The sequence below is a fragment of the Nematolebias whitei genome, chromosome 8, assembly GCF_014905685.2.
Source record: "Nematolebias whitei isolate Nwh7 chromosome 8, NemWhi1, whole genome shotgun sequence".
Taxonomy (NCBI): Eukaryota; Metazoa; Chordata; class Actinopteri; order Cyprinodontiformes; family Rivulidae; genus Nematolebias; species Nematolebias whitei.
In genome coordinates this window covers 6,019,434-6,082,971 of record NC_056505.1, presented here as the reverse complement: position 1 = coordinate 6,082,971, position 63,538 = coordinate 6,019,434, and the positions used below count along the sequence as shown (strand labels likewise).

General features: G+C 39.8%; 4 protein-coding genes across 4 annotated transcripts in view; 1 reads left to right on the top strand and 3 right to left on the bottom strand.

Annotated features, from left to right (window-relative positions):
* Window positions 1–744, top strand: part of LOC119413801 (spermatid perinuclear RNA-binding protein) — a 93,280-nt gene extending 92,536 nt beyond the window's left edge. Inside the window, exon 18 of the mRNA XM_037680864.1 lies at window positions 224–744. Coding sequence (XP_037536792.1) covers window positions 224–312 — 89 coding nt within the window. The 3' untranslated portion in view covers window positions 313–744. The remainder of the gene's footprint in view (window positions 1–223) is intronic.
* Window positions 745–17,023: 16,279 nt separating this feature from the next.
* Window positions 17,024–18,088, bottom strand: LOC119413155 (probable G-protein coupled receptor 21). Its single transcript, XM_037680174.1, has one exon. The coding sequence runs from the start codon at window positions 18,086–18,088 to the stop codon at window positions 17,024–17,026; it is 1,065 nt and encodes a 354-aa protein (XP_037536102.1).
* A 9,681-nt stretch (window positions 18,089–27,769) lies between these two features.
* p2rx7 (purinergic receptor P2X, ligand-gated ion channel, 7) lies at window positions 27,770–38,433 on the bottom strand. The gene is made up of 13 exons (XM_037680173.1): window positions 38,312–38,433; window positions 35,834–35,981; window positions 35,689–35,760; window positions 34,752–34,824; window positions 33,433–33,529; window positions 32,580–32,660; window positions 32,216–32,351; window positions 31,598–31,734; window positions 31,345–31,435; window positions 30,483–30,548; window positions 29,712–29,816; window positions 29,530–29,637; window positions 27,770–28,264 (listed from the first exon to the last, which is right to left on the bottom strand). The coding sequence occupies exons 1-13, from the start codon at window positions 38,431–38,433 to the stop codon at window positions 27,770–27,772; spliced, it is 1,731 nt and encodes a 576-aa protein (XP_037536101.1).
* Window positions 38,434–39,772: 1,339 nt separating this feature from the next.
* On the bottom strand, window positions 39,773–47,364 carry LOC119413153 (glutathione S-transferase theta-1). The gene is made up of 5 exons (XM_037680172.1): window positions 47,156–47,364; window positions 45,337–45,424; window positions 42,943–43,099; window positions 40,504–40,680; window positions 39,773–40,066 (listed from the first exon to the last, which is right to left on the bottom strand). Exons 1-5 carry the CDS (start codon window positions 47,259–47,261, stop codon window positions 39,863–39,865), a joined length of 732 nt encoding a protein of 243 aa, XP_037536100.1. The 5' UTR covers window positions 47,262–47,364; the 3' UTR covers window positions 39,773–39,862.
* Between the last annotated feature and the right edge of the window lie 16,174 nt (window positions 47,365–63,538).

Below are 63,538 nucleotides of genomic sequence, written 5' to 3'. Positions count from 1 at the left end.
ACAGTCATAACTATGGTAACTAACAACCTTAACAGGTAACAACAGAGCCATAACTATGGTAACAACCATAACACAACAGAGCCATAATTATGGTAACAACTTTAACAGGTAACAACCGAGTCATAACCATGGTAACTAACAATCTTAATTTTAAACCTGCAGATTTGGTTTGAGGCTCTGCTCCTGTTGATCCTTGGCATTAACCCATGTCTCCTGTCTGCAGGTGGTCTGTACATTGACAGTGCCTACTACCAGCCGCAGACCATAGCCACGCCTATAATCATCCACCTGGGCCCTCAGGACCTGTTCTGACCCCCCTGACGTTCTGGGACCAGATCTCCCATTTAATCTCTCGTCTTTTATTAAAGTCTGTCAGCGCCTTCCTGTTCCCTCGATGCCACAGGCTGCAGCAATAAAGCAATATGCAAGAAGAGGACACCTCGGGCGACGCCGGTCCAGGTCTGGTTTCTGTTAGAAAGGGGGGGACGCGATCCAGACTGAGGAAATGTCAATGAAACGCAAGCAATACTCAGACGGCACTCGGGGCTCGCTAGGGCCTCTGAAGGCAGTGACCGAAATCTGAAAGGGGACTTCAACATGACAGACTGTAAATACAATATTTATTATCTGTAATCATAAATGTGTTTTAATGAAACATAAACTGACATTTTAATAGATTTGAATATAAACGATCCAGCAGCGGCTGAAGAAATGTTTCTGACTGTAAATACTGTATTGACTGAATCAGCTTTGTATTTAAACCACGTCACTAAATAATATTTACTTATATACTGTATGTGTTAGAATACATTTTACAGGTACCATTGTATTGATATGAAGATATAACCCTGAATTAAACAGTCTTGTATATAGAAGATAAACTGTCTGAATATGACTTTTTTATTCCAAGAAAACATAAAAGTCCTTTTTCGTTCAGTATATAACTGCAATCTGAGATTATGTGATGTTAAAATCTGTCCACTGCTTCATGAGATATTTTGATAACGCTACAGACAAATGAACAAGACACAGGTAAAACCATTACTATTTCACCTTTGGCAGCAGGCGAAGATTAAACATGAGGCAAATTGTTGCCAAATCAGTTTCCTCATTGATTAACTGATGTAAGAGTGGTTGGTTTTATGTTTGTCAGTTCTGTAACACCTGCCTGAAGGTAAGTGGTCATGGTGGTTATTTATGTGCAATCAAATTAGCACAAAACTTCCATAAATAATCAGAAAAAAATCATCTTTTTTTTTAACTAAATGTGTTTGAGTTCACCGTTTTGTTTCTAATGTTAGAAAAGCCTCATCGGATATCAGCTCTGAGCTTGTTTGCAGAGATGATGGACCGGCAGGAGTCCACATGGACTGTGATGTTTGCAGACAGGATCTGTAGTGAGGGTAGGGAGTGGGTGGAAGAGAGCATTTGTGTTTGTGAATAAAAATGTTAAAAGTGAGTAGAGATGTTTGAGGAGCTGGTGTGAACCAGCCGAAGGTGGAGTGGATGGAGACGAGTGTCGGGGAGGATTTATGACGGGAGGAGACCTGCAGTGATGTTTGATTTTAGAGCTGTTGTCTCCAAATTAAAGATCCGAGGACGAGCTGGAGGTGACTGAGATGAAGGTGTTCAGATTTTCACTGGAGGGGCCAACTTGGGCTCATTTTGTGATGGAATGTAAGGCCGGGGTGGTTTAGACATCCAGATGAGGGACAGTGGACATGTTGGACATGGGCTGTTCAATATGGAGCTTCCAGGGAGGAGGAAGAGACGAAACTGCAGAGAAGGTTCATGGATGAAGTGAAGGAGGACGCTGGGACACGATGAGATGGAGGCGAAGCAGACGATGGAAGAAAATATTTTACAACAGAATCTTGTTGATGCACTAGAAAAACAAAATATTTTCTTTGTCTCTCCTGGAAGAAACAACTCACTTTTCACAATACATGCACAAATATAGAACTAGAATAAAAAGACTGTGAAAATGGTCCACTTCGTTTGATCAGCCTTCCAGGTCTTATAACCATGAAAGGCAGAATGACCAAATGAAGGTTTCTGCAGTTTTCTAACTTCATCCTCTGATTGTTTTATTCTGTTTACTTCCAGCTGCAGCACAGAGAAACATCTGCAAACACCTGGGGTCGCGCAGCTGACCTCAGGTAGCCGCTTCTCATTCCCTCAGACAAACTTCACAGACCTTCTCTTATTTGGAGGCAAATCTGACAGCAGGACTCCTCTGTGTGTGTGAGACTGAATGAGGGATGTTTTGTTTTTGTTGTGAGGCTGAAGCAACAGCAGGCAGGCAGGGCGGTATCAGATGGAGGTCCAGATCCTGACGGTATTTTTAGCAGAGAAAGAGAAGCCAGAAGGTGTTGAATTACGCAACGTGGGCGCAGGCCGCCCTCACCGACAGCAGATTGTCATCTTATATCAGCTCCCAGGAGGAGAGGGAATAAAGTTTTATTACCTTGTTAACCCAAAGCAAACACTCCTGACGTCAGAACAGAAACACCTCCATTTGTCCTTTTTATCCATGATGAGATGTGTTCAAAGAGTTTAGGGTGGTTTTCATGATCTTATAGTCAAACATTCAACTGCTTCAACATTCTTACTAAGATCAGATCTCCTAAAATACTCACATGATTAAATATGGTCAACAAAGGTGTCTCTTGTTGCAAATTTAAAAGCAAACATTTAAAAAATGATCTGGTTGTCGTCGTGACTTTAAATGAACCAAACATGAGTATCTGCTCATGTTTGGTTCTTCTAAAGTTAATGTTTCATCATTAATCGAACAAAAACGACAACTGAATCAAAAATATTGAGTAAAGAACATAATCTACTTCAGGGCTTGAATGCAACTGTCTTATCTCGTTTACATCAATAACATTTAAAATATTCCTTGTTAATTTCTGAAGTGCAGGCGAGTATTAAAGAAGCGACCACAGCATCCTCTGCTGGTCGACTTTACACAGAAAATAACTGAGATTTTATCAGTAAAACAGGTTTTTGAATTCAAACATTTACAGTAAGAGCCGTAACTGTAAAAAGTAAGAGAAATATGAAAGACAAGGCATAAAAATAAATAGTTTAAAAACAAAAATGGCATATAGAGGTGATAAATCATTTCTTTCATGATTGTAAACACTCATCAAAGAGATAAAAATACAATAAATAATCAGGTGAATAAAGAAAAAAAAGCAAAGAAATGTGAAAAAGATATAAATCATGCAGTTCTAATTTTAACCACTAGGTGGCAGAAAACCTTCACCAACACTTCATATTTCTTTGAAACTCTGAGGAAGAAAAAAAACACGTTTCTATCTGAAGTAAAACAAGTAATTATTACTGGGTGATTTTTATTTATTCACAGTCAGACTTCAAACCATCCTGTGAATCTAAACCGCTTGTTCTTCCTGGAGAGAGTCATGTCGGTTCAGCAAAGATCTGGTCGAGGCCCCTGCAAAGACTTCTGATAAAAAATGTGCTCACATGAGAACAGGATCTTTACCAAAATAAGGTCAACCACTGGAGAAAACAATCAAGGTTTATAAACTTTACAAATTTATCTTTCTTTCATTTTACTGCTGCATTCAAGTGTTTCAGTTCACATTCACTGGGAATTCTCTTTTCTGTCTTTCAGCTGGGAGAACAGAACATTACAATGTTCCTGTTCCACTTCAAGCAAGAAGGTTGGTGAGGTTTGTTGCCCCAGACTGTTTGTCAGAAACAAAGTTCACGAAACGCACGGGAACGACCTGAAACGTAACAAACCAAACAAGAAACGACGTCAAACTTACAGGAACGAATTGAAACGGCACAGACGAAACATGGTGAGAAACTTTGAGGCGCTGAGCGTTTTTAAATCGTTGCACCTGAGTATGGTCACCGCCACCAGTCAGGTACTGAGTTCCCCTGGAAATAAGCACAAGACTAAATTAAAACTCACAGTTGACTCATCCGTATGGCAGTTTTATCTACTTATGGGGATGTTTCACTCACAACCCTCAATTTAGCAAAACTGAAAGCAATCCAATAGTTCTCTTAGGGTCCAGGGTGAGGTTCTGCCCCAAGCGAAGGAGTTCAAGTATCTTGGGGTTTTATTCACGAGTGGGGGAAGAATGGAGCGTGAGATTGACAGACGAATTGGTGCAGCGTCTGCAGTATTTCGGACTCTGTGCCGGTCCGTTGTGGTGAAGAGGGAGCTGAGCTGTAAGACAAAGCTCTCTGTTTACCGGTCAGTCTATGTTCCTCCCCTCACCAATGGTCATGAACTCTGGGTAGTGACTGAAAGAACGAGATCGTGGATACAGGAGGTTGAAATGAGTTTCCTCTGCAGGGTAGCTGGACTCTCTCTTAGAGATAGGGTGATAAGTTCAGTTATCAGGAGAGACTCGCTCCTCCACATGGAGAGGAGCCAGTTGAGGTGGTTCAAAAATCTGGTAAGGATGCTCCCTCAGCGCATCCCTAGGGAGGTGGTTCGGGCATGTCCAACTGAGAGGGAAGACCCAGGACACGCTGGAGAGACTACATCTCTCGGATGGTCTGGGAACACCTTGGAGTCCTGCCAGAAGAGCTGGAAGAGGTGGTTGTGGAGAGAGATGTCTGGACTCCCTGCTCAAGATGCTGACCTCGCAACCTGACATCGGAATAAGTGGAAGACAATGGATGGATGAAAACTATAGGGATGCGTGATATTGGAATTTTGGTCGATATCCGATATGTTAAAACTTATTTGGCCGATAACCGATACTGATATTTTTTATATACGTTCCTTTGTCAGAACATAGCCCTCTTATTTAGGCTTATTTGCTACAGATATTGTTTAACAGCTGTAACAGCTGGTGACATATATTCAGTAACAGCCATATGATATACATAGCACTTTGACTTATATTAAATGAAAAGTGTTAAATGTTATTTATTAGCATTAGTCACCTGCGACGCTGTCTCACTTGTGTAGGCTTGTTCCAGGTTCCTATAGCTGCAGTGATGGCTCCTCTGCACTCCTGTGCATGAAGGACACACTTTTTAAGTTCAAAGTTTTTGTGTATCCATTGTGCCGTAAGACTAATCATGCTAACGGGGCTAACACGACGTCCAAATGTCTGTGGTAAAACTCACCCAAGTGCTATCGGCTGTTAGCTTCTCATTGACGTCGGAAATGACGGTTTGTAACTCGAGTAAGGCTACGTCGGAAAACTATCTCAGACTGGGGACGATGTAGCTCAACATAGTCCACAAATCTTCGGAATCCAACATCCTCGACGGAAAAAAAAAACTTCCACACCATCGACATTTTGACTTCTTCCTCTCCGCCAGGATCAGATCAGGTAAGCGCGTGTGACGTCATCACGTGCTGGCGCTGCAGGCGTCCTCGTCACTGGGTTGTCGAACAAAAACAGCGTCTTTTATATCGGTGAGTTATTTTGATGGAATGTCCGATATTTAACTTTAACGCTAATATCGTCCGATACCATGCCGATAATATCGTGCATCCCTAATGAAAACAATCCTCCTGAAGTTTAACAACCTGAATTCAACAACCTGCCATGATTTTTGGCTATAATCGTGCATTTGAACTTGCACGTTTGTTTCTGTCTTATACCTAATTTCTCCAAACTCGTTTAAACTTTGAACGTCTTTGTGCACGCACCTGAACCGCTTCACTGCAGAGACTTCTGACCCTGAATCAGCACAAACAAACCAACTTCGTAAGCTGTGGTTTGTGACTGAACTGATTTATCTTCCCACAATGTGAAAACAAGTGTCCACACGCACACGCCAGAGATCCATAGATCACACTCCTGCTGCTTTTAATAATTAATCAGCGGCTGGTTCCATTATTGATGCTGTTTGTGTTCACCAGAGAAAACCTCCCTGAATAATGGATTGAACCCCGACTGTTCTGCTGCGGCTGGAAGGAGGAAAAACCTCCAAGACTTGATCTTTTTTTGTTTTAAATGTCACTAATTATCTCTTCCTCAATATTGATGACTATCAGCGTAACTGTGGAGAATTATCTGAGCAAATCTGAGAGTTTAGACTGTCTGTTTCACAGCCCTGAAAATCAGTTTATGTGAGAACAAACCTGTTTTTTTTTTTATTTTCTTTTAAAAGAGAATAACAAAGTTTACGGTGTGATGTTGGTGTTTTTAAAAATCATTTCATGCTAAATCCACACATGACGTCTGTGGTTAACGGGGTGGCTCTGCAGAGGAGAGATAGAAAGGACCTGCCTGGTTCTAAGTGTTTTTACTCGGATTAATGTGAAGTGAAAACCGTTCTGTCAAACGGCCCATTTCTGCAAAAGCTGAACAACAATTTAATTTGGAGAGAATGAGAGTTTTAAAAAAGACAAGTGTAAAAAAGAAACAAAAACTTAAAGGCTGGTTATTTAAAGGTCAAGGTTCGTTGTTGTCATTCGCATGACGTGGTACATGAGGTGGAATGAAATTGTGTACACAGGGTCCCATTTACATCCAATAGCAAAAATATAAAGTGTAAAAAGAAACGGTAAATCCAAGATATAAACTAAGATATACGCTAAACAAACGCCAAGCTGTATGCTAAAAGAGCTAAGATATACAATAGTCGCTGATAGTGCAAAACAATACACCGAGCAACAGCAGCACAAACTTGAGTTTTTGTGGGTGGATGAGTACGAATGAATGAATACAGCAGCATGAAATAATCAGCAGCATGAGATCAGCAGCACATGTCAACAATCAAAGCTGTATTGTCTGAAAACTTTACAATATGACAGCCTGGATGGGTAGGTGCACAGTCATACATGAGCTGAGTGAACAGGAGGGGGCTCAACACACAGCCCTGAGGGGAGCCAGTGCTGAGGGTTGTGGTGGAGAAGAAGTTGTGGATCCTCTGTTTAAGAAGTCAAGGACCCAGTTGCAAATGGAGGGGCTTAAATTACAGTATTATTGAAAAAGCTATTTGTTATAATTGCATACACCAGATCTATAATATATGTTGTGTTTTTTTTTTTTTTATTATTAAATCCTTTAAGTGTCCACATTTAGCAGCAGATCTTAACTTACTGCATCTCCAGAGTGGAGCGTTTTCAGTGACTTCCAAAACTCGTTTGTTTAGGGAGGCGCTGAAATAAAACGTTCTTCTGATGAAACGAGACGGAGCTGCAGCCTCTTCGGTCACATCTCGTAAACGACATTAAGCGTTTTATCTCACACGGTCTGTTATCTCATGTATGTCTGTGAATGACTCTCAGCTACTACCACACCACGTTTTAGCTCAGTATCTGTAGAAGCTGTAGAAGCCATCTTTCATTGGACTGACTCCAGAAGTGACGTAGCTGTAAATGTACGCCCAGTGGTTACATTCTGAGAGTTTTGTTAAAAACCACTGGTTTATGAGATATTTTACTAACACTAAAGAAACGGGCCTTGGCGGCAGGTGGAAAAGAACCTTGTCAGCGCTGCATTAAAAAATAATTGGATTTTTGCCAAAACAAATGGCTATAATAGATTAAATTACTTCAAAATTTTCTCCAGTAATTTTTTTTTTTTTTATAAAAGTGGGATTGTGTCATAAGATTTGACACTTTGAAGAATAAATTTATACATTAATTAAACCTATTTCTGCACAACAGAGATATTTGTTTTTAATAGTACCACTACTTTTATTATGATTAAAAATACGTTCTTTTTATTCCCCGCTTTCATTGCACAGGGCAGTCGTGTGACTGTGTCTGTTAGCAAAATATCTCATAAACCACAACACAGATTTTAATGAAACTCTCAGAAAGTGAAAACTGAATATTTGTTTGCAACTGACGAACTTTTGGAGTCAGCTTGATTCAATATGGCCACCACAGCCAACTGACCTTAGGAAGCACAAAGATGTTTTTAACTAAGTAAGTTTGATAGATAATGAGATAAATGTTGGTGTGGTAGTAGATGAGGCTCATCCCCAACACAGATTCTGAGAGCTGACAGATTGTGCAAATAGCATTTTTTAAGATTTGACCAAAAAACGGCTAAAAGTCCACCAAGAACTCAGAGGGCGACATGTATTCATTCACAGAAGCTGGGCCTTTACTTTCAGTTTTTGTTTTAATGATGTTGTTAAAATGCTCCACCAAAGATTACGGTATATTTTTATTTAACTTGTGCTTGGTAGTTTAAAGAAGTACTGAAGTGTATTATTCTGTTCTTGTCTAAGTGAGATCATTTCAGGCTTTTTGTTTCGATCGCTTGCAGACGAACGCCTTGCAGTTGATCAATAACCAATAAAAACATAGTTCCTGGAAAGCAGACGTGTCGGGAGAGGAGTCTGAAGCAGAAAAGGTTTGTCGCCTTCGTCTCTTTCGAGCAGAGACGCTTCCGTGTGGCTGACGGCCTCGACACAAACGCACAAACCAGAATCCCTCACGTGTTTGAAATACTTCTATGAAAGAGAAACGTTCAACGTTCTGGGCTGCAGTTTTCCTAAAATGGTTTGTTGAGGCTGTTGGCGCGCCTCGTTCACGCTGCAGCTGCAGCCCCGAGGGCAGAGAGTCAGAAACACCGTCCAGGAAAACTGAGGAAGTGCTTTAAATCAACGTTTTGTTTTATTTGTCCACACTTCTTCTGGTCATCTCTGGTTCCAGCAGATAATCATTTATTCACTTGTTCAGAATAGAATGGGGGGTGACGAAGTATCAACTGGATCACCTGGAAAAGGGAATCAAGTTCACCTGCCTGGGGGAGCAGCTTCTCTCCTGGGGCTCGGCTGGACCAAACCCAAAAGAGAGACTGGATGTCACGTCCAAGGTGGGCTGAGGGGTCTTCTCTGAAATCCTACACGTTCCACTATGTTCACTGACCTACAGACTACAGGCAGGACTGACTGTAGCTCAGTCATGTGACCTGGGCTTCTGCCCGCTTTCCCGATTTCAAGTGATTTGTTTACATTGAGCGCAGACCCACATTTCAGAATTGTATATCAACACACGTAAAACTACTGGAGTAAACTGTTGAAACTGTACGAGGTATAGTTCAGGATACGTGTTTTATATTTATATAGTAGTAGCAGGCGGCACGGTGGTGCAGTTGGTAGAGCTGTTGCTTCTCAGCGAGACAGATGCCAGTTCAATTCCCCCATCCAGGACCTTTCTGGGTGGAGTTTGCATGTTCTCTCCGTGCTGCGCGGGTTTTCTCCGGGTACTCCGGTTTCCTCCCACAGACCAAAAACATGCATGTTAGGCTGATTGGTGACTCTAAATTGTGAGTGAGAGAGTGAATGGTTGTCTCGGTGGTCTCTATGTGTCTCTGATGGACTGAAGACCTGTCCAGGGTGTCCCCCACCTCTCGCAAAGTGATGGCTGGACATGGGCACCAGTGAGCCCCGTGACCCAAAAAGGAAGAAGCGGGTAAAGATGATGGATGGATGGATGGATGGATGGATGGATGGATTATATAGTTGTAGCTGGTATGTTACGATCAGTTAGCACGTGAAGCATGAGTTAGAGATGACTCTCAGTTACTACCACACCAAGTATTTGCTCAGTGTCTGTAAAACTGACTGAACAGCATTCTTGTGTTAGCGAAGGGCAGCTGGCTGCAGCGGCCATCTTGAATATGGTAAACTGCAAACCTTCGGTTGTTTATGTACATCCAATGATTATTTTCTGAGTTTTACTAAAAGCTGCCGAGTGGTTCGTGAATTTAATGTTGGCTCGGACAAAAACATTACCTCCCTAGCTGCCACCAAAAACCAGATACATTTTATGGTTCCCAATTCAAACTGTTTTAATTTTTCTTAGTGGTCCCGTAACAACTTAAACACATATTGGAAGCAACGTTCAGGTGTTTCTGCAGGACTCCTAACCTCAGGGGCTACAAGCCTCAAAGTTTTAAAGAACCAGACTTCATCAGTTCTGAGTTCAAACCTGATGGGAGGCAGGAAGTCCAACACATGAGACCACAGTTCCCATTTGAATCTAAAACGTGTGATTATTGAATCTATGTCCTCGTTTGAAGCAGCTTTTTAAAATGAAGTTGTGAGATCCGGCACCAAGCTTTGCTTTTTGTCCCATTTATCAGCTTTTACATTGAAACTATTATGATAATGATAAGATTTGAGCAGTTCCAAACTAAATACTAAAAAATATTCTCACCCACCTTCAACCTTAACCCCCTCCGAACCTCCCGCCTCGGCACGGTCTCAGTCTCAGTCCAAATTTGGCACTCCGAGTCTGTGTGAAAGGGCATTTCCTCCGGGGGTTCGAGTCTGACAACATGGTGATTTTTCCCACAGGAAAATCAAAACATCAACTCTGACATAACATGTTTACGAATCAGGGGATCAAAGCTGCGATCGGAGACTTTCGTGGGATTCCCATGTGCCCCCGAACAAACTCTACGTGAACGGAGGGAAATGCCCTCCACGAGGCTTTTACTAAGAGTTCAGAAATAAAGACGCACAATGAGAACTTTGAAGCTTTATTTTCTGTAAACCAGAGAAAACGGACTGAACACCAGCGAGGTGCACAACCTCCGTATCTGGACTCTGATGAAACACCTGAACTGCATAAATTTGTGGGTTTTAATCATTTCAGGACATTTTGATGTTGTCGTCATTTTGATTAAAGATGGCCGTCGCAGCCATTCACACATGGAAAACACAAGGGTGGGTGGTTAGGGTTAGGGTTTCACCAAAACAGCCACATCATGTTTATTTTTTTTTTTTTTAACAAGGAAAGATGTTTAAAGTTTTGGCATAAATGGACATTTAGGCATTATTTCAAATTATGCTGTGTCCTTTATTCTTTATAACCTCCCTGACCAGTCCTCTGCTCCAAGGAACAGAACCTCAATCCAACAGGAATGGTTTCTTTCCATCTTTACTCTAAACAAACACAACCTCACCTAACACGTGTAACACTGCTGCTGCTTTACCTGCGTTTCTTCTTTTAATGTATATTTACTTTCATTTTTACTACTTGTGGTTTTATACGATTTTATTTGCTGTTTTAAAATGTTCTGGCAAGTCGTTTTGGTTTTTACTAAACTGAGCTTTAGGGATCACAGACACTTCATGACGTTACAGGTCTGATTGACTCAACTGAAAAATTAATAAGTTGTTAACTGAACTGTTAAAGTTAGAACAAGCCGAACAAAAGCTAAAGATCAGGGGAGGAAAAAAGTCACTTTCTTGAAGCTAAAATCAGCTAAAATGAGGAACGACGTGGCTAAATTATGACACAAGCACAATTGCTTAAAGCTAAAATAAGCAAAATTGTAGTTAAAATCAACATTAGCAAAGAAAACAATGAAAGAAAGAAAGAAAACAATAGCTAAAGACTAAAATTATATAAACTGTAACTAAAATAGGCAAGACAGTAGCTAAAAGCTGACAGAAGCAAAACCATAGCCAAAAACTAAAACTTGCAGAACTATAGCTCAAATATTACCTTAGTGAAACAATAGCTAAAGTATTTCAGTGATGGAAAAGATTTGCAAATAAATTCAATAATTCAAAAAGTACAAAAGTTACAAACATCTTAGAACACCGGTCCCAAATGAGCCGAACATTTTGATGAACGGCTAAAATGACACAATATGTGGAGGAAGTTTGTCTTTAAAAAACTTATTGTTTTTACCAGGAGGGAAAGACGAACTCAGGTGGAACGGTGGCTCAGTTGATAGAGCTGTTACCTCTCAGCAAGAAGGTCACTAGATCAAATCCCGGCTAGAGGCCTTTCTGGGTGGAGTTTGCATGTTCTCTCCGTGCTGCGTGGGTTTTCTCCGGGTGCTCCAGTTTCCTCCCACAGACCAAAAACATGCATGTTAGACTGATTGGTAACTCTAAACTGTCCCTAGGTGTGAGAGAGAGAGTGATGAAGGAGCTGTTCATCCCCCACATCAAAACTCGTTCCCTCCGCTCCAACAACTCCTGCCACTTCAGATTCCCAGCATGCTCTGCAGCTCCTCGTTTATGGAACCTCAGACCGCAGGATCCTTCAGAAAAGGACTGAGCACGTGTGTGTTCGTCTGGGGTGTCCAGGTGTGCTGCGTCGATGTTGTTCAAGTTGTCCTCATGAGTCAGCGGCCACATTCTGAAAACTGGAACGTGTAAATAATTTAAGTTTTACATAATAAAAAAAGAAAAACGTTTCACAGAAGAGTGGAAATAAATCCAAAACTCAGAAAATAAAACGTTCAAATTTTATTCAATCACACCTTCTTTACAGGAAACATTCCACAAGTTCACGTCGCATGCTGGATGTCAGAGAGGTCCAACAATTAAAGCCCTTCGTTGTGACGTATAGAGAGAGCTGCACTCCTTTAACTGGAAAAATAAAAAGCTGCATCTGAATGTAGATCTTCCATGATGCAGCATAAAATCTTGATTGTGTTGCTGTAACTTTTGCAGATCAGTGAGATTTTTATCTCTGCTGCAGAAACAGAGGAAGGCCGGCTGCAGTTCACGGTCAGAACAGTTGATTTCGTTTAAAAACAATAAAAATCAGGCGCCTGACGCAACAATCAGGAGCAAAGACAAGAAATGTTCTCTCAGCAGCAGCACGAGGCACAAACATGGACCCAGACGGAACCAGAACCATTTACAGTTTGTTGATAATATCCTTTATATAAAAAAACTCTTGTTTAATGGGTTCAGTTTACACGTACCAGTTAATAGAAATATATTTTCAGAGGTTAAGAAAAAGGTTAATTTTTTTAAGTTAACTGGTATTTTTAAATAAACGTCTCCACCCGTGCAGAAACCTGATCTCAGAGCAGCGTTTGCCCTTGTGAGGTGACAAACGCACGCACGGATATAAATATGAATATTTTAAAGTCACAATGAAATAAAACATGTTCAGTTCATTTTATAATGAACCGTTTAACAACAGTTAGCCCAACAGCGACCAGATGTTTACTAAAATCTGTACATGTTTCACTGAAGGTGTCAAACGTGAGCAAGAAGATAAAACAACTGTCTCCAACGAAGAGCAGATATTTGATGCAGCGTCACAAAAAAAATGTGAAAAACTCCCCATAAATCTGATTCTCGACGAAGGTCATGAAAAGTGGGAAATCGTGTGCTGTAATTGCTGTGTGTCTGTTAGTAAAATATCTCATTAACCTCACGATGGGCTTTAATTTAACCCACTGAAAAAAGTCAACTCTCAGAGGCAGCTCAGTTCAAGATGGCTGCCACAGCTGATCGTTAGCCGACACAAACATAGCTCATTTAAATGTATAGATATTGAGCTAAACTTTGGTGCGGTGGTAGCTGAAAGTCATGCCCAACACACGCCCTGAGGGCTACCAGATTACACAAAGTCTGTTTAAACATTTGCATGCAAAAAGGCGAGCGACGTGTGTTTAATCAACTTTTAAAGTATTTAGAAAAATGTGTTTTATTTTTATTATTAAACACTGTGGGAAAATTGTTTCTTTTAAGCATTTGTACCTTCTGCAAGTCAGCTTTAGTTTTATTTAGATTTAATTCAATTTGTTGTATTATGGACTGATTCAACTGGTTATAGCACAGGTATGCAAGATGCAAAATTTTTTTTTAATATTCTAGTTTTACGGCAGCTTCCACTTCGAAAATTACATCAAAATGCAAAATTATTAGAAACATTACAAAACATTTTCTTACAAATTAATTAAGAAAAACTACATTTTACTTAGAAGAAAAAAGCCCTTTCATTTATTTGATTTTTAGCATCTATTCTTCAATTTTAGCTCAATTATGACAGGGTTTATTAAAGAGAAGAATCCAGTAATTATTCTGGTTTTATCCTTTTGCATTCTGCTGTGATCAATAAGAAGCACAAATTGGGGTTTGTTGTGCCGCAGTTTAAAAGATCTCATTGCAAAATCACGAATATGATGAAAAAATAAATCCTGCAAAGACACATCAGTGTGTGCTTAACTTGAAAATCTGCAAGCAAAAAAAAAAAAACAATCACGTTTGTTTATCTACATTCACAGCAGAAGAGACTGAAATGAGGTCAAACACGGCGTCATCCTTGGACGAGCCATTTGGAATGAAGACCTCAGTGTTGGTACGTATTGACGCTCAGATCTGCTGAGTAAAGTACGCTGATAAAAGTGCTTTGTTTACATTGAGTGCACACCCGCGTTTCAGAATGTCACATCAATACATCTAAAATAAATACTGGGAAAAACTCTTTCAAGCTGCAGTGTTGGCTAAAGTTCAGGTTTTATGTTGGATTTCATACTTTGCATCAATGATCAGAGAAAAGATAATAATTTTGTTTCTGACACATTGTTTTTATAAAAAGAATCACAAAAATATGAAAAGATATTTACTGAAACCTCACAGAAATGTTACTAAACATCCAATAGCTGCATTGTTTTAATTCTAAATACGCACATTTCAAATGCTACAGATTTTGAGCAAGTGCTGAATTTTACTTTAAACATTCTGCATACATTAATACATTAAACCCGTAAGAAGTTCATCTTTAAACAGTCTCATGTAAAAATGTTTAAAATGTGCACCCATAAAAGGCTCTTTTTGTTGCTCCGTGTTTAAACTGCAAATGCATCAAATTCAGGAGAAAGAAAACTCTCAGAAGCATAATTTTCTTCTGCCTTTACATCCAGACCACTTCTTAAAGGTTATTTTTCAGTGTATAAAAACATTTTCTGTCACCCAGCTCCATAAAAAAAAACTGGTTCAGTCTCAAGGGCAGAATGTCAGAGCTCCTGTGAAAAAATAAATTACCCTCACCAGCACAAGATGTCTGCAGTCATCATTGTCTCAGTCGATCTGCATTAAATCTGGGGCCAAAAATCCCAGAAAGATCCCAGTTTGCTTCTCTTATAACAGAAACTATCTCAAAGCACCTAAACGAGGACGAAAAGCCTCAAGTTGCCATCATTTTAAGCCCTTTCGAACGCTAAAGTTGGGATTGCAAGGCTTGTTTTTCTGTTTTACACTAATCAGAGAAGAAATAATACAAAACAAAACAAGCAATAAAGTTATAATCAAAAAGTTGTTGGAAGAAACTCTGATCGGCGTCAAAGCAGCTACTGATTTAAAGTCCAACAATATTTATTTCCATTAACCTTAATGGAAATTTATTTTTATGCAGGAGATAAATTCCAGTTTCGAAAAGAAAATTGTGAACTCGGGTACGATGGAAGTCGGTGAGAGTTTAGGTGCAGTCGTCGTCGTGTGTCTGAAAACCTAAAATTAATCACAATCAATTCAAAATGATCAAACTTGAGTTATTCAACCCAGAAAAGAGAATTGTTCAACCTAGATTGTTCCTGAAGAAATGTTGAGGCATCTAACGTTTAAAACTTAACATTTGCAATAAGAACCTGAATAAAAAGTATAACAAGAACCAAGATCACCTTGGTAACCCCTCGTCTGTATCTGTCACTCCCTGACTTAAAGACAGTAAGAAATACAGGCTAAAATATAAGCCTGAAACAGTTACTGTGCAAAAACCACGAGTCGTCGATTAAAACTTCCTGAACCGTGTGCGACAGAAGTCTGACGGTCACTCACGTGAACTCTTGTGTCTGTACAGTGTCACGTAGGAGACAGGGCACGTTAAAAAGACCCACCGTGCAGATTTGAAGTGAATTGTTTTTGTGAGGAATGATTGGTGAGAAAAGTCCTGCAGCAGTGAAAGAAGACAAAACTCCCAACGTCTTGATGCACAAACTGTTTACGTCTAAAATGCACGGATGATACCTGGATGACTGAACTTACATACCTTCTGAAATGCTTGGAAATGAAAAGAGTTAGTAAAAGTTCAGACGGGTTAAAAGCTACAATGTGTGACATCATTACTCTAACTTGAACATTCTGCGGTAAAATCGTCATTTAACTGTGAATGTGTTGAAACTATTAAAAACATCAAAATGTAGTCTAATTTTTGTGATTTTTGTGATTTTTGTCATTTTTGAACGATGTTTTTGATTTTCTGAGCTGTAGAGCTCCAAAGAGCGACGGTTTCTTTACTCGCTTCGCCCAGATCCCGTTGTCTATGGATGAGCACCACACTGTTCTGATCGAGCTGCACGTGTTGATGCATGCGTTTCTCCAAAGCAAATCAAAAATGGTGGCAAAAATTGGAGAATCGTGCACTGAAGTACCTTTATTTAAAACAAATGCTTTTCCGTTAAAGTCAGAATCTATTGTCCCAGCTGACAGAAGCTTCATTATAAGCACTGGAACAGTCATGGGTTAACTATTTTTAAAAAAACACCCGCTGACTGCAGTGAGACACAATTTTTGTTCTGATCAGCCGAACAAAGCGCCTCTGATAAACCCAAGAATGAATCTCTTCTTCTAAATACCATTATCTGTCTCCTCGCTGACGGTATAAACAAAAAAACCTGCTGACAGAGCATTGCCCCAGGTTTTCTGCTGTCTCAGAAAGTAAAGCTAATTCATAAACCAACTTTTCACACAACCCCACACCCTGAAATTCCTTCTACCACCAAAAACTTTTTAAAAAAGAAGACAGCTCCAACAGACTGCTCTGTTTCCTCTGAAAAAACACCTTAAACTCCCCAACGGGTCGATTAAATGATCATTTTCAGACAGAGCAGGCAACATGTTCAAGTGGTTCCCATTTTTTTTGCAACATTTAATTCTACCCTAAAAACACTCGGCAGATTTTTGAATCAGACTAAAGATCCTTACTTTGTCTCTTTTGTTTTATTTTTTTGCATCAGACAACACAGATTGTGTTTTTTTCTTCCATCTCGGAGATCTTAAAAGTGCAAAAGTGTTCATAAATACTCAATGATAACAATGTTTCTAATGTTCGACTTTCTTCTCCAGCATAAGACTCCATTTCGCCACATCCTCTAGCTCCACAATGAGTAGCTGAACTTTGCTGCCTTTTCCCACGTAATTTACTTTTAACAGAACCAGCAGGCACTTGCACAGGCACCTCACTGCTCCATGCAGGGGGTCCACAAGGTATTTCACTCTGGGGACCGAAACAACCTGCATCTCACTCCGAAGCTCAAATGGACTGAACCAAATCTGTTGAATTCAGACCTCACACCGGGCAGCGAGTGTCCGTTCGCAGGCTGACGGGCGGCAGGGTCTTTTTGGTGCCTGCGCAGCTAAAACAGGCCGGAAACAATGAGCCGAAGAGACTGCCGAGCCCCTTCCGGAACACGCTGTTGGACAGGCTGTAGATGAGACAGTTGCAGAAGCTGTTGCTGATGGCCAGCCATGTTGTGAGGAAGGACGCCGCGGCGTGTTGATACAGCCCGGCACTCTCCAGGAGGAAGTAGAGGATGTACGGCATCCACAGCACGTAGAAGACGCTGGTGATGCGGAACAGCACCATGGCGTATCGTTTGTCCGTGCAGCCTTCGCACCGCTCTCCCCGCTCGCCGTGGTTGCCCTCCGAGCTGAAGCGAGCATGGCGTTTTGTGATCTCCTTGGTGTGCTGGCGGCAGATCCGGAATATACTCCAGTAAGTGAAGCAGACCGTGAGCGCTGCCGGCGCATACAGCGCCACCACGATGAAGGTGCTAAACCTGGGGTTGGTCTTCCATGAGTCTGCGCACCACTGAAATATGTCCCCGTGGTACCCTGGCTTCCCCCAGTTAAAAAATGATGGCAGGAATATCAGACCAGAGTAAACCCAGATGAGGACGATGCACACCCTCAGCCGACACGGTGTCACCAGTGTGGTGTACGACAGCGGTCGGGTGATGGCGATGTAGCGGTCCACACTAATGCACGCCAGGGACGCCATGGAAACGCTCTTCAGCACAGAAATGATGTAGCCAAACATCTTGCAGGTGAGCTCCTCATTCAGGCCTCGGAGCAGGTGGAGGAGAGACAGCGAGGGCACCAGGCAGCTGACGCCCACCAGCAGGTCGGCATACGCCATGGTCTGGATGAAGTGGCCGGTGGTATGGTGATGCAGCAACGGAGCGCAGTGGAAGACAAAAATCACCACTAGGTTCCCAGCGATGATGAGCACAGCGAGGAAGAGGATGATGGCCACCTCCAGCAAGCAGGTTTCCAGACCGGGAGAATAATTAACAACTCCCAGTAGGCAGAACAAGGAAGAACCGCTTTGGTTCGCATCAAAAGACGAGTTCATGTTTGAACCATGGAGAAGGGTCAGTTTCAGCTTGGAGCAGCCATCATCCTGTCAAGCAAAGTGCCATTTTCTGAAATCCTGAACTTGTCGGTCCTGTTTGTTATTTAGAAAACAAACCGCGCCTCCCGCTCTTCTTAAATCAGCATCTTTTCTCGCTCAGCAGTCAAGGAGCCGGTCGGTACAGTGGCCGTCATCCAAGAGTGCACATGATGCAGCCAGACTCCTGCTGGGTGTGAAATATGTGTGCAACTGCAAGAGGTGGGAAAAAGGGTGAGAAAATGCCCACCACAATACAATAGATGCCGGTCTGATGCTGCAGTGCTATGTCCCCTCACAGCTGTTTACCATACCTCCTCCTCGGTCCACTACGGATCCTGAGGTAAGCACTCTGATCCGAAACAAAGCCACCAAGAAACAGACGTCCACTCTGACCCTTCAGTGCCGGCAACAAGAAAAAGGAGGTGAAAAGAACAAAGCTTTAAGGTCCCGGCATGTTCCTCACACCGAGTGTCGATTCAGACAAAGTCAAGACAAAAGCATCTTCAGAGCCACAGAGCAGGAGTCCTGAAGGATGAGGGCTCACGTCTCCAGGATCGTTTCCTCGTGGAGCTCCACGAGGCTGAGGGGCAGCTGGATGACTTCCAGAGTGTGTGAAAGGAAGAGGCAGGCGGTGAGCTGCCTCTCTGCTGTAGTCGAGGCAGACTGAAGATGTAGCTCTGCCAACAATGCTTTCCTCTCCTCCCCCTTCTCTTGATCTCACTCTTTGCCTCCCCTCCTCCCACTTTGTCTCACACAGCCGTTTTCACATTCATTTTTGCTCCTTTTGCCGTACTACGGTGGCCCTAAGGTGTAATGAACAACATTAGAAAAAACAGAATCACATTAGAAAAAACAGAATTACATTTGAAAAAACAGAATCACATTAGAAAAAACAGAATCACATTAGAAAAAACGGAATTACATTAAGCCAAACAGGAAGTTTTTGTGTTTTTTTTACTGTATTCGAGCCTCCTGGGTCTTCTTCCATGGAACCCATCATGATTCCAAATGTGATGCAGTTAGAAAATAACGTAGCTTAACCTTTCAGTTTACTTGCAGTGTTTGTAAATGGTTTTCTTGTTTGCTTGTTTTCTACCCACTACACGATCCATCTGATCAACCTGGGGATGCATTTTTTTCTTGCGTCCACCTCCTGAGAGGTTGACCACAGTGTCCTGAACTTTCTGCTTTTAATACTATTGGCAGCTATGGTAGGATGAGCATGAAGCTGCTTGGACTTGTAGCCTCATAATCTATAATTAACCTAAGCTTAAGATATAGTTGCTTTTAATTAAATCACTTTTTTATAATAACTTAAGCATTACATTGACCTGACTGAAAATTGTTGGATTTGTGTATCTGGATTATTGAACATTTCATTCAACCTTTATTTAGACAGGTTAATCCCATTGAGCCTCGAGGACTCATTTACAAGAGAGACCTGATTTCAACAAAGAAAGATGACAACAATGGACAGGTATAAAAAAGGCATACAGATTTATTTATTTATTTATTTTTTACAAATAAGATGGCAAAAAAGTAACGAAAACAGCTAGATCATAAGGCGAATGTAGAAAACTACAAACAGGAACATGTTTGCATTGGTCCTTGCCAGGAGTCCAACATGACATTTGGTGTTTTGAACCATTTTGGAATGGCTGCTTCAGAGGAGTTGACGGGGGAGAGGGCGGGCCCCAGAAACCATCTTATCACCAGAAAACTCGTTTTTTCCATTATGGGAGTGTGGTATTTGTGGGACTCCAGTTTGTTTGTGGCTCTTCGGACTGAAGAAGTCCTTTGGATGAGAGATGAAATGTCTCGGCAAAAAAAAAAAAAAGAAATTGTCCAGATGACCTGACTGAACTTTGTTGAACTTAAGCATTATTTCAATGAGCTGTAAGAGTACCAACAAATGTATCTGCGTCTTAGAATGTGTATTTTTTTGTATATTGTATTTTTAAATACATTAGTTTTATTTTGACGTGAAACATAGCAAAAGCATACAAACACCGTCACAAAGAGTGCAGTGTAAAGGTTTAATTTATTTGTATTTTGTCTCCAAAAAGGCAAACGTAATCATTTAAAGATGCCTTCTAGTTTTCCAGGCCTTCTGGATCATTTAGAATGACTCTATTAGAGCTAAAATAAAAATTTCTATCAGTCAGACTGTTTCAAAAACTGAATTAAATAAATGGGAACAGACTGTGTCTTTGTGGCAGACCGCTCTTAACAAAAAGCAGTTAGCTTAGTGACACAAAGGTACTGTTGAGACAAGCAAAACACCGTCCCATACAAAGTGTTGAGGTGAAAAATGTATTTATTAACGCATTCTCATAAATCATATAAATTGTGTTCTAGATGGTTAAAAATCCCTCTTTTGAGTCTTGCTCTAATCAGATGTGAGCTTCCCCCTCTCCCAAGAAAATGTCCCTCGATTTTCCAAACTGAGATCATTCTGACTCCTGCAGGTAAGATACTGTCTACTCACGTTTGCTCTTTATAACCCACATAAAAACCAAGAGGAATAAATGAAAGCTGGTGTTATTTTCCTAGTGTCAATTCTCAGTCACGCAGGACAAAAAAAGTCCAGTTGTCATCAATATAATTTGTTAGGATTAAGTTTCAACTCACAAAATTAATAACCTGACACCGTTTAAATGTTGCTTCTTTCAGCTTAAAGTTGAAAAAGCTCCTAGGATGAGAAAGGAAACGTCTTTAGGAACCAAACGGAAGCCTAGCTGCCAAATTTAAAAGTTTGCAACAATGAAGAAAAGATCAGGAACGGATAGAAATCAAGAGTCCAAAAAAGAAAAACATCCATCCATCATCTTTACCCGTTTCTTCCTTTTAAGGTCGCGGGGGTCACTGGTGCCCATATCCAGCAGTCACTGGGCGAGAGGCGGGGGACACCCTGGACAGGTCTCCAGTCCATCACAGGGACACATAGAGACCAACGAGACAACCATTCACTCTCTCTCTCACCTAGAGACAATTTAGAGTCACCGATCTAACATGCATGTTTTGGATCTGTGGGAGGAAACCGGAGCACCCGGAGAAAACCCACGCATGCACGGAGACAACATGCAAACTCCACCCAAAAAGGCCAGGATTTGATCCGGCAACCTTCTCACTTAGAGGCTCTACCAAATGCACCAACGTGCTGCTGAACATAAACTGCAAAATCAAAAATTTGAACGGTCTTGACCTTACAGAACAAAACGAGAAGCTCATGCTTCATAACGATGTTTAAACAACATTTGCTGGTTTTACAACATCTGTGTTGATTTGAAGAAAACAGTGAGAACATTGTTTCTCTTCTCGGCTTTCAGGGAAAAAACAGAAGCAGCATTTAGACATTTTTTTAAACTTTTTTTTTTTTTACCATATGGTGAGCACTGAGGTGGGCGAGGAGGCTGCTGGCCTTTTTGTTGGAATTTGTTTTATTTTCAAGGTCAGGGGTCAACTTATGAGGCAGAACAGCTCGGTTTCTGCTGTGGGGGTCGCACACTGACTTTCACCTTCTCCCCGGCAGGAAGGCTGACAGGAAAAGCCTCCTTGTGACTGGAACAGAGAGCATGTGACGACGAGCCTGCTGCCGAGGAGACCTGAGGGTCTGAGCAAAGAAGAGCCGGACTGTTGTTCTGTAACGCAGCAACTTTTACAGATAGAGACTCAGACTTTGGTGTGGGAGTAGCTGACATTGTCCTGCAACACATATTCTGACTGAGTGCTAATAAACTGTGATTTTTCCATTAACTGTTTGAAGTCACCTCTGTGTCCGTTAGCAAAATATCTCAAACTGAAATTCTCATAACGTAATCAACGAACAACTCATTAATATTTGGAAACAACCCAATTAACGATGGCCGCCACAGCTAACTGATATTAGTGAACACTAAAAGACTATAAATCATTAATATTTTACTGATATTGACCTAATATTTGGTGTGGTAGTAGCTGAGAGTTATTCACGTGCTCTCAGGTGATCGTCACAGTTTTTACAAATTCTCACTAAAAATGGCTGCAACTCCGTTATTTTTCAACAAAACAGGAACTGTCTAAAGATGTGGCACGAGAGGCAGCGGGTGATATGTTTAATTTTTATTAACTTTTAATTGTTAACAACCGGACATAAAGCCGAGAGGTGAAACTTTAGTCCTAAAGAAAGAAACGAGCCTAAAAACGCCTCACTGCTTATTTCTCATCCACTTTCTGATCTGCAAATTTACCAACACCACAAATACAATTAGTTTTTTTCCCTCAAATATTTTTATTATTAAAGATTTTTTTTAAACGGTTCATATTTATCTACATATAGCTACAACTAGTTTTAGTCCATGCAGATCATAAAAATGTGCAAAGTTTTAAAACAAACACAAATAAACTTTTTCTCACGTTTGTTCCCCTCTTAGTTTTAAAACTCTGGCATTAAAGACGAGAGAGATGAGTAACAAATCTGTAACCATCATCAGCGCGTTAAAGTTTGTTCATCCTTTCATAGAAGTTAAAAAAATCTGCTCAACACGAACCTAAACATCGTGTTCAGATTAGATTACATCCAGTTGCCCCAAATCTTGCTCCTTACTTTGTATGTTTACTTTGAAAGATCTGGTTGGAAATAATCCGTGTAAAAAAAAAAAAAACACAAGTACCTTGAAGCTTGTGCAAACTGTAGTACCGTATTTTTCAGTTTATAAATCACGTTTTTTGGCATAATTTACACGCCCTGCAACTTATACGCCAAATCGACTTGTTTATGTTTTTTTCCCATATTTATAAAACAGTTTTTGGCTGAGATACGACAGTTTTCATTCATTCTGACTGAAAATATTGAACACTACCATTTTCAGCCGCTAGATGGCACTCGAATAGTATGGCATGCCGGTGTGTCATGTAATGGGTATAAGTGGCTATTAATGACACAATCGGCTTGCCATAAACTGCCACCTTCGTCCAGCTCGCTTGGAGCAACCGTCAAATCAGCTTCATTTTGCTGCACCGCCCTGGCGAAATGCAGCTGATTTGACCTTTAACGTGCATTTATTAAGTAAAAGTTCAACTGAGACACAACTTTTCTATAATGTCGAGCAAATAAATAATTGTTTTTAGGTGACTATATTGTTAAATTTCCAAGAAATGCATGGCAAGTCCTCCCGCGCATGCTCCCATGGCCGCCATTTGGCAGCCAATCGACTTTTGGCACAACACCAGCCCACATTTCCGGGTTGTCAGCGGTGACGCGTTTTTTTTTTCTTTCTAACTTTATTGAACACAATATACAAAACAAACAGGTATAGTAATTAACAAACAGCACCTCGAAAACAGTGACAAGACTTGTGAACCGAGTCTGTTGTAAAACAAATTATACAAGATAATCAGGAATACTATTTAAGAATAGACTAGAAAGAAAAGGATAAAGAATTTAAAAAAAACAGAAAATGAAAATAATATAAAAATTTAGTCAGAGGATTCGGGAAAATATAATTTGTAATAAGAAAGAAACTAAATAGCTTTTTTTTATTATTAATCAATTTAAGGGAATCAATCAGATATTTTAGTTCTGATTGAAAATGAATAAAATTTGGTATCGAGTTTGCAAATTTTTGTTTGTGGATGAAAAATTTTGCGTATAAAATTAAGTATAGTGCCTTGCGAAAGTATTCAGCCCCTTGAACTTTTCAACCTTTAGCCACATTTCAGGCTTCAAACATAAAGATATAAAATTTTAAGTTTTTGTGAAGAATCAACAACAAGTGGGACACAATCGTGAAGTGGAATGAAATTTATTGGATGTGTCAAACTTTTTTAACAAATAAAAAACTGAAAAGGGCGTGCAATATTATTCGGCCCCCTTGTGTTAATACTTTGTAGCTCCGCCTTTTGCTGCAGTTCCAGCTGCAAGTCTCTTGGGGTATGTCTCTATAATCAGTTCTGAACATGGAGACTGAAGTTCTGCCCATTCTTCTTTGCAAACCAGCTCGAGCTCAGTGAGGTTGGATGGAGAGCGTTTGTGAACAGCAGTCTTCAGCTCTTTCCACAGATTCTCGATTGGATTCAGGTCTGGACTTTGACTTGGCCATTCCAACACCTGGATACGTTTATTTGTGAACCATTCCATTGTAGATTTGTCTTCATGTTTTGGATCATTGTCTTGTTGGAAGATAAATCTCCGTCCCAGTCTCAGGTCTCTTGCAGACTCAAACAGGTTTTCTTCCAGAATGGTCCTGTATTTGGCTCCATCCATCTTCCCATCAATTCTGACCATCTTCTCTGTCCCTGCTGATGAAAAGCAGACCCAAACCATGATGCTGCCACCACCATGTTTGACAGTGGGGATGGTGTGTTCAGGGTGATGAGCTGTGTTGCTTTTACGCCAAACAAACATATTGTTTTGCATTGTGGCCAAACAGTTTGATTTTGGTTTCATGTGACCAGAGCACCTTCTTCCACATGTTTGGTGTCTCTCAGGTGCTTGTGTCAAACTTTAAACAACACTTTTTATGGATATCTTTGAGAAATGGCTTTCTTCTTGCCACTCTTCCATAAAGGCCAGATTTGTGCAGTGTACGACTGATTGTTGTCCTATGGACAGACTCTCCCACCTCAGCTGTAGATCTCTGCAGTTCATCCAGAGTGATCATGGGCCTCTTGGCTGCATCTCTGATCAGTCTTCTCCTTGTTCCAGATGAAAGTTTAGAGGGACGGCCAGGTCTTGGTAGATTTGCAGTGGTCTCATACTCCTTCCATTTCAATATGATTGCTTGCACAGTGTTCCTTGGGATGTTTAAAGCTTGGGAAATCTTTTTGTATCCAAATCCGGCTTTAAACTTCTCCACAACAGTATCTCGGACCTGCCTGGTGTGTTCCTTGGTCTTCATGATGCTCTCTGCACTTTGAACAGAACCCTGAGACTATCACAGAGCAGGTGCATTTATATGGAGACTTGATTACACACAGGTGGATTCTATTGATCATCATCAGTCATTTGGGACAACATTGGATCATTCATAGATCCTCACTGAACTTCTGGAGTGAGTTTGCTGCACTGAAAGTAAAGGGGCCCAATAATACTGCACGCCCCACTTTTCAGTTTTTTATTTGTTAAAAAAGTTTGACACATCCAATAAATTTCATTCCACTTCACGATTGTGTCCCACTTGTTGATTCTTCACAAAAAAGGTAAATTTTATATCTTTATGTTTGAAGCCTGAAATGTGGCAAAAGTTTGAAAAGTTCAAGGGGGTCGAACACTTTCGCAAGGCACTGTATATGTTCAAATTTACAATTTTCAGAGTTACTGTAGTAGCAAATAATATTTTGGAGATTTGAACATGCAATTTTAGTTGATCGAAAAATGTAAGATTCAAGGTCAGTCCAAAATTTTGTGGATATGTCACAACTAAAAAATAGTCAGCGATGACGCATAATAGATGCGACTTATACGGCGAAGGGATGTTTTTATGGATATTTCCACTTTATTAGACATATTTGGACTGATGCGACTTATAGGGCGGTGTGACAGCAGAAAATACGGTACATAAGTTCTTTAATTCTAAAAATCGTAGTTACATTTGTAAAACAGCGGGTTTTGACCTGATAAGGTGAGATCTGCCTTTAAACTCTTTAAAAGGAGGCCAAACGGCACCACGTTATTCTTTTAGCGTCAATTCAAACTTGAGAACAGAAGAAGACGTGACCGACAGTTCAAGTGGAGCAGATACAACACGAGCGAGGTGTGTTCGATACGGAGCAGGAGCCTTTATAAGTTCAAACTGCTGCCTGCAGAGACAGATGTCGCTCCGTACGGAGCATCGGGGGCTTGAATTTAATTCTGGCAGTCTGTGGAGGTCAATAAGTAATGAAGTGGCTTGGATCCCCTTTGGCTGATTAAAACACCACACAGAGGTGTTTTTTTTATAAAGGATGAAAACCCTGACAGACTATAGTATTCAGAAGCAGGATAAAACTCATAGTTTTACAGAAGTTGAGCTAAAATTTGATGTGATAGTAGCTGGGAGTCATCCTCATCATATAGTCTGAGCAGACAGATATTTGATGTAAACAAGGAAGCAGGCAATGTGCATTTTGTCAAAAAGTGCTGCTTTCATCTTTTCTTGTTCTTTATTGATGATTCCTGCAGAGATTCTGCTGGTGAAGAAATTTCAAGTCATGTGCACATCCCTATTAGATATTTTTAACCTAGTTTAAAGTGGAAAAAAATAATAAAGTCTAGTTCAGAAGGATTTCATGATTTGGACACACTTTTTAAAAAAAAAATCGCTTTCAACAGAATCATGCACTTCCATCACAAAACTTGTGATTTTGTCCATTTTTATTGTTTAAACACATTTTGCTGCAGGATCAAAGAAACGGAGAGAACAGAAAACAGGTGAAGGTGATGCAATTAGTCGTTTTTATTTTTTTTTGTCTCCCGTGTTGCTGCACGGTCAACGTGAGATTTTCTGACACTGATAGTTTGCAGCCGTTCGACTGTGGCCTGTTTGTGTGTCTGCTCATGTTAAGACGTTAGTCGCAGACACAGAATGTAAAAGATAATTGCAGCTGGCAGCAGGCGGGCTTTCCCCTTCATGAACCATGCGCCTGAGGCTGATCTAATTTCAGCAAGAACCCTCGCAGATCAGTGTCACGAAAACATTATAAAAAGGTCGTAAACTGAGCAAAACGAAAAGCCTCGCATTCATTAAAGGAGCTTATCGCCCTTCATGAGTTATAATTCAAAATGGCACATCTTGGGAGATGTGATGGGGATGACTCGGCTACCACCACAAAAACTTTACCTCAGTATCTGTTTTTGTGCTGATAATGAGTATTAGCTGTGGCAGCCATATTTTGGGTGGACTCCAAATGTCAACCAGCTGTAGATGCACATCCAATTCTTTGAGAATGCTTCGTTAAAATCCGTCTGGTGGTTTGCGAGATATTTTGCTAACAATGTTGACTTCAGATCGTCAATGGCAAATGTGTGTTGGGAGCTACTATCACACCAAACTTGAGCTCAGTAGTTGTAAAACTGGCCACCAAACCATTAATGTTCACTTTCAGTGGAGGCAGTAAAACACCCCAGACTGGAGATGAGAAAACATTAATTATGTACAAGTTCCTAAATGTGTTCGAACTACACATTAAACCAGTTTAATCTTCCTTTACTCCACTGAAGGGTTGCAGGCTGCAAAAACTAAACGATGCTTGAGAACTCAAATACAGTATTTTAAAAAGTATTTTTAAAAAAGGCACCTACTATTTTTTACATGTGTTTTTGTCAGAATGTGGGATGTGCACAGGAAACAGACCCAAACTGCAGCTAAACAAAAAAATTATTATTTTAAGTGACAGTGAATCTGAACACTTTGTATTAAAAAAAATCATCTCAGAGTTTGATCAGGATTTATTTGGGCTCTAAACGTTTTTAAACAGACAAAGCTGCAGGAACTGCACAAGCGAAGTTAGTCAGTGAACTGGTTTGTTGGTTTGGTGAAGTTTTCGCTCTCGTTGTCGTCAAACCAAACAAACCGACAAATTCACGCCGAGCTGAGCACTGTTTCTGTGTTTCTTGTTTTGTTAATCTGGTTTAACAAACAGACGGTCAGAAGGTGTCGATCTTTAATGTGGAAAATCCTCCTTTCAAAGACCTGTGGTACTGGGGGCCGCCGTGGCGGGTGTGAAGCCTCGGTACTGTCCGCCCAGGCTCGGATACTCCTTCCTGATTCTCCAAACGCTGCAGCTGGGGATGAACGGGTGTGCGTCTGTAGGTGGGACCCCAAATCTCCAGCTGATGTAAAGTCTGTAGGCGCAGTGGCGCAGGGAGGCGGTCTGAGCCCCGCCAGCGGGAGGAGACAAAGGCTCCTGGTACAGGAGGACGGCCTCCAGCAGCGAGCGGCACAACACCAGCTGCTGGAAAAGAGGAGAAGAGGTGATGCAGACGCCATCACTCCACCTGCAGCACAGCTGCTCCTGCGGGAGGGAGGAGGGAGAGCAGCAGTCGCATTTACACCACGTTGGACGACGACGTGTCGGGTTCTGGTCCGGTTTGCAGTCGAGGGGAGGCTGAGCGTTGGAGTCCACACTGACATGCAGCTGTAGGAGGCAGAGGACGGCTCTCATGTGTCCTGCGTCCTCCTGACAGGACAGAAACATCTGTTCATAAATCTGAAGCAAACACACCCAAACCAGAACCAAACAACCCAAGAAAGAATTAAAAACCTGAACACTGACATAATGTCGGCTACAGATATATCGTCACTCAGCCATTTATTTATAGATTGTTCATCCAGTAGTCGCTACTTCACAGTTCAACTTTCGCAGACTCGCTCTTTAGTGGTTTTTCAGCGATTGTCAACTTTATATTACTCGCATGGTTGGGACGGTACAGATAAAAAGTTAATGGAAAAAAAAAAAAAAAAACTTTGGACAGGCGCCACAATTTTGTAGTTTTCTTTTGCATCGCCAGATCAAAATAACTACATTACCCAGAAGCAAACAGTGCTTCCGCCCGCTGCTTTCTGCTTAAATGGAGGGAAAGTTTTGCTCTGATCCAAACCTGACTACAAAAAGTTTGATCCATAATGACTTCAGCGCTCAGTGGATGCAAAGAGCCGACCAGAACTGGACCAAGTCTGGCGAGTCCACATATAAAATTTTGCAGTAGCTTCTGTGCAGTATGTTGTTAAAATTACATACGTAGGTTTATATGGAACATAACCCCCACAATAAACGAGGAACTACTGTAAATATTAAAATATGTATGTTGATCAAAACCCATTAAAGAGCTGCTGTTCTTTAAGGTTCAGCATTATTCACCGTCTGAATTTATTAAAACACATGGATTTCCATTCCTATGAAGCGGAAGCGATTTACTCACTTCTATAATTCTTTAAACATGAACTGCACTTTTTGTTCAGTTAAAAACTCCCTCTCAATAAGAACCTTTAAGCTTAAGGGTATTTTTCTTCCTAAAGGGAGGATGGATGACTTTGGATAAAGTCGTCCAAAATGTTTAATTAGAACAGGCGTTTAAACTTTTCTACACAGTTACAAACAAGGAGTGCATTTATTATATACACGTCTTATTATGTGTATTGTCGCTAATTTTGAAAATAACCAACTGTGGATGAAATTGAAACCAATTAAAAAGCGTGTTAATTGGAATATCTCCACTTTAGAGAAGAATCTAAGTTAGTACCACAGTTACATAAGTTCTGAGGGCCAAAACGTGGACTCAAGAAAAAAAAAAACCATTTTGACTGTTCTGATAGATTTTTTGCTGCTGTGTGACATGTGTTGGTGTTCAAAGTATGCGATGGGGATGACTCTCAGCTACTACCATACGAACTTTTAGCTCATCTTTGTGTTGGCTTGTTTTTTTTCCTGTGTTTTAGGGTCACCTTGCGTGGCAGAACGGACATGGGTTTGACGTATTGAAGACTCTTTTTGTGAGATCTCTTCACCAGACGAAGCTTCTTCTCGTCAACGTAGGACACGCAGAGGACGCGCTGCGGCAAACACGCTCGTTAAAATGTTAACAGACCATACAAATGACACAGAGCCACGTCGAAGCCTTTATCACCTGCTGATTGTCCTGGACTGACTCCACTTTCCTCTCAGAGTAGTTCTGTCCCGATTCTGCAGCATAACAGCTGGTTTCAATCAGCCAGTCGAGGAACACTGTAGTCTGCAGGCAAACAGGAAGGAAACAATCATTTCACTTAAATAACCTCCTCCGACTCACATTTAATGTCACTTGTTTATTTGTTGGATTTAGAGAAGTGGAAAAAGTCATTAAAAATATTTGAAGTTTTAGAAAAGAACAAAATAAGTAATAATTCTGTCACAGAACTTTTTTTTAGGCGTGTGGCAGAAACACTGGTGGCCCCTAAAATGATCTTCAAACAATAAAACGACCACCTATAACTTGAACATTATGAATTATTTGAAAACTGCTGACTAATTTAATAACATTTTTCCTGCCAGAGGCTTTAGAAACCTCCCGATTCTTCATCATGACTTCTTATTTATTAATTAGACAATTTGTAATTTGTAATTAGACTCCGTCAGCTTTAATTGTGCTCAACATGAATATTTCCAACTCTTTATTTCTTTTGCTTTTCTGACAGTACTTTGTTCTTAGCGGCTCATTATAAAGACAAATCCTGAAAAGTTTTTACATTTTCACACAAATATAACTGATATTATGATTAAATGATAAAGTAAAACACTTTGTGCACTTTGTTCCAGTTAACAGATTACTCCTCTCTGTCTGAAGATGAAAGAAACATTAAAGTTTGAGTTTTAACATCGAGTGCTGCAGCATGAATGGACGTGTGTGTGCGCTTCTCACCAGAGCGTAGTACGACAGCGTTGAGCCGATGTAGATGATGAGCTGAATGAAGCTGAACTTCCCCGCCTGAAAAACAAAATCAAACTTTTTGTTCCTCCTTCAGAGCTGCAGCCAGAGGCCGGAGCTCCACGAGGGTGAAAACACTGAAACCAATCAAGTTAAAGCTGGAGATGGTTCCGAGATACTTATCAGTAATCGTCTTCAACTAATCATATAAAACCACGTCACAAATGTTAATTCAGTTGGCTTACACGTGGACTCTCAGTGTTGCAACAGATTTATTCATTTTATTCTCCATAGCACGTTCAGATTCCTAAATAACCTAAATTCTTTGGACACATTTCTACATTCAGTAAAAATAAATAAATCAGATTGCTAGAAACCTTTAATCCCCTCAGAATCTCACACGTCCAGTTTTAACACCCAAGTACATTAAAATGATATTGCCTGCTGCCAAAGTTTTAAACAAGGATCGTTTGCACTCGGAGTTGGAGTCAGGGATAACTCTCAGCTACCACCACATCAAAACTCAGCTCAAACCTGCAAAACTTGAGTTGTAACTGCGTGTTTGCCAAGGTTGATTAGCTATGGCAGCCATCGTGAATAAAGTTGACTCCTAAAGTTACTTTTTGTAGACGTGCATTTAATTATTATTAAAACCAGCGCATGTTTTTTTTTTTGCAGGTGGGAGCAAACTGCATACATGGGTTTTCTCCAGAGAGAACATGCAAACTCCACGCAGCGCGTTTTAAATGCGTTTTATTTAATAAAGAAAATTGATTGGATTTAGTCTGATGAGAAGCGTCCAGATGTTTTCAAACTACCGGTCCAGCTCGGTGAAAAAAATACAAAAAACTCTCACCTGTCCAAACACTATGACATCGAATCTGATCCCAAAGGCTTTGTACAGCGTGCGCTCCTCCACCCCGTTCACCGTGTTGTACTTTGCAAACCTGACCGGAGAACAGCGGGTTTCTTTATAAAGCGGTTTGATTCACTTCAGATCTGACTGACTCCTCTCCAGCAGAGGGTTCTGAGGATTATCGCCATGTTTCATGGTTTCTACAACAGTCCTGACTGAGGCACACACAAAGTTGACCTTTGACCCTCGTCACCTGAAGTTGAGGCCGGGGTACAGCGTCCTGTTGCTCTCTCGCTCATCCAGGCGCCTGAAGGAGTATCTGGGGAGGCAGCGCTGCATGAAGCGGTCCAGGTTGCAGTCCCATTTGATCTGGATGCCGATGACACCTCCCTGTGGTCAGCAGCAGAAACACAAAGCTGACGGAGTCACGGAAAAGTCCACAACAACTGCTGCAACAATCAGCTTGCGATAAACAAACGGCTAGAAATCTGATAATTAGAACTCAGTAATCAGATCAAATACTCCAAACAATTTTTACTCATTTTAGAAAAACTACCGACTATTATTTGATATGGCTCTTCTACAATAATTAAGCAAATATAAGTGTTTTCAGAACTTAATATTTTACACACATATGCTGAATCGAGCATTTGTCCACACAAACTAAAGACCGTTTCCTCTTTTTTCTGAACGTTAGGGTTAGTTTCAGTTCCTTTTTGAGCCTTTAGTTGTCCTCAACAAATGGCTCGAGAAGGAAACGGGAAAAACAAACGAGTGGTTTGCTGCTTTTTACATTCAGACCACGTAGAGAAAGGTGAAGGTCGTTTAAAAATTGGATCCATGATGTAAGGGGAAACGCAGCAGACCTCACCTCCACTGCCAAGTCTGAAAACTTCTCCCCGGCCTCTTGAACGATGTCTCCGAGCCTGAAAATGGGACACAGCGAGTCGCTGCCTCGGCTGCAGCTCCTCAGGTACGAGTCGTCCATCTGTGGGAGGATGTTCCGTCTGGAAAATAAATCAACGTCAGGGATTCACGAACGAATACGCCGCACGCCCCGTTGTTTTTATCTGTTCTTCTCATTTGGCAGGAAAACGCTACAAGGCTACAGGTTTTTACCTCCAACTGGGGGGAAACTGTCCTGACTTGTAGGTTAAGTGTGAGCCCAGTTTGAAGAGGGCAATAAGAAAACTAACGAAACCATCAGAACGTTTAAAACCTCAAATCAGTCTCACCGGATGAAGTTGAAGGCAGGAAATCTGATGTTGTTCTTGATGAGGACGGTGAAATTCTCAGCCGCTGCCAACAAAGCAGGCCTGCGACACAAAATTATATTTTTAAAAAGAGATTTGTAAAAAACAAGACACTGCAAAACTCTTGATTCAACCCTCATTTATTGGCATTTTCCTTCCAAGATGTCAGACTCTCATCTTTTTAAGCAGTCTTAGTTGATTTTATTTTTTTTATTTTTACTTTGGCTGCCTTTTAATTTTTTTTGGTTTTTGACCGTTTTCAGAGGAAAGCTTTTGTTCGTCTGGGGAGAACCAACTTAAAGAACCCATTTTATTTTGGATCTTTGTTACCAGCTGTCTGTCCAAAACAGTTTTCAGCACCTACCATGTAAATCTCCATGGAGACTGAATGTAAACAGGAGAACATCGTGATGCTCAGTAATCCAGGTAGATAAATCTAACGAGGTTGAGTCAGGTCTTCTGGATGGAGAACCTGACTCACTCTTATTAGAAAAACAGGAAAATTGTCGACAACAATATTCTAACTCTTGTGAAAAGGTTTGTCATCAGCGAATCCTGCAAGTCAGCATTAAATTTACTCTCAACAGGAATGAGCGCACGTTCTTTTTTTATTTAAACCACTTTGCAAAATTACGGTAAATCCAATTTAAATAATGCAAACTGTGCAAAATTGTTGCACGTTTCTTAATTTAAAGAAGGGTGTCTCCCCACAAGTTACAGCTTTAGGAGAACACTGGCAAACAAAACAGAATAAAAGCTCAGTCAAACTTTGTTTTTTCCACTAAACTCATTAAGATTTAAGAAATGAGCGTTAGCATAATCGATGCTAACTTACCTTGGAGGAGATGTCCTTGTTTCTACCGGACACCACGCAGAAACTTCGCAGGTTTTCGTCGTCACGTCAAACTTTACACACGATCCGGTTTGAATTCCTGCAAAAAAATAAATAAATAAATAAATAAAAGCTTGTCACAACAGACTGGAACCCAAACAAGCAGCAAGAGAAACAACTGGTTGAGAAACTAAAACTGCATCACAGCAATGAGACATTCTTCTGCTTCACGTCAGGTTTTAGGACCAGGAGGTGACGAGCAAACAGGAGACCAGTGACGAAGAACTCTGTGTGAGTGGTTCCCAAAGCTGGACTTGGGAGGGACCTCACTGTGCGCCATGAAACACCAACTGGGAAGTCTTAAAAAGAGTTCCAGAATAAAGTTAATTTTAAAATGAATGCAAACATCAGTGTTGCTCACTGCCTGTGCCGTGGCCTGTCGTGCAACCCGTGTGGTGCATGTAGTGCACAACATGCATCATGTGCATTTAAGCAGTGTTACTGCCTGTGCGGCACTTGTTTGGACTGATTCATCCTGCTTTTTATTTTTTTATTAACCTTTATTTTACTTGCATGGTTGTATTCTACCATGTTGTTTACTATATTTCTTTCTGACCTTGTAGATGCATTTCTTTTTCACTTTTTGGTGCTTTGTTCTCTACTTTTGTTGCATGCTTTCTTGTTGTTCTTTGGCAAGTTGTGACAGTTCTTCTCATCCAAAGCATTAGCATTGTTGACCTTGTGTTGACCTACAAATAAACAATAAACTGAACCAAGCTATAAACTAACCTCAACTAGAAAAGAGATGAAACTGTAGTTTAACCTGCAATAATCAGAATCACGAGTCTTCGCAGCTTGTATTTTATGGGTCTAAAGCTGAAAAGTTTGGGACTAGAGGCAAAGACAGGAAACTACATTTACAACTAGGGTTCAGAACGGGGCTGAAAACACCCAGAGGTGAAGCCTGAAAACCAAGAACTCATACAGATGTGAACAAATTTACTTCAAAAAGGGTTAAAAAGTCTCCAATCAGCTGCAAGTATTTTCTATATTTTTTATTTTTGCTGTCAATAACAAATAAAGACGTTATTTGGGGACTATTTTCAGTGGCGGATTAATCCACAGTTGATGCTCCTGAGAAGCTTTGCAACACCTGATCTAGGTTTTTGTGTTCACAGTGATGAGATGAGATCCAGTGTGTCTCGTTTTGATGGAGGACGAGGCTTATTCCCCCAAACAGTCCAGTTGACAACCAAAAATAAAATAAAACTGATTTACTTACAAGCCTTCAACAACCGTCTACATAAAAACAGCTGGTCTACCGTGACTCTGCTGGTCCCAGACTCCCTTCTCACAGTCCTTATCAGTTCGGCACAGTCTGTCTTTAGAGGGAATCTGCAATAAAAGCACATGTACTATTAAATGTCCTCTTACGTTAGTGGGGTTTCACATTTTAGTACTTCAGTGAATTAATCAACCGATCTCGTTTCCCAGTTTTAACCCTACCACTATATTTCAAATAAACCATTAAGTCCTTAATTCTAAACCATGTGGGGTAGTGGCTGAAAGTAATGGGACACCTCTTCAAGAAGCCATGATGTTTCTTTTTCATAAACAGAAATGACTGAGCTCCAATAAGCCTCACTCTATAGTTAGGGTCTCTAATGTTGTGGTAAAAAGATTTATCTGCAGCGAAATGTAAAAAATAAATACATAAATAAAAATCAGACTAAAAGATGTTATTCATCAATCCATCCAGCGTCTTTGACCCGCTTCTTCCTTTTCGGGTCATGGAGGTCACTGGTGTTCTACTAGATTAGTTTGTGTTAATTATAACAAATTAACATATTCTATCATTGTTAGCCACCGTTTCATCCGTCTACTTTCTCCTTGGCTCTGCAAAGGCTTTCGTTATTTTAATTGTGTTAAATGGCTGCTCCAGTAAAAATAAAAAAAATAAAAAGGTTTGTCTTTTTACACTAAAATAGTTGTGTTCCATTAAAAAAAAAAAAGGTCACTCTATAAATGTTGAGAGCCAACGAGTCGGCTGGAATTGGGGGCTCGTCCGGAACTGAAATCAAAGGGCTCTGAAAAAAACTCGATGTATGCAGTCAGAAAGCTCTACCACTTAAAAAAAAAAAAAAAAACTGAAACATCACCGACGCTTGGAATAAATACACAAAACAGAGGATTTGGGATAAATTTTAGGATTGGATTGTTACAAAATGGAACAAATTATTTTAAAAATAAATTAATTACCTCTGGACATTTTCCTTGCTTTTGATTTTTTGTTACGATGATGTTGGTCACCACAAAGAAGGAGTTCTTGTCCTTAAAAAAAAAGAATTTTCTTTCAAGTATGACAAAATAATGTTTATAAGCTGAATCTTGACTGAGCTCTCACCTGCAAGGGCCCACTGTAATCCACCACATCCCAGACCACATCTTCAGCCCCAGGCAGGTGGGCCTGTGCTACGCCCTTCACCTTGGTGGTGACTGAGCTCACCACTAGGTCAAACTCCTGATATTTTCTGTTCCACAACATCATGATACTGAAAATAATAAAAATAAACTAATTATCATGGGCTCATCTGCTTGTACAGCCTTCATGCTCCATGTTTGTAGTCCACAGGAATGACTTCAGTTTGAGACTACAGAGATTTAACCAGCTTGAACAATGTGAGCAAGTCGGTTTAACAGATTATTTTGTTGAGTAGTCAGTTAGTTTGAGTGATCGGACTCAATCCTGCGGTCGAGTCCATCTTTACACCTTCCATATCAGTAAAAAAAAAAAAGTTTTCCTCTAGATAAACTCTTCATCTCAAAACTAAAACATTTTCATTCAGTAACAGCCAGAAAGATTTCATCCAAACGAACCACAAGACTTCTGGAATGACGCTCGTTCACAGAAAACACAGCAGGTCAGCACAAACGCCTCATACCAGCTGTCGAGCACGGTGGCGTAGAGGTGATGGTTTGAGCTCCTGTTGTCATGTATTTATCTTGTGTTGTGTTCCAGGGCTGGTGTGTAGCCCAGTAGGCTTTTTTTAAGGAAATGAGAAAAGTGAGTGTGGGACTTTGCCAAAGGAAAGTCCAAACCCTACAACAGCTGCACCAATGATTCACTGGGAATCACTTACATCCTCTGTAGACCAAAGGATTCTGGAGTCAGATGTGAGTCCATCATCAGCTGAAGCCTGGACCACACTGGGTCCAACAGGACAATGATCCACAGCAGCTAATCTACAAAAGAACGGCTCAAAAAGAAAATAATCAAAATGCTGCAACAATCCGGTCCAGAACTCAACTGAACAAAATGCTGCATTGAAACTTTAGGACAGGGGTCTGCAACCTGCGGCTCTAGAGCCACACGTGACTCTTTGGTTCCTCCACAGCGGCTCTTTCAAGCTTTGATTAAAAGGAACATAAAACTGAAGCTTATTGGTTGTTAAACAAACATTTAAAAAAAAGTACTAGTTTTAGCAGTTTTCATGTAATTTCTTTGGCAAATACTCACTTTAGCATTTTGCTTTATGTCTATACTGGATTATTTTTTCCACAATAAAATTTTTTTTAAAAATACATAGGTCTGCATAGCTCATAGTTTGTTTTGTTTTATAATTAAAAAAAAAAACTTTCCCCACCTCTTTACAAGAATCTGGTCTTTTCATTCATCTTAAATTGTAATAATATCAATGAATGTTAAAAATCATTAGATATTTTTAGCTTTATAATTTCACCCCTACTGGCCACAAAAGTCTCCTCCAACAAACAAAGTGGCCCATGGGCCACCAGTTGATAACGGTTGTAGCAGGTTGCTGCGGCTCTGGACACGTTGAATTTAGTGAATGAAACTGTAAAAATGGCTCTTTTGACCCTAAAGGTTGCAGACTCCTGCTTTAGGAGAAACCTCGATGAACTGAAGCAACGTTGGAAAGAAGAGTGGGTCAAAATTCCAACACAACCATACGAGAAACTGATCCGGAGACTTCCGGGAGCTAAAGGAGGTTCTGCTGGATCGGAGGGTGGACTTACTGGTTTTGCACTCACAGCGTTACCAATTTAGGATTAATTGTTATTAAATAATGAAAAGATTAACCGTTCTGGATCTGTTGTTGTGTCTGTACACTTGAGGTTGGAACAGGGTTATTCAACTAAATTACTCAGGGGCCACGGGTACTGGATGCCAAGAGCTCAGGGGCCGGACATCCAGCAGTTGAAAGTAAGTTTTATAGTTTAAAATCTAGTTTTATTTAAAACTTAATCCATTGGTGGACCGAACTGAGCTCACCTGGACCTAGTTTGGCCCCGGGTCACCAGTTGAATAGCCCTGGGTTAGAACAAGTTTAAAACTTGGTAAAAACCCAAATCATTTTATCAGGTCCTGACATGTAAAGCCCTATAAATAAAATAAAGAGGGGTGGACTTCCTGTTCCAGTGACTGCACAGTAAAATAAGAATATTACAGCCTTCAACTGGGTTGACATCAAACAAAACAACTTAAAAACTAAACCTACCTGGAAATATCATTTAAAAAGGATAACAAAGCAGCTTTCTGGAACATCTTTGGCGAGCACATACCATCCAGCACGGAGGTGGAGGGTTGATGATTTGGGCTTTTCTCAAAGCAACATTAAATTTTATTTACCAGCTCAGCTTCAAACCGCCTGCAGAGTTCATGTCAAAGCAGAATTGTTGAGGAGCAAAAAAAAAAAGTTACGTTTTTAAAATCCTGCACAATAAACGCACAATGAGGACGTGTTTAATTCAAATGCGCGTGCATGAAGTGCATGAAGCAGCAGCGGAGGGTGCAGCAGCGGAGGGGAGGAGCCCCTCCCGCGGGGAGAAGATGCGGGGGCCGAGACCTCACGCGCTCACTCACCAAATAAAGAGCAGGATGGCTCCGTTCAAGCTCCATTTGAGAGAACCGAGCCGGACGCTCCGGATCCGGACCAGCTTGTTGGTTTGGTACTCACACAGACCGAGCGGGTCGCAGCACGACATGTTGGGTTCCTGGACTGGAGGGAGGATCCTCCGGGTCCGGATCTTCCTGCGTGGACGGGTCACATGTCCTGCAGCAGCTGCAGCAATCTCTCACATTTCCATCAAAACAATAAACTCTGGATTTTGCATGCGCTGAATTTTGCATCAGTTAATTTAATAAAAATATATATATATATATTTTAACCACTTATGCAACTTGATACAACTGGTTACCGGAACTAATTCGGTTTAACATTGATTGAACTAATTCTCAAACTTCCGCATTTTTACTTGTCATTTTAATTGCTAGTTACACACGTGTGGGATTAATTAGTGATTTAAGTGATTAAACAAACACAAAATGTTTCTCTAAATAGCCACCAGGTGGCAGCATTTCACAAAGCTGATGGACAGAGCGATTAATTCAATTAATTTCTAATTCATCACAATTGTACTGGTTCTGTCATTCTAAAACCAACAATAAACAACTTTAGGGTTGTTGACAAAAATAATTCCTAACTGTGAGCATGTCAAAAGTAAATTCAGGCTCAGATAGAAACCCAAGAATCTTCTCTTGACATTTTTCATTTTGTTTTTTATTCAGATAAAGAGCTTTTTGTCTCCAGGACAAGAGAACTATTGTGGTGGAAACTGCTCCTCTGTGAATCTCAGGCTCTGAAACTGGAACGTAACAATCATTCAAGCTTCAGCTCCATTAATCTATTAAAGTATGTTGGAAATTATTAAAAAATTGCCTATTATAAGCCCAATGTTAGTTTTTACAAACTATAAATATGTGTAGGATGTAAAAGAAATGAAAGTGAAAACAGTCAAGAGCTCCTGCAGATTCTGTTGTTTACATGAAAAATGTATTTATCAAACGTTTGCCATTTTTATGACAGAATTGACTAAAATCATCATTTTATGTTGCAAAGTTCAGCTGTTTTGGTTGAACAGTTTTCAGACTGTGTGTTGACGATGACTCTCAGCTACTACCACAATACATTTTAGCTCAATGCTTAGTTATAGCCGTTTTTATGTTTGCCAAGATCAATTAGCTGTGGTGGCCATCTTGATTTTGGTTGACTCCAAAAGTCGGTCCGTTGTAGACGTACAGCCGACGATTACTTTTTGAGTTTCATTAAAATCCGTCCAGTGGTTCATGAGATATTTTGCTAACAGACGCAAAAGAACTGTGATAGTTGATGACAACGCGTTCAAAACAGATTTTGCTCAAAAACTAGTAAAATGAAAATTCACTGCATGAAAATAAAACCCTTTTCTTGTTAATCAGCTTGTTTTTCATGTAGATGTTTCATGTAAACAAAATTTTTACAAGTATTAAATGTTTGGTATCTGGTTCAAATATATATATTTTTTATTTCATTTCAAACCAACACGGGAGTTTTGTTACAAAAATCAAACACAAAAGCTGTTTTGTTTTTTTCTGTCAGCGGAAAAACTTCTGCAGCAGAATGGGTTTGAGCTTCTCCAGCTGGCTGTTGCTCTGCATCTTCTGCTGCAGGCCTTTGTTGTCCAGGAGCCTCTCGTGAGTTTGGTCGAACAGGTTTTCACCGAGCTCCTTCTTCACTCGGTCTCTCCAGGCCATCAGCTTTGGTCGGCCCTCGAACCCATCCACGCCGGTTCCAAGAGGCTGAAAAACACAGGTTGCAATAAAAGACGGAGAGGACGTTCAGCTTGTGCAGATTCTCGGCTTCGTCGACCAAAACTTGTAAAAATGTGCAAATATGGAGTTTACACCGGCGCCTCAGCAGCAAGGTCTCGTTTAAAAGTGCAACAGAACCGCATCATCTGCAAAACGCAGCGATGAGACCCTGAAGTTTCCAAATCTGAATCCCCACGACTGCAGAGCAGATGAACGCCACAAACGCCATCCTGCATCTTCAGGTAATTTCAGATAAATGCAGATTATGGTACTTTAACATCTAATACTAGATTAAAAACTCCCATTTTAAGGTCAAAAATCGGTCCAATTATATCTTTGATGAGTGTTTTAGTTGTCGTTACTTTTTTTTTAAACACAGAAATACTCACTGAGAGGTGAACCAGGAAGTAGTTTAGTACTGTTACCTGCACGATCTCCACCAGAGCCACCAGATCAGCCAGAGAGATTTCACTGCTGACGATGAACGGTTTGTCCTGGAGGAATTTTTCCTCCAGCAGGTCGAGCGACTGCTTCATATCCTCGAGAGCCACGTCCATTTTCTCCTTCGGGGCCTCGGAGCCCATGACGAATGGATACAGAGTCTGCTCACAGAGACACGCGCATGTACGAGCATTCATCAGAACCAGAAGCAGCGGTTACTTGAAGCAGATATTCCTATTTTCATTCGATCTTTATTTCTACAGGTTAATCCCATTGAGCCTCGGGGGCTCATTTACAAGAGAGACCTGATTTTTTCAAAGGATTATGACAACAGTGGACAACAACAATCATAAAGGATGCATACAAAACTGAGAATAACAAGTGAAAATTAAATGGTATTTAAAAACAAAAGTAAAAACAAAAAAAACAGCTAGGTTGTAAGGCGATGTAGAAAACTAAAAACAAGAACATGTCTGCATTGGTTTCTCCCAGGAACTTAACAGATGGTTAAAGCCACTCAGAGAGGTCAAGGTCGAGAGCTTCAGATCTTTAATAATTTGAGCTGCTGAAGTAAATTTCTCTCAAACACTCGCTTTGTGTGAGGGTTGTTTTCTGAATGCACTTTAACCTGTGTTTAGAAATACTATGATGGCTGCAGGGCTGAAAAAAAATCAGCAAATTGGCTTTTTGTCTGACTATTTTATTATTCTGATGTTATCTCAGCAACTTGTTTGGGAAACCGTTCACCTTTCAGGATTCTTCAGACTATTTTAAAACCCTGATTGCACATTGTACAAGTTTTCCAGTACTTGGTGACCATCGGAGAGTTTTTCAGACCTGGACATGTGATCTGTCTTGCACTCGCTCTCGTACAAGGCAGATGCCTCCTCCTGTTCTCCTCCTGCCTTGTTTTGCTCTCTGTCTGTGTATCGGAGCTCCTGTGACACATCTTCTGAAGCTAAAACTACTGACGTGGATCTGGTCAGCTGGACTTTCAAAACAATCAACAAAATCTTTTCAAGCATGCGACAGTGTCCTGGAGAGCCCTCATGTCCCGCTGAGACTCACGCGGCAGGATACGTCATGGATACGTGGGGAGTTTGGGAGCTGATGTCTTTTTGTTTTGTCTCAGGAGGACGCCGAAGACGTTTATATAATTGGATTCATGATAGCAGGGTTTCTGCTTTCTGGCATTGGCAGATCCCTATGTTATCGGCTGTTAAGGAAGACAGCGGCAGCAATTTCGGCCATGACAAAACAGCTGAGTCTGTGTGAAGGTTTGGTTTGTGCTATGAGTACTCAAAGTCAGCTGATTTATGAGCTAAACCATAAGATGGAAGCGATTTGTGAGAATCGCAGGCCACCTGCGGCTTCTGGGACTCGCCAGCATGTTGGAAACCACCTTGGAGGAGCTTCGTAGGCACGGACCAGTGGCATGCCCACAAATCTGGCCATTTTGGATCTTGAAAGTACCAGCAGGACTCAAGGCTGACAAGAAAAAACAGTCTGTCTGAAAAAAATCAACAATTGTGGCGTATCTGAATCTGACTCCCCCGTTCAGCCTCGAAAACAGGCCGACTGTCAAATTTCTCCTGGGATATGTGTAAACTAAAGAAAAGCTTTGTCTATCACAACCCCACCCCTGAGAACTTATGTGAAGGCTAATCAGAACTGTGCCAGCTGACCACCATCTTATCAGGACTATGGCCTCTCTGGAAGTGCTTCGTGGACAAATCTCACCGCCTCGCCATCAAATGCATATGTAATGTGTCTATAAATGAGCTGCTGGTAGAGTTTTTTTATGTCTTAAATCGTGTCTCGATAGGACAAGTTGTGAAGAGATCTTTTTTGTAATACCACTATCTTATCCTATCCTCATGGATTTTCCCCCTTTTCTATCTAAAAAAGTATTCTGAAAAAGGATAAGGGGCCGCACTCCAGTAGCAGCAGCAACGTGCACTCTGCCCATCTTTCGGACGACTGTACAAACATAATCTCACAGTATTTCAGTACAATGATAATAAATCTGATTCTGATCCTGAGAGCTGCCATGCAGGTATAGAAACACAGATTTAGTGTTCTTGAAAAGGGTTAGAGACGCCCACAATGGTTCTGAAACTATTATGAGAATTAGTAGCGCAAACTTTCTGAGCATGTTCAAAACCTAAGCTGCACATTTGTGCCCCTCTGCAGTTCACATAAGGAAATTGCAAACTTTGGAAACTCCTTCACAAACCCAGAGAGGTTCTGAGGGATTGTGAAGCCTTGCAGCGTTGCAGCATGACAGAGGACTTTTACTCAACTTAGGATGATACTGGTTGATAATATTTAACGATTTCAAAGCCAAACCAATATTTAAACTGATAAAAAGTGTGCAACGAAGCATCTTAACTGAGGTTGGAGCACAGATCTGGGGCACAAACCTTGAGCAGGAAGACCTTTGAACAGTGAGCTCTCAGGTTGAGGTGCTGCCAGGACAAGTATTCATTGACACGAGCTCGCTGCTGCAGGTCAGCTGGAAACCAGTGGTCGGCTACTGATGCCGAGCATTTCTGCACCAGGTACAACAGGATGGCAGTGCTGCAACACGCATCAGATCAAAACATCAGAACAAAAAGTGAATATTTAACATTTATGTGGCTTTTTCAAACAAATAAATGGTTCATTTTAACTTGTTTATTTAGCTTATCAAATGAGCCCAAAAGTCTTGCAGTAGTCCCATCAGTCAGTCAAAGGACTGTAGAACACCGACAAAAAAAAAGATGATTATTAATTTAATTTAATAAGAACCAACATTCATCCATTGTTGGTGTTTTATTCAGTTTGAACAGAACTTCTGCAAATAATAATAATAAAAAACATATATACCTGTACATAATATATAATCTATTTTTTTGTTCCCAAACTTGATTAGCCGGGCAACTTTTTTGAACTGATATGGAAATCAGATTTAAAAATTACGTTTTTCTTTCTATCTCGACCAATAAAAATCCTATCAAATGTACTCGAGTTTTCTTTAGAAACGCACATTAAAACAAACATCTGTCCAAAGTGTTTTTAAAATAAAGCAGAACAATAGATGCACACAACAAAACAGCAACCAAAAAAAGTAAAACAACAAGTTTTAGCAAAAAAATGCCATTTAATTTGACTACTAAAATGTATTAAATCAAATTAAACCTAAGAAGAAAAATGTGCCTTTAGTTGTGTTTTTAGTTTTAGTTGGCTCCCTGTCAAATCCAGAATAGAATTCAAAATCTTACTTCTAACCTACAAAGCCCTCAACAACCTAACTCCATCTTATAATAGCGCTCTTATTGTTCCATATTTTACTTACAGAGCACTTCGCTCTCAGACTGCAGGCTTACTCGCAGTTCCTAGAGTTTCCAAAAGCAGAATGGGAGGAAGATCTTTCAGTTGTCAGGCTCCTCTCTTGTGGAACCAACATCCAGTTTCTGTCCGTGAGGCTGACACATTGTCCAGTTTTAAGACCGGGATTAAGACTTTCCTTTTTCATAAATCCTATAGTTAGGGTTGGCTTGTATTGCTGCCATAGGCTTAGACTACTAGAGGACAAAATGACCTCATTTCCTTAAATTAATTGTTAAAATTGAATAGTTTTCATTTGATACAATTTATATCTTAACATGTGATCCTTGACCTGCCATTGTGTATCTGTTCCTCTCAAACCCAGCCGGTCGAAGCAGATGGACGCTTGTCCTGAGCCTGGTTCTGTTAAAGGTTTCTTCCTCATGAGGGAGTTTTTCTTTCCACTGTCGCCTTCATGCTTGCTCAAGATGAGAGTTCTGTGATGGAGTTAGTCTGCTCCTCAGATAAATTATGTTAAATTATTATTTTTATATATGAATGTTTCTGTTCAGTGCCCTGAGACGACTTCTGTTGTGACTTGGCTATATAAATAAACTGAATTAAATTTTTTTTTTTAATGTCTGCCACTATGTAAAAGCATCCTCCCTTACTGAGCAGCTTAGACCGAGAAAAGGTCAAGAGCAATCGTTCAGAAAATCTAAACCATCTGGAGGGAGCGGCCCGTCCTCTCCTGGTCTGAAATGATAAGAGCCCCGAGCAACTTGAAGAAGCAATAAAAAAACTTTCTTAAACTGGTTTGAGTCAACGCTTTACCTCATTAAGGCAGTTTAGAAACACATCCTCAATATCAAAAAGATATGTAGTAACTGCAAGAAGGACTTAGGAGGAACAAAACAGGAAGTAAACAGACAAATATTAGCTTCTAAACAGTAGAAAAGGGCTGGAGTTACTATTTAAACATGTTCAAAACCAAAACTTATCAACAAATCAATCGGGCACAAATGGTTTCGTTTGTGCTTCTGTAGCTCAACTTGAAGCTAGCAGCTTCTATGAGCCACTGGGACGACTGAGAATGAAAATAAACGTGAAGAATCAAACCAGTCAGACATGCAAGTCCACTCTGAAACTCCTGAGAACCCTCAAAAATGCTGTAGAGCATCACTGAACAAATCTGAAGTCAAACCACGATTTAAAAATGGACTGATCGCAATTCCTCAACACAAACTTGTCGAACGTTAACAGAAAATATGTAAAAAACTAAGTTAGTGGAGATCTAGCATCCCCAGTGTTTGATGATTCATGACTGACATAAAGCTGTTTGGTCAATCCTTGAAAATAACGTTTTGTTTAAGCGCTTTTGCACGTGACATTTCTGAGAGTTTAATTCTAATCTGTAAACTGATCCGTGAGATATTTTGCTAATACAACAGACGAATATTTATCCAAGCACTCACAGACTGGCAAAGACATGCTAAAAACTAAAACACCTTTCTGTTAGAACGAAGCTGCCGTCCTTCATGACAGGAACTTTCCTCACAACGCTGAGTTGTCCAAACTCCTCGGTGTATTGCTGCCCTGAAACGAAAACACTAAATAAATTAGACGCCCCGAACTTTAAGCAAAAACACTTCGCCTCATATTTGGACTGTCATTTAAAGACGTTAAAAAATATGTAAATGAGGGAAAAACAGAATGTGTACTTAAAAATGTGGATTGCATAAATTACTAGAGAAATTGCATTTCCTGTGAAAATGCAATATGAATGCTTATTGCTGAAGAACTTGCTGAAAAACAGCTGAAATTAGCTAAAACCATACTGAAATGTAGCTGAAATGGATGAACAAGCCTAATTAGCAGAAGAAAGCAGACAGAACACATATTTGTTGAATTAGGTTTAAATAAGCAGAAATTAGCACAAATATTAGTAAATTAGCACAAAAAAAGAAGCTGAAATTAGCAATAAATAGTTGAAAAGTGTTTGAAAAGGAAGAAAGAAGCTTAAATTACCAGACGGAAGTGGAAAAAGAACAATTGTGCCCAGTCACACTGAAAGAAGCAGAAATTAGCACCAAAAAGTGGAAACTTACTGGAAAAAGCAGAAATTTTAAGGGGAAAAAAAACAGCTGAATAGTAGCTAAAGAAGCAGAAAGAAGCTGAAATTACCAGAAGGAAGTGGAGAAAGCACAATTGTGCCCAATTAGGCCAAAATAAGTAGAATTAGCACCAAAAAGTGGAATTTATCTGAAAAAAGCAGACATTTGCAAAAAACAGCCAAATAAAAGCTAAAAAGGCAGAATGAAGCTAAAATTAACAGAAGCAAGTAGAGCGAGTACATTTTTGCTGAATTAGGCTGAAAAAAGTTTAAATGAGTGCAAAAAATGTGGAAATAGCTGAAAATGCTAAAATTAGCATAAAAACAGCTAAATAATAGCTGAAACGTGCAGAAATAAGCTGAAAGGAGCACAACAAGCTGAAATTAGCAGAAAGAAGTTAGAAGCACAAAAATGTTGTAATTAGCAGAAAGAATCTGAAAGGAGCTCAAAACAGCTGAAATGAGCTGAAAGTAGCTGGAAAAAAGTTGAAAATTGCACATAGAAGCTGAAGCAGAACAAAATGTGAAAGGAACAGTAAAAGGCTGTGAACAGATCTAAAGATTTTAAAGATGTAAAATGAGCTCAGTTCATTTTCTAAGAGGAAAAAAATGGCAGAAAAGGCTAAATATTTCAAAAAGCTAAAGTTGCACCAACACCAAAAGTCATAGCACCCTTCTCCTGAAAGAGCCGAACTTTTTGATTTATGATTTGTTGAAATAGCACAAAAACTGCGGCACAAGAAAGATGCTGAAAAACGTATGGAAGAAAACTGGATCACAATAGTGTGAATGCTGCATAAACATTCACACAATAAATGAATATAAATCAGTCTTTTGTTGTGTTTGCTCAGTTTTTCTTTATTTTCACGCTCCAGAATCATCTGATCCACTCAGGAGGGGGTGGAGGAAAAGTCTACTCTTCAAAACACTGCAAGGGTCTGTGAGTTTTCTGGGTAAAAGGTAAAAATGTAATCTGAGAGCTCAGACGTAGATATTGTTACCGTAGTCAGTGCTGACAGAGTGGAGTAAAAACCAACTGGAAACTGAATTCCCACTAACATAAATAGCGTTTCCAGATTTACACATTTTAACGTGCGGCAAGAAAAATGACAGCAATTGTAGACTGTCACAGCTGGAAGCCCTAAAGTTTGTAGGTCATGTTCCATCTGGGAACTTTGCATTGGTTTCCAGGGATAATGTGTTTGTAGGCTCACCTGCTGAGAGTTCAACCAGCTTGAATTCGAAGGGGATCCCGAGCGCTCTGGCCAACAGGTAGACAGAGCGGCATGGAGGAGAGACCAGGTCCAGATAGAGCTCCATGGCTGTGATGGCTGCAGATGTTTGGTTCCCTCTGTGCCTCCAGCCTGGCACCTGCAGCGTCTGTTGTCCCCTGCCTGCACAGGCCCCGCCTCTGCTCGCTGGAAAACTCACAGTGTTTTAAACGGTGGCGACAGTTCAAAGTCTGCGAGCCGTTTGGGTTGACCGGTCTGACCTTTGGCCTCGCCTCAGTCCTAACATTTTGTAAACACAGCGGTGATAATTACATTTTTATCTGCTTGACGTCTTGTCTGTGAGTTACTGGTTGTTTTTTTTTAGGATGAGTTGACATCTTTAGCACCTTAATGTTTGCGAATATCTTGTTTTTCCAAGTATCTCAGTGATCTAGGTTGAATGAGCAGAGCTGGGGAGAAAAACGTGCAGAACAGAATTAAGAACCTAACATTCCTTGAAAGAATGCATTTCACCACCAGCTTACACTCGAGTATTTTAAACTAAGAGTTGGGGGTTGGTTAGGTTTGGTTTACCTTTAAAAACAACATTACGCACAGTCTCGTGTAATTTCGCGACATCTCGCGCGGTCTGTTAGAAATTAAAGCATGTGTTGGGATCACTCTCAGCTGCTTTCACACCAAATAGCTGAGTACGTATAAAACTGACTGAGCCTTAGACATTTTTGTGTTTGCTAAAATCATTTTTCTGTGTATCACGGTCTCACTCCTTTGCTTTCAACAGCAGCAACTGGTTTAGATTCTGATTATACTTGAAGATACTTTTTCACTGGATCACTGCTGCTTTGGATATTCAGTTAATTTCATATTTTACCTCCTGCTTTCCTGATGTTTATATTTATTTCCAACATACTTTAGCTTTAAGCCAATAAGTTGGGATTGTTACAGCTGAAATCATTATTCTATTTTTTGTTAATTGTCGAAATCAGAGGCCATTTTGAGCTTTTTGTTTAAGCCCTTCCTTCAGCGTGCTGCAGTTTACGTGTCTTCTGCAACGAGGAGTTATTCTCTTTCATAAAGACCGTTTCTGAACTCTGTGTGACTTGTTTGCAATCCTGCATTTTCTTCCTGAACTTGATGAGATCATCACACACACATTTTATTAATGCTTAAACCGTAGCTCACAATAAAAGAGGTGTCCTTTTCCCTGAATGTAAGCTTGTGGAGGGTGATTTATTTTTGGATTAGACGCGTGGTTTTTGTCCTCGACTGCTCCGTTTAGTCGAGCTGTTAAAGGTCGACCCGGTTCTCTTTAGGGCTGAGTTTTCCAGGATCTCCACCAACCTCTGCGTCTTCCATCGAGCCTCAGATGGTTCGTCATCATCCTGCAGAGAAAGAAAAAAGGCCGGTTTGTACATGCAATGTAAATACTGTGAAAACAGCTGACACAAGAAAACAAACTCTGTTTCATTGATTAAAGACAAAAAATGTAACAAAATCTACAATCAAATGTCCAAAAAACCTGAACTTTGACTTTTCAGGTCCAGAAATCTTTAACTATGTGAATTTTATTTTTTTTACTTTGAGAAAGATGTTAAAAACACAAAACCCTGCAGCTTTTAAGCCGATTTCTGTTTCTTTTACTGTTTTATTCCAAACATTTAGTGATAAATTATTTTAACAAATTGCCAAAACAGTTATTTTTACAGAACAGGATGTTTGTCTAAAGTAAACAGCATGTCTGTAAATCTGAAGTCCAGATTTCAAATCCAGGGACTCTCCTCCAGTCCTGGACCACAGTCCTCTCTGTCCATTTGACATTCTGGTCTTCGGAGACTAAAACGAACGCAGGTCGCTCCGGAGCAGGACCGTGATTTTACCGTCAGGATGTGTTTGAGGATGACGGCTGCTTTCTGCTTCACATCCTCCAGATGCCTCCTCCTGGTTGTCTCCTTCTGCAGCTCCGCCTCCAGTCGTCCCAGCGTGACCGCTTTTTGACGATATTGCTCAGATGTTTTGGTGAGGCAACTCCTGGAACCACAACACGGACGACTATTCACCGCGAGGTGGGCTTTTGATCAGTAACAGAACCTTTCACTTTAAAGGTACTCAACACAATGTCGTGAAGACCATTAAAAATTATAAACTAAATCCACTATTGAATGTTAATGCGTCTTTAATTGAAAAATGTGTCAACTAAATTAGTGAACTGCTGCCATTTGTTTAGCTACAGAATCAACTGAAATGACTGAAAACAGGTCAACAATAGTAACGTCCATGAAAGAGCAGTTTGGGATGGACAAGTCAGACGGTTGTGATGCATTGGCGTGTTATTTGCTCAGATTTGTTGAGTAAAATATACAGATTAATGTGTTTTGTTTACACTGAGTGCATACCAACATTTTAGATTTGCATATCAATATCTTTAAATAAAACTACTGGAGTAAATACTTTGAAACTGGACCAGTGGCTATGGTTCAAAATAACCTTGAGGTGTTGTACTGGTGGACTGACTTGTGCTACGTGCGTTTCCAAAATAACTAATCAAAACTTACTCTACACAATGTGGGTTTTATTACTTGTCAGTGCATAGTAATCTATAATCTATAATCCACAAAGCTTCTATTAATTGTCCATAAACAAGGAGTAACTATCATAGCAGCATAAACAGTCAACAAACTGTTTTCTCTTTCCAGTTCCAATATAGAACTTGCAAAACGTAACAAAGGTGTGACACCTTCTGGCTTTATTGAAGTAATGCATATAATAAAGCACAATGGCTCCTATAACGTTCGTCAGTTTATTAAGATATGCCTCGGAGCTGTTTCTCTCTAAAACTTCCATTATATTTGTCAGATGTTTTCTCCTATAACTTTAAACAGTCAAACTGTAGTTGTTTTTCTGGGTAGCTTAGAGATGGGACAGTAATATATGTAGAGCTAGGATCTGGGTGAGATTACTGAGGACACTTAAAATAATTCAGAAACAAAACCAGATTAAATGATTAGCTAATAATAAGTAGGTACAAATGAGACAGACATTGTGTTCTTATCTCCGTTTGGCTTCAAATACAACATTTTACATCACTAACTCGCACCATGAAAGGTTGCGTGAGAAGGTATTTTGTGTTTGTCTGGATCTGGTGGTAGGTAAAAGTCTGGACACTTAACTTAAGCTAAATTAAATTAGATCAGTAGGTGGCCATGTAACTGTGTTTCATTCTTCAGCAGAAAGCAGGCTTTGATTCTTAAAAAGAAATAAAACCTGTACCTGAGAGTCTCTGTCTTGTTCTGTGCATCCAACTGGTTGCTGAGATATTCTGCTTTCTTCACGTTGAGCTGCCTAAACATTTGCCAGAGTTGGTCCACCTCCTTAAGGTGAGGAGAAATTAAACTCTTTCACTGAACCATAGAACAAAGTGATAGCCTCTGTAGTTAATTCTGTATAAAAACAAAACGGACGTAAGACCTAAACTTTATTTTCAACCCTTTTGTTTGTAAGAATAAGCCAAAGTTTAGGTCTAACTTTTGTAGCTCATTTACCTTCTCAAAGGTGGCATTCTGCTGGATCAGCGCATCGGTCTCCTTTGTCAGGTCTTGTTTGCTTGAATGCAAATCTTTCAGTCTGGTGTGTAGGGCTTCTAGCTCTTCACTCAGAGCAGAGTTCTCTTTCTGGAGGAACGAGATCATCTTCATATGCTTCCTGTTCGTAGCCCTCTCCTTCACAAGAACCACTGAGACTTTGAACGGTAGAAAACGTTCATTTTGAGTCTTAACATTTTCTTCCAACCTGTTGTTGAAGAACAAGAGGTATTTACTGTTTGCTGATGGACTCTGAAGTTATAGCCAGTCCAACACTGCTTAAATTTACTCCAGACTTTACGTTTTAAGCTCTGCCTCTAAAGTCGTCTTCAGGCTTTGGATCTCAGCTTCCTGCTCCTCCGGCAAGTTGAACAACTGCTTCTCCATATCCTCCAGTTCAGACTCCTGCTGCTTCAGGGCGGTAATCTGCTTCTTTTTCTCCACCAAGGCTTCAGCTGAAGAAAAACGAAACGAGGGTGAACAAAAACAAATACCTAACCCATAAGACGGGATTTGCCAGTGACCGTACAATGAGCACAGGTACACCATGAAAGATGGCTGTGGAGAAGAAATGGCTCTCAAAGTAGAATGCCCTTTCTTCTTCTTCTTCTTCTTTTTTATTTTTATCAAATGTTGATCTTTGACCCTGGATATTAGTGATGGTAGTGAGGCTTTAAGATCACTGTATTAAAACAATTACTATCCATGAGTATGAGTGTGTGCATGCGTCTATGTGTGTGAGATGTGTAGAGCTTCATGAGAGGCAATATTAACTTAGTATAACAAAGTTCATGCTCAATAATCCAGGTATACTGTTGGATTAATTTAGGATGCAACCACAACTAGAAGGCATGTTGGTTACGTGAAGTGATTCACTGGAGCCACAAGAGTCTGGATGTATCACTGTTGTAGATGTTGGCAAGCTAGCCAACAGTAAGGGCTGATTATGTAAAAATGGTAAGACAATTATTCATGATAATATTAATATATTAGAGTGTACATAAACTATCTATCCATCCATAGATTATCTTTTACCCGCTTCTTCCATTTTGGGTCACGGGGGTCGCCGGTGCCCATGTCCGGCAATCTCTGTGCGAGGGGCGGGATGTACTATATAATATAATATATATAAAACATTTAAAATGCCACAAAGATGTGCCATAATTGAATTGAATAATGTAACTGTTTAAAATTAAAATTAGCCTAATTAGCCAATGTGATAGCTGTTAATTACTGAATTGACTCATAGATATTAGCTTCTGTGGCAGATATTGTTGAACACTAATCATACTACAATTTTACAATAATTTCCTGCGGGATCAATAAAGTTCTATCTTATCTTATCTTAATTTTGCACAAATTATTAAATAGTACAGGTACTGCCTCCGGTTTATGTAATATTTACAGAGTGCAAAATAATATTAGCTATTTGACTTTAGGTTTCACACACCTGACCTATTTAGGTTATGGTTAGCCAATATATCAGTAGAGACAATGTTCATCCTTCAAAGTATCAGCGGGTCTGCAGCGACTTGTGTCGACTAGATAAACGAGTAAATGATAATAAATATATGTTATTCCAATGCATGTATGCAATACTGTTTATTTGTAAATTCTGAGCTGTGTGTGTTATTGACTGACTTCAGATTTAGTTTAGATCATCATTAATTATAAACAATATTCCTATACAATGCATCGTCTGGTTGTTTTACATTATTGTTGAATTAAATTAACATTACTTATCAATTCTATTAATTTATTGTAAAAAGATTATAAATAATTTGTGACACGGATCCAGTCGGGCTGTTGTTCAAATAGTTGTGTTGTCGGCTGCGAGCTGTTGCCCCCTTTGGTCGCCATCTTTGCTCCTCTATGACGTCACAGACGTGAGCAAGACAGGGAGTGCGATCTAGTTGTCTTATTTAACTCAATGGCTACAGCACATTTCATACTATACAGCACAATAAGTACAATTACTGTTTTTGTGTTTATATAAACACAACTATCTAAATGAATCCACAGGGTGTGGAAAGCGACATACAGATCAGCAGAAGAAAATATGCAAAACCTACCAGTTTGTTTAGGATGTTTCTAGTTGAACTGACCCTAAGAAGGAGGACCTGTGCTTGGTGGTATTAACAAACTGCTTTTCAGCATATTAACTTCACACAGGACTCTGAACAGAACTAATCGTTGAGGCTACACTCACTGCAGGCGCTCAATTCCAACTTTTTGCTGGGATTCAAATTTTAGTGTGGTTGTTGACAACATAATTTAATACAATTACAACCCTCATCAGACTTCAGTGCAATATGAGTTTACAGCCATGAAAGTGTGAGCACAGCCTTATTCTTAAACACAATAAATATGTTTTATTTAAAAAGAATACATCTGCCCACTGTTCTTGATTGAATGAAAGTTGACAGTAACTGTCTCACCATGTTTTATGGATTTTTGGTGATATTCATCTATCAGCTCCAGCAGTTCCTGTTTGAGCTGTCGATGCTGCTGGTGCAGAAACTCTTTGTCCTGTTTGGCTGTCTGCTGCTGCTCCTTCAGCTGCTCAGACAAATCCTCCACCTTTTTCTCCTCTGCACTAACTAGTTGTTTCAGTTTCTCAGTCTTTTCTTTTTTTGCCTTTTCCAGAGCACTGTACTGACAGACGAGGTCCTTATTCTGCTTTTCCAACTCACTGAGTGTAAGCTGACAACTATAAGGAATAAGAAACAGCAAAGTAACAATAACACACACAAAAAACATAAAAAATAAAGAACTCGCATTCCTTGAAGGAATACGTGTCTCCTGCAGAGTTTTAGACTTAGACAAATTTGGAAAAGTGACAGAAGTCAAATAACTTTTTGCAAAATCTGACTGATTTGTTAGCTCTACGTGTTGGGGATAACTATCACAACACATCTGAGCTCAGTATTTGTAAATCTGTCTGAAATCTGCCATTTTTGTGTTTGCTGGTTATTTTAGCTGTGGTGGCCTTCTTGAATCTGGTTGACTCCAAAACCGTTCATGTGCAAAATTACATAGACTAACAACAATTTTTTTTAAACTGAAAACCTACAATTGCAAATACAACATATCAGATACATATAAATACATTTGAGAGCACTAAGAAGAGGTCATTATCATATTACAGTTTAAGCAAACAGGCAGAACAAATCAAGAGGTGATTCAATATTTTATATTTTTCGATTATAATTCGAGTTTTTTTTGCCTCCTTATTTTAAAAGCTGACAATAAAATTATAAAAACGTGTTTATATTTAGTCATAAAAGCAAGGATCAGTTGTTGTTGCTTTTTTAGTTAAATAAAGATTAATAAATAGTTACTGCACTAATCAATGCGCTTTCAGCCGGTACAGTATTTGCGACGCACCGTGACCCTACTTCCGGTTCTCTGACGTCATATCGACTTTTATTTTTCGTTAACCGTCGCTGACTGTGGCCTCCTAATAAAAAGAAAAATGATTAGAAGTTATTCTACATTATTCTGAAAGATGTTTCATCTTTGCTTTAGCTACCTAGAAGTTAAATCTATTTGGAAGGTACAGCCAGACTTTAGGCATGCATATTGATTAAGGTCAAAGGTTTAGCTAAGCGAGGCTAACTTACTTAGCATGACGTCATTAAAAGTAGTTACAATTGTTTGATACATTTATATGTAAATGTATCAACTATAGTCACTTTAACTGTTTCGTTTCTGTTTGCTTTAAGGGAAAAGTTGTGTTACCTTTCCAACTGCTCCTCTAAATACAGAATTTGTGTCAAAACCACAGATTTCTCTTTGTCCACGGTTTGAGCTGCCATTACTGCTCGTCTTTTCCTGTATCGTTTCAATTTCTTTTACTTGTTATTTATGTCTTTAAACTGCACATTTTCGAAAATGTATTGTTTTTTAATAATATAAAATTCTATTTAAAACAATTTGATCTTGGTGGGGGGGCTTGGTTACCTACTAGTTGGTTGTGGAATGATGCGTTCAATGACGGCTCCGGACGTTTTCCAACGAGTACATCCTCCACAAAACGAATTTCCCTTTTTGTGGCGATTTTTTTTTTATATATATATATATATATATCTTTACCGAAACATGTATGCAAAAATAAATATTTTTAAATTCTGTTTGTTGTTGCAGTTTTCGATATAACTTTGTGAACAAATAATTTTCAGTGTTTTTCGGTGTTTGTGTTTGAACTTGAACGCTGTCTTCATTTGTACTGTTTACTCTTGGAGAAACCTTCAGTTTGTGTTCTAACTGTGTCCCTTAGACACAAAAATGCTATTTTAAAGACTGCCATACCACTATTAGAGTTCAATATTTTATATCACTTTTATCTTTAGTCCTCACCATAAATAACACATTAAGACTTTTTTTGTCTATTTTTAACCCCTAAATGCCAGTTTTGGCAAAGTCTCATTATTCTCTTTTTTGTTTGTTTACTTTATATTTTATGTTATTTTTATTACTCTGTGCATGTTATTTGTATTGTTGCTCTCTTTATTTGAAAAAATTATAGAATTTTGAGGGCAAAGATTTTCAGGAAGTTCGAAATTGATGATTAGTACATTTGGCTGCAGTTTCATATTTTTACCAGCAGATGTCAGTATAGATTTTTTTATATATATATTAAGTTCTCTAGATTCACAAGAGGTTATGTTCAACCAAATGGAGAGTTTGTAAATTTTACTCAGAAGTTAAAATATTGGGAGTGGTGGCGCAGAGGTTAGAGAATGTGGGCCTGTGATCAGAAGATCGCAGGTTCAACTCCCGGTACCAACAACATCCCAAAAAAAAAAAATGTGGTGAAACACCCACACCTGCCTCCAACCTCATCTGCCCCACTCTGGACCCTTGAGCAAGGCCCTTAACCCCCACCATCTGCTCCCTTGGGCACCCTAGATGGCAGCTCTCCGCTCCACACAGAGGGCTGTGGTAGCTCGGTGGTCTGTGGTTGTGTCAGGAACGGCATCCGCCATAAAAATAGTTGCCAAGTCTTCGTTTGAAGTAGTTTGCTGTAGTGACCCCTGAAGAAGGGAGCAGCCGAAAGTAAAAAATAACCTCAGAAGTTAAAATGTTGGAGCAAAGCTTTTGTTTTCATGTAAGGCATTTGCCTACTTTTTTTGTTTTCCACTTTTTCTTGTGTACATATTCTATGTTTTTGTAAAAGTTGTATTTAGAAATGAGGCTGGTCTTTGCAGAAAAGTAAATATCAAATAATATAAAACGAGAGGCAGCTCATAAATTCTGCAGCCTGAAATATGATTAACGATAGATCTCAAGGATTAGAAACGTTCAAGTTGTGCTTCCTGCAAAAAAAAAAAAAGCAAAATGAGATTGTAAATGTTCATCACTGACACCGGAGGGGCAGTCTGTTGTTTTACCAAAACCATCTGACGTATAAGCACAAAGAACAGATAATTTCAGACCAGAATCTTACTTGAGACATTGTCAAAGAATGTGTTGCATTTTAAAAACAGCAACTTGGAAATAAACAGCTAAACTTCTACCTTTAAATGTCCTCTTCCTGTGGATGTATATATATTTTTTATTTTAACTGATGAATTCAATATAATATCAGCATAGAGACCCAAACATTTAGCATGCATGTTCAGCTGATGATAAATACAGTGTTGTTTAAAAACGAAAAACAAAAAGTTTAGGGTCATCGAGGCTTTTGGCTACCATCCTACAGTTTTAGTTTTCTGTTGCCATTCTGCTCCATTTAACTTTATATTTCTCCTCTTTGTTTTAACTTAAACCACTCAGTTCCAGCTTATCAGCTAACTTTAGCTGTTATTTAGCGCTTAGTGTTCACACTGCATTTTCTCACATTATATTCTCTATTATAATTTTTTTCTAGTTTTCATTTCATTTTTCCAAATACCATTCACCTGTTGTCCATTTTCATCATTTCTCTTGATGTTTTTTGGAAAACCTGTCAGTTCCTTAAGCTGCTTGGTCTGAACGTTGGAGGACAATGGCCCATCTATATAGTAGCTGACCCTCCTCTAGCTCTAATTTGTAACCCTCTAAAGGTAACTTTAAGGTCTGAGGTCAGTAATTCTGTTGATCCAACAATTTTCAGTCAGGTCATCTGGACAGTTTCTTTTTTTTTGCTGAAACGTTTCACCTTCCATCCAGAAGGCTTCATCAGTCGAGGAAACACTCAGCACAAAACTGATTCTGTTGATCAAATCTTTTGACGGCCAACAACATTTAACTTCCTTTTAATTACAGGAACTGCAGGAAAGTGACACTCGCTGACGTAAACTCAACAGCAGAAAAGCTCAAGTTATTGAAAACTCAAATAACCAGCAGCAGCTTCGTTTTCTGGCTGTGTTTTGATCTCCTGTCCTTCCGCCTTCACAGAGCAGCCCCTTTTGTTGTGGTGAGGCCGGTCACGGGTCAACCGGGTTCACGCCAACGCAAGAGAATGTGGGTTAAGGCCTTCAAACCCACTAATAACCCCCGCAGGGTCAGTTTTCATAGCTCTCCGCCCAGCCAGCTAAAGAGGCCGGTCTCTCCCATCCACACGTCTGGTTTGCATTAAATGGACACATGTGGACTTTGTTTTGGGAAGTGCGGCTGACACGAACCCAATCAACTGTGCCAAAAAAAAAAATGGATTTCTGAGGCAGCACTTTTCAGCTAAACTCTGGGCAGATACTCAGTAACAGGAGGCGCATGGTCTGACCAAAGACTTTCATTAAGAATGACGGACTGAGCGTGCTTGCGACGTGAGGGGGCTTTATACGAGTCAGCTGCTGGATATGGTTTCCAACATGATGTTCCTTTGGTGTTTTGCCTCAAACATCTATATTATACGTCAGAGATTTACAGCTGTGCGTTGTAGTAAAACGCAACACAACTTCTTGTGTTAAAATGTCATTTATCCTCCGGGCTCTCACAAAGACTCAGTGTTCAGAGACAGGGGTTGATGGATGTATGAGCTGTTGCAGGGATCAAACTTGTGACCTTTCTTATGACAATTTAAGTAACAACCAGACCACCCTGCAACACCAACCACTGCACACTTTAGAGACGTTTCTTTGAAAGTATGAACATAAAAAGACTAAACTAATAGATCTATTTAAAAACAGACTCAATAGTCTTTTTTTATTCTGGTTTTCAATTGAATTTTGTTTATTTTGACCTCAAATTTTATCCAATTTTACGTTTAGTATGTTTGTTTATTTTTATTATTATTGTTTCATATTTGTTTGTAATTCTATCTTCCTGTGCAAAAGCAATAAATGTTTTAAATTAACTAGTTTTTTTTTTCAGTCCAACGATCTATACTTTTCATACATGATGAGTTTTAAAAAAATGCAGGTATTTATTTAATTATTGCCATCCCATTGCTGAAAATTGACAGGAGGATGGAAATGTTTTTGCCTGCATCAGCGTGTGTTAATTGTCTGTTTGTTAGTAAAATATCTCATGGGCCACTGGGCAGATTTTAACGAGCCTTTCAGAAAGTTATCATTAGATGTTCTACAACTGTTAACTTTTGGAGTCAACTAATCAACGTTAGCAAGCACAGAAATAGCAATAACTCAGTCAATTTTACATTTATTGAGCTAAAACTTGGAGTGGTAGTAGCTGAGAGTATTTCCCATCACATACTAAGATCATTGCTCAATTGTATAAGATGTGGCAGCCATCTTAAATTAAACTCTCGAAAGACAAAGGAGCAATATGCATTCTTTAAACGGGTGTTGGGCCTTTCATTTAATCTATTTTAGCCACTTTAAACTCTTTAATCTGACCACTCTGTGTTGCTGTTCGTCTGAATGAAAGTGCCCTAAGGTCTGACTGAATATAAGGCCTCATCAAACAGTGTATCAACGCTGGATTTAAATACTGTAAATCTGTTTGAAACACATCAGAGAGCGGCGTTGTTTCATTTAGTTACACAAGGCGATCTGTCATTCACCATCCAGCTGCAGCAAATACCCGCTGGGGCAGCAAAAGTGCTGTAAATATCCCCCTGCGTGTGTTTTAATGTAAAACATTTGACAGATTTAATAAAACACAAAGAGACTGTTTTTTTCTGACTGTGTTTATGAGTTGCTCTGGCTCCGTCGGTCACAGCATATGATCTTCATTTATCCAAACAGCTCCAAATGCTCCAGTTTCCAGTCAAGAACCTGAGATCGTGTTGGTTTAATATGGAGTCCACCATGAGGTACTGGAGGCAGAGTGTGTTGTTACATGGCTGAGAAGTCGATGCTTCTTTAGGTCTTTGAATGCCTCCTTTAAAAACTAGAATTAGTACAGGATGGAAAGCATGTCCCTCCTCTAGACTTCAACTGAAATCATTTTATTTTGAGGATCAGTAGAGCTGTGGCCACTTTGGTTAAAAACATTTTACACTTATCTTGTGCGATAATACCTCACGTTGCCTGTTAGTGCTTGTAGTATGTGTTGTCAATGACTCTCAGCTACTACCACAACGAACATCTGTATAAGTCACTGAGCTGTTGTCATTTTTGTGGTTTTCAGAGTCGGCTGTGGCAGAAATCTTGACCTGAGCTAACTCCAAATCAAAGTAATAACATATATATAGATTCAGTGATTACTTCCTGGAAACTTTATTGTGAGATATTTTGGTAAACGCACACCAGCCAACACAAAGACAAACGATCGCCTCTTTTATTTTCATCCTATCACTGCACGTTTGATTCAGCTCACAAGAACAAACTGTGTGTGTGTGTTTTCAAGTTTATAGTGAGGATTACAAATCTCTCACACACACGCACACACATGCACGGAAACACCAGCTCAGCTCACTGGAATGTCATCCAGAACACTTTGTGCTGGTTTTTTTGTGGTTTGTAAATTCTAATCAAAAGAGAATAGAGCGCAGTCGAGATCGTCTCTGAGCGTGATAAAGAGCCGCTGAACAAAACAGACCGACAGCTGCTGCATCAGATCCAGATGTTAAAAAATAAAACTTTTCATCTGGAAAGATCACCGGCTTGATTTCACCTGAACAACATAACAAAGACTGGATGTGGGCCGGGAACTTCCAGCTTCCCTTCAGTTATGTACGCTACGTAAACATTTGTGTTCGGTTACAGACACTGTGTTGTTGTTGTTGTCACAATTTAAAGTCATTCCTAAAACTTCAAGATATTAGATTATGACTGAAACAGAAAACAAAAGCAGCTTTTAATGAAACATGCATATTAAAAAAAAGATGTTCATAATGATAAAACCAGAATAAAAAGATAATCAGGGATCTGAAACGAAAATAATTTTTTTTTTTATTACAATTAATTTTACATTAGAAAAAAATCTGTTATATTCACACACATCTTTTGGGTGTAAAATATTAGTCAGTTTGGTGCAAGTGTTTGAAAGGAGAATGATATTATCTGCATTTACACCAATTTACATTTATGTTCTAACGAGGATGAATCAAGAAGCCGTGGATCAGTGGGATTTTAAATAAAGAGTTGTGTATTTTCTTAGAACAGTCACAGTCCAGCGAGTCTAAAGTGTGTTTACTTTAATGCACCTGCTTTAATCAGCAGGTTATGTAAAACTCCTGCATCTCTCCCCACTGCTCAGGCTCCTTTAGATTTACTGCTCTGGGCCGTGACTTGGATCTTTTTTATTACTGGGAGCTGCTGTCATGTGTTGGAAAACTGCCAGTTGAAACAAAGGATCATGCAGAGGAGAATTGGGACCATCTGTGGGTGGTGTGTGTGTGTGTGTGTGTGTGTGTGGGGGGGGTGTCCGTATAATCAGATTGATGGTAATAACTGGTGCATTTAGGTTTCTGTGGAGACAAAAGAGCAAAGTTAAAGTCTGTCATTTTCAAACAAGATTTTACAGAAAGTTCAGAGTGTCGAAACAGATCTGCTTAATATTTGGGGTTTTAGACAAAGAAGAAGAAAGACATTAATCTGAACTCTAAATAATGTAAATTTAATTTTAAAATGCTTGCTACAATCCTTAAATTAATGAAAGGTAAAGAACTCCAGCAAGATTAATGGCCAGTCATCGTTTATTAAAGGATGGAGCACACGCATCGTAAACCGTCTAGAGTTTACAAATTAAGAGCCGAAAGTTAACAAATGCATGGTTTACACAGGGCGGCACGGTGGTGAAGTGGGTAGAGCTGTTGCCTCTCAGCAAGAAGGTCGCCGGTCCAAATCTCTCAAGCTGCCTTTTAGTGAGGAGCGTTTGGGAGCAAAAGAGCCGACCAAGCTCTTTAATGGCAGTATCTCAGTGGGTTGAGACTGTTGGAGACCAGTTGGTGACCTAAAGTTGCACAAAAATACGCATTATTTCCATTGCAGTCTCAGTGAATACTGAGTGTTTGCCACTATGTGACCATCAAGCTATGATTTTGCTCAGGATGTGGCAAAACTGTATTAATGGGCATGCACATTATTTTATTTATGGTACTCTGAACACACCCAATCTCATGTGAGCTCAGAAGCTAAGCAGGGTCAGGCCTGGCTAATACTTGGAGACTGCTTGGGAATGCCTTAAGCTCAATCCTGAGGTTGCAGGTTCAAGCCCAGGTTGCATTTGAAAGGGCACCCTGTTTGCCAAATCTTTCATGCGACTCGCTGCGGCAACCCCTTAAGAAAGGAGCAGCCGAAAGAAACACATTATTTTGTTCCCCATCTTCTCCCACAACCCCACCCAGCTTTATGATTTAATCTACTGGAATATACTTTTTAAATGAAGACAGGCAGGTTTCCATTTAAAAATAATATATTATTCATCATCAGTGGGGTAAACATAGGGCTGCAGCCTCTTGTGCTCTTAAGATGGGCTCGAGATTGTGGCAACAACTTTGCGACTATTTTGAGAGAAAATTTGATCTTTCAAAGTTTTTGAAGATGTTTGGTTTGGTTGGGCCCTGGTCTCTGACGTAAATGAGAGTCTTTTCGTTGGTTATTTGCTCAATCTCATTAAAACGTTACTGATCCTGAAGCGGTGAAGAAAAAGCCAATTTAAACATCTCTGAAGGTTGTGTAAGTTTCTCACAAATCTTTATTCAGTAGTTAATAACAGCCAAATGTTCAGCTGATTAGTTGTTTCGTAAAAAAATAAAAAATTCTGCAGGAACGATAAAACTCAGCAAGCAATTACTAATTTGGTGTCAGCGTTGGCCTCGACTAGAACGTAAATGTCTGTGACGCAGCAACATCAATGACAGTCTTCTGAGCAGAAATGAGAAGTGCCACTTTCTTATTTCTACTCTTTCATAACACGTGTAGGATGACAGACCTGATCTGGTGCAGAGCCTGCAGTTTCTTGTCAGGCGGTTTCATTTTATTACAGCCTTTTTTGTGTGTTAAAACAGCCTTTAGCAAACCAACAGGAAATCACAGCTGAATTCTTTACAGCTATTAGTGGTTGTAATTATACAAGTGATCTCAAACTGGTTCACTGAGAGGCTTTTTATTTTTTCACAGCGAAACGCTGGATCAGAATCGGAGCCTGCTTCTGTGCAGCTGCACAAATAAATCAACAGAGGTGAGCTTTTGCTGTTTACAGTGCTGTGCAAAAGTTTTAAACCACCAGTGTTTCTTCATATTTTGCTTTGAATGAGACAAACGTTTCTTGCAGTATTTTAGCGTGGTCTTTATCAGTACTTATCTAGGCTCTCTGAAGGTCTTTTGGCTGTTTCACATTTTCAATCCAGCACTTGGACAGCAGCGTGCGCTTAAAAAATTGGGGAAAGTCAAGGACAAAACTGGGACTTTATATTGTTTCCTCCTGTCTTTAGGAAACAAAGCAGCAAAACCCTGACCCAGAACCTGAAAGATGCAACATCCTTAAGCTGATCGCTGAGAATCTCTCAGCAAACGGCTGAAATCCTGAAGAACTGTTGCTCAGGAGAGCACCAGCAGACAGAAACAGTTAAAAACAGCAGCAGGAAAGTAGTCGGTGTCTGTGATGGAGCTGTGGTGAAAGTTTTTCTGTTTGCCATTAAATAAGGATTCAAACGTTTAACAAACCTGTTTGGACTTGTCTTCAGAGCGCAGAGCTGAGAATGACTGACAGACGCACTGAAAAAATGAATTATTCATGCAAACAGAGACACGGCGTGTAAAGTGGCAGCAATCTTCCCAGAGGTTAAAGGTCGATTTGTGAACTTGATTATTAGTGGAGATGCCTATAAGGTTACAATCAGAGATATAATAATAAAAATTGTTATTTACTCAGTAAGAGGTGAACACCAATCCATAATTTTAGTTCCTATGAATACCTGTGTGCACAAACTTGTGCAACTGAGTTGTTTTTATCTTGCATTCAATTTTTACTTACACAGATTGAGTGTGAGCAGAGAACGTCCTGTTTACAAGTAAATATTTTGTCACAACAACCACGCTCCTTGCGCAACTAATGACTGAGAAAAATGTTCCAGAGAATAGTTTTCAAGTTAGAGAATCATTTATCTATTTTTAGAACAAAAGCGTGTGCTGCGTGGGTCCGAGAAGCATCGTTTAATCACAAACAGCAGTGGGAGAACGAGAAGAAAAACAACCTGCAGCCACAGAAATGACAACAGATCGATGGTTCTAGCTAACAGAAGAACAATCCACGTTTTGCTGGAGAGATCTTGAAATGTATTAACAAATATATATATATATAATAATTTTCTGTGAAGAAGTGTGAACGCTGAATGCCGAATGAAGAAGCTCAAGTTAATTTGTTTCAAAACAAAGAGGCAAAAACTAAAAGGTAAAAAAAAAATTGTCTGGCAAAAAGCTAAAAAGGACCAAAACAAAAGTTAAAAACTAAA

What these genes read in the sequence shown, in the direction of transcription:
- LOC119413155 (XM_037680174.1), bottom strand. Translation starts at nt 18,088, where the DNA reads ATGAACTCGTCTTTTGATGCGAACCAAAGCGGTTCTTCCTTGTTCTGC.
- LOC119413153 (XM_037680172.1), bottom strand. Translation starts at nt 47,261, where the DNA reads ATGGAGCTCTATCTGGACCTGGTCTCTCCTCCATGCCGCTCTGTCTAC. An exon ending in GCTGGTTGAACTCTCAGCAG is followed by an intron (nt 45,425 to 47,155) that starts GTGAGCCTACAA and finishes TTTTCGTTTCAG; the next exon opens with GGCAGCAATACACCGAGGAG. An exon ending in CAAAGGTCTTCCTGCTCAAG is followed by an intron (nt 40,681 to 42,942) that starts GTTTGTGCCCCA and finishes CTCTGTGAGCAG; the next exon opens with ACTCTGTATCCATTCGTCAT.
- p2rx7 (XM_037680173.1), bottom strand. Translation starts at nt 38,433, where the DNA reads ATGTCGTGCTGCGACCCGCTCGGTCTGTGTGAGTACCAAACCAACAAG. An exon ending in GCCATCCTGCTCTTTATTTG is followed by an intron (nt 35,982 to 38,311) that starts GTGAGTGAGCGC and finishes TATTATTTTCAG; the next exon opens with TATCATGATGTTGTGGAACA. An exon ending in ATGTCATAGTGTTTGGACAG is followed by an intron (nt 30,549 to 31,344) that starts GTGAGAGTTTTT and finishes TTTGTTTTTCAG; the next exon opens with GCGGGGAAGTTCAGCTTCAT.